Below are 54,945 nucleotides of genomic sequence, written 5' to 3'. Positions count from 1 at the left end.
GAGAAAGGGAATCAGAATCTGATTCCCGATTGTAGGTAGAATAGTGTTACTCCATATTTAGAATGTTAAGTGCTTCAATATACTTATTCGTGGCGTGAAAGTCCTTGAATCCTCTACCCCTTATCTCTACCACTTACCTGCGTTCTGTAGAGTGTTAGAATTTCGCTGCTCTTTCGTATGGAACGAATAATATCAAAATCGTACGGGCCACGTGATGCAATACACACTAAGACAAAGGCAGCCTGGTGGACAGAAAGATTAGATGGGCGACTTTTCGGTCGCCCAGCAAATGAGGCGATTCCCCTCCGCGTCCAGACCGCCCAAGTCAGCAAGGATGATGAAGGGGCAGAGGATTTGGGAAGGGGTATATTAAGCACACTTGTTTCGTGCGAGAGAACCGGGGGAGAAGGAGGAGGTGGGGAGTTGTGTTGAAAGAAATTTTCCTTGAGTGGGGATAAAAATAGAAAGTCCAGGAATAGAGCGTCTAAAAAAGGTAGCTTAATGGATAAAAATAGAAAGTCCAGGAATAGAGCGTCTAAAAAAGGTAGCTTAATATAGACATAGTAAAAGAACTTACTAGTTTGTTACAAGACTTAAGTCTAAAAGACCGGCATGACGCTGAAAAAAAGCAACAATTATCAATGCCACTATTGACAACTACAGTTTCGAAACACCCAGCCTGGGCTGGCAGCGGTATACTTCGAATCCGACATCTTCGCTTTGAGGCACGCCCCGATGTCCGAGATCTTGACCTTGAACATGTTAACACGCTGATTCACAAGTTCAAAACGGATCCATCTGGCTGCGAACCCTTTTTACCACGCAATCGTGTGCCAGTTATCTCCAGCAGGTCCCAGATCCGCCACATACTCTCTCACAACCGGGTTACTCTTCAACGTCTACGTTCAATCAACCCACCAAGGTTAGATCTCTCGACGGAAGAAGTAGTAATATGCCTGCATGGTCGACATCGTCTGGCTGCTGCAGAGGGGTATCTCGAACCAGCTGAGCAATGGTGGGGAGTGGAATTTTATTATGAGGAAGGTTTGTTTGATCTTCGCTTATAGCGGCTGACACCACTAAAGACGTACAGATCTAGTAGGAAGGGAGCGGGACTCTATTCGGTGTACGGACCAGGGAGAGCAGCCTTACAATCATGGAACTATCTTCCAAAATATCCGTCACCTTCGAAACAGCGAACAGAGAGAGCAAGCCGATTGGTGGTGGGCCAAACTTAGTGAGAGTTGCAGTCGAGATCTAAAGCAGTTTCAGGATGGAGAAATCTTTACGTCCTTCAGAGAAGCCCTTGATAATCTCTTACCGTACCGTGGCTTGTGGTATTCGTTCCACTTGGGTGTCTTCCATCGGCTGCTTCCTATGAAGCTTTTGGAGGTTAGTCATTCTATTTTATTAACTTATATCTTTACTGAATAATATAGGAATACACACACTACCTCAAATTTATGTCCGATGTTTGGGGAGAGATCTTGGGTGATGTCAGCCCCCAGCACCTGGACTTAGAAACAGTTAGATACTTAGAAGGTCGCTCGCCGTATTACTCGACTGAGGATCAACTTTTCATACGATCGTATTTTGAGTCGAAGCTACTTTTTCCTTCTGTGACAAGTTCATCAACCCGAGATCAGATTCAGGCACGGGTCTGCGCAATCAAAACCATTATTCCGTCACTGCGGACATTCCAGGAAGACACTATATGGCTCGAACCCTGTTGGAAAATCTTACGAAAGCTTTTACCGCCAAAGGCGAAAGGAACCCTTCAAAAGGAGCTTCGAAAGTCGTACACTCGTCTCAAGAATAGGCGGTTACCCGTCCAGACGACCGAATCAACGATAAATATACGACCAGGCATAGATGGATCTGGCTTTTGGTTTGCATACCGTCAGTTGATTTTGATCGCTCAGCGCCATTTCCCTTGTATGACAGAAATCAGACCGAGAAAGGGACGGAAAAGGGGCGAGATAAAAGCAAGGTATTGTCATGTGTTTCAAAAAACAGGTTCATGCTGGAGTCATCTTGCACGTCTGGCGCTTCAACTAGGGTTCTCGAACGACAGTATCAAAAAGCTGCTTAGGAGAGATTCAACCCTTGAAATGTGCGTGGATCCTCTCCCTGAGGAAGCAAGTCCTCAGGTCACCGTTAATACCAAGGAGCGGTGGCGAATTGAAGGTCGTTGCGGCCGAGTTTTTGAACGAGCCTTCCACAATGATCGAAGGTTTATATTCCTGGACTATATTTATTCCGACATTGAGATCAACCCAAGACAGGCGATCACATCGTTTGGGACATTTCGTCACATTTTTCACGCTTTCTTTGGGAGCTCTGTGCCATTTGCAGAGAGCTTTCATTCCAAGTCACCGAGGGAGCAATCTTGTAGTCTCAATGCGCCACATTATTCTCCTGACATCTCGCCATCGGGATCGGTCAAGTCTCGTACTCAATCGACTCCCGACCAAGACATCGATATGGTGAATCTAGACGATGGGGAAGACGGCGAAGACGGCGAAGATTTCGACGATGGTAGTAATGGTAGCAGCAACGGTAGCTATGACGATAGCGATAACAAGAACGACGACAACGTTTCCATGCAAGATGCCTCAAGCCTACCTGTCATACAGCAAGTCTAAGTCAGACAGGGAAAAAGCACTGAAGGTGGTCTTGCGCTAATCATGCCTATGCAAGATGCCTTAAGCCTACCTGTCGTGCAGCAGGTCAAAGTCGGACAGGGACAAAGCACTGAAGGTGGCCTTATGGTGATCATGCCTATGTACGGTATGATTGAGTCTTTGGCATCCCAGGGTGATAAACACTCCACTACCTTCTTCCCTAGTGGAGGAGGGACAGGTTCTACCAATTACCCCGTCTCCATCTCTGCTGAAAATACCACTTTACCCAAAGAAGCCCGGGAGATTGTTTTGTCCCGATCTCCCACGAATGAGGCCATCTCCACCTCTGGTGAAAATACCACTTTACCCAAAGAAGCCCGGGATATTGTTTTGCCCCGACCTCTCACAGATGACGAAACTAACCCGCATGATCCTACTAAGCACACTACTATCTTTCCGGGTGCAAGAAGCCCACAGCCTCCGCAGTCTCTGAACATGGACTTCCAATTCCCCTCTGGTAGTCCAAAAGATTCCCACGAAGCATCGCCTTCGAACAGGCGTAAGCGAAAGTCACCAGAATCACCAATGGTTCCCGTCTCGTCGAATCCCGATGATCCCCTCACACTTCAAACCGGAATTGAGCAAGTTCCATATTTGCTAGAGCGCCTTCAGACTACCGAATCTCAGATTCCGCATTGTCTCGTGTTTGTATCTTCAACTGAGCCGACCGGGTATGAGTGGGTTTTCCATAATCAGATACGTAATTCGCAAGACCTAGAGTCGATCTTACAGGAATTAGAGAAGAGGGGAATGTTTTTCACGTTTGGAGATCTTACAAAAAGGCAGTTCAGCACAATAAGTGTAGAGGGGGCTGTCACCTTTTTACAAGCAGGTACTCCCATCTTCGTACACCTCCCTACTATCAACTTCAGGAATGGTTTCCCATCCCCTCTTAACGAATCTGAGAGAACCTTTGACCCCGAGATCCCTCGTTGGAATACGGAGCTTCACAGGTGGACGTTGACTTCCAAGAAATCCAAAGGCTCTCCGTCGACAAGAGAGGAAATTCATAGCGATTCCACAGAGCTTTAGCAATGTAATTTTTATGATTTGATATCCCTTATGTCCCTGAATATGGGACCCTGCCTTATAAGAATAGCGTTCCCGTGAGCTTAAAGTCGATTTACCGTGAGGATTATGCTGCAGCCTTGGCAGAAAGAACACCAAAGTTGATTTGTGCTCAAATGCAAGGGCAGGCAAGAGCAGGGTCACAAGAGGATAAAGCTATTTCTGTAACACCACGTTTTGTATATCCAATTCCTAATAAGGAAGTCATAACAGCGTCAATAAATAGTGTAGATTTCTATGCAAAATCATCATATTATTCAAATGGTCAAAGTGGGTAGATTTGCTAACAATTTGTATGACATAATACCCGCCAAGACGCAAACGCCGCATACGCCGTCGCGAATGCACCGCCGCGAATGCATTCCGCCTTTAATCGGCCTGTATGATGTTGCAGCTAGCCGAATGGATGATCTGTCATTTTTTCGACGTTGAGTTAGCGAGACAATCACTGATGACTCAGGATTCTGTCCTTGGAGATGTCAATTGCATCATGCGCCGAAATGGACATACTGCGCCCAGTAATGCGCCGAAATGGACATACTGCGCCCAGTACAGTGGTCGTTTCCCATACTCATCGCCTTCGCAAACTCCCTTGACAGCCTTATGCAATGCCAGCGCAATAGCCCTATCTTTGTGTCCACGTCCCCCATATTGACCGAGCTCGGAGTAGAACGACTTCGCAACCTGCACACATACTCGATCACTCGACGGCCACAGACACCCGATCACATGCCTGAACCCAGCGACTTGAAATCCACTGACGACATGAAGTGCCTCATCTACCAGCTTTGCAGCCCGGTTCTCAGCAGTCGAACATGCGGAAAGGTACGCAATTTCAGCCCGAGGGAGATAGGCTTGACATACTTCGCGAACACGGAGGATATCCTGTCTTGGCTTTCCAGCGGCCGTCCCGGCTGTCTGCAGTAACAGACCACTTTCTGAAGGGTCAGTCTGGTTTGACACTCCGTGGCAAGCAAGATGCGCGATGTTGCATTTTTGAATCTGTTCCATGACGGTAGCGACATCGGGTTGGTCTAGGGCTGTTATGTGCCAAGGGCCTCCTAACGCTGCTGTCACCACAGATTTCTCTTCGCTCGTTCCCGGAAGATCTTTGGCATCGGGTGTCTGGGGCATAGTGACGATTAGTGCTTTTGGACGGTCACTACGTGAAACAGCCGTCATATGAACAGGTCCTCTAGCATGAATCAGCGCCTTGATAGACGGGCTGTAGGACGAAATGACACGATCATAAGCACTTTCTGTCACTCCAGCAGAGCGATCGCTTGCCGCATGAAATGGGAAAGAGCTGGCAAGTCCAGTTCCGATCCACCATATTCTTGGTAAGCTTTCTGCGGAATACTGAATAGGATAACGTAGCTCATCTAAGATTGGTTTGATGCATCTTTGCCACAACCATGATAAAAATTGGCGGAAATACTTTTGTTTCTGGCCATGGTCGTCCGACGAAAACGCGGTAAGGTTTTGATTGATCCAGCTCTCTGCTTGGATCGCCGACGAAAACGCGGTAAGGTTTTGATTGATCCAGCTCTCTGCTTGGATCGCATCGAAATGGACAAGAGGGAGAGCTTTGAAGCCATTTGGAGTTATGATGATGGCGTCGCCTCTGAGATCAGTAAGATTTATGAAAACAATGCAGCCGTCCGCTGAAGAGTCTTGCATCTGCCTGGCAGTAAGTCCTTTTTGGAATTGGCTGAAGTCCGGAAGTTGTTGAATAACTCGTATGCATTCATTTAGTTCCTCAATTGCCTTTGTCCGTCTTTCAAGAGCCATATTGCGTGTGCGCTGGTCTGTGGCACTTTCAACAGGGGTGTTCACTTCCGAGCGAAGATTCTCATAACGCCCACAAAGTTCGGGATAGGCTGCTTCTAGCTCGGATATGTCGCTCCGATCATCGATCAGGAGACTAAGAATGAGGCCGCGTCCTCGCTCTAGGATATCTGCAGCCTTTTCTGGCGGTTCTCCTAGCTCTAACGCAAGAGAGCAGGCACTTGTGGCTAGTCCAGAGAAATCAGAGACAACATATTGTTGGTCCTGGTGGCTCAAAGATCTGTTATGTATGAGTGGTAGGAGATCGATAGTTTCTGTCGATAGCTTGTAAGCACGTTCGTGGTCGCCTCGACTTTGAAGCAGTTGCACTGCCAGGGCAGAGGATCTGACACGAACCGACGGAATCGCACTGTGACAACTCCAAGCGTGCAAGAGAGCTTTTAAGGCTTCAAGGCTGTTAGAGGGCCTGGACGATAGGAGATGATGTGCTAAGGTGTGCAGCCTTCCTGCTAGATTAGGATGGTCATCCGGCGTGATCTCGACCGCCTGTCGTGCTACTCGGATTGCCTCTTCCAGGTCCTCTATCTTGCCCATCCATTTGTATCGGCTTTCGAGTTTGTTTCCCAGATTGTTCAGCCAAGTTGCTAGATCAGGATGATCGTCTGGCGTGACCTCGATCGCCTGTCGTACTACTCGGATTGCCTCTTCTAGGTCCTCTATCTTACCTATGTGATTGTATCGGCAACCTAGTGTGTTTCCTAGGTTATTTAGCCTAGCTGCCAGCTTAGGATAGTCGTTCGGAGTAACCTCAACCGCCTGTCTTGCTACCCGGATTGCCTCTTTCAAGTCCTCTATTCTGCCTATACGTTCGTATTGGCGACTGAGTTTAGTTCCCAGGTTGTTCAGCCAAGCTGCCAGATCAGGATGGTCATTAGGTGTGACCTTGACCGCCTGTCTTGCTATTCGGATTGCCTCTTCTAGGTCCTTTATTCTGCCCGTGCGTTCGTATCGGCTTTCGAGTTTGTTTCCTAGATTATTTAGCTCAGCTGCCAGCTTAGGATGGTCGTCCGGCGTAACCTTAACCGCCTGTCTTGCTACTTGGATTGCCTCTTCCAGGTCCTCTATTCTGCCCGTACGTTCGTATTGGCGACCGAGTTTATTTCCTAGATTGTTTAGCCTTCCTGCCAGATCAGGATGGTCGTCTGGCGTGATCTCGACCGCCTGTCTTGTTACCCGGATTGCCTCTCCCAGGTCCTCTATTCTGTCTGTACGTTCGAATCGGCGACCGAGTTTAGTTCCTAGGTTATTTAGCCTAGCTGCTAGATTAGGATGGTCGTCCGGCGTGACCTTGACCGCCTGTCACAAGAACGATGAATGACGACGCACGGGAAGTCAGTTGTTCAGCCTTCCTGCCAGATCAGGATGGTCGTCTGGCGTAACCTCAACCGCCTGTCTTGCTACTAGAATTGCCTCTTCCAGGTCCTCTATCTTACTTGTGCGTTCGTACCAGCTTTCGAGTTTGGTTCCTAGATTGTTCAGCCTTTCTGCTAGATTAGGATAGTCGTCCGGCGTGACCTTGACCGCCTGTCGTGCTACTCGGGTTGCCTCCTCTAGGTCTTCTATCCTGCCCGTGCGTTCGTATCGGCTCTCGAGTTTGGTTCCTAGATTGTTTAGCCCAGCTGCTAGATTAGGATGGTCGTCCGGCGTGACCTTGATCGCCTGTCTTGTTACTCGGATTGCCTCTTCAAGGTTCTCTATCTTGCCTGTGCGTTTGTATCGGCTTTCGAGTTCGGTTCCTAGGTTGTTCAGCCTTCCTGCCAGATCAGGATGGTCGTCCGGCGTGATCTTGACCGCCTGTCTTGTTACTCGAATTGCCTCTTCTAAGTCCTTTATTCTGCCTATACGTTCGTATTGGCAACTGAGTTTGTTTCCTAGGTTGTTCAGCCAAGCTGCCAGATCAAGATGGTCGTCCGGCGTGACCTTGACTGCCTGTCTTGCTACTTGGATTGCCTCTTCTAGGTCCTTTATTCTGCCTGTGCGTTCATAGTGGTGACCGAGTTTATTTCCTAGGTTGTTTAGCCCAGCTGCTAGATTAGGATGGTCGTCTGGCGTAACCTCGACCGCCTGTCTTGCTATTCGGATTGCCTCTTCTAGGTCCTTTATTCTGCCTGTGCGTTCATATTGGTGACCGAGTTTATTTCCTAGGTTGTTTAGCCCAGCTGCTAGATTAGGATGGTCGTCTGGCGTAACCTCGACCGCCTGTCTTGCTACTAGAATTGCCTCTTCCAGGTCCTCTATCTTGCCTGTGCGTTCGTATCGGCTCACAAGCCCAACCGCTAAGTTGTTCAGCCTTTCTGCCAGATGTTTATGCCTGTAAGTTGTTCTCTCTACGGCCAGTTTTGCTTTTTCAATAGATTCTTCTAAATCTTTCATTTGTCCCCAACGGAAAAAGCGCTTAAGTCTTAGCGCAGCATAGTGTGAACATAACTCTATCTTAACATCTTCATCACCTCTAGCCAGCAAAGTCGAGACAGAATCAAAGTCCTGTAGTAAATAATCCTCGAAAATCTTATAATCATCCATAATTTTCAGGTTCAGAGATATCTAACAAAGACAGTAAGATAATATAGTTGAGAGGTTCTGTTAGGCCACGATTTTGGTAGAAGAATCTGACAGAATCCATTAGCCTTGCTGCTATTCAGCTGGCCATGGTATGTGGCGCAGCGCAATCTATTAGCCTTGCTTCGATTCAGCTGGCCATGATATGTGGCGCAGCGCTAAGTTAGACGCAATCGGTCTACGTGTCACCTGTGGCTGTGCTCGCTTGACAGCACCATAAATGAAATGCTACCAACTATCTCACCGGCTGGTTTTCACAAGACACTGCTACTGTCAAAATATTTGAATCATTAGACAATGCCTACGAGCGTTCTTCTCCCCCAGCTCTTTCTTCCTCGGTCAGCTGTTAATCTTGGGCGTTTTGTTACCAATGTTGATGAGCCTCATCAAAATTTCTACGATGCTAATACTGCTTCCGATGTAACAGAGAAAGTCCAGACACAGTATGACAGCCTCCATCGTTCTGCTACTCAACGAACCTTTGCCTCAGATCTTACCAGCCTTCTCTCCTCCTCTTTCTCGAAGCGATCTAAAACGTCAATTCGGATCATAGCCGACCAGGTGAAAACCTACTATTTAAACAATACTAGCAGGTGGTTTAGGGAGGCGGTGCAATCGGAAGAGACCCGCAGGTGGATTGAGAAAACTATTGACGAAGGGGAAGTTATATACGTCGTGGTCGGCTATCACACGATATTTGACGCTCAGATCATGGAACAATATGGTGGGCAAGGCACTTCTGATGGCAACTTGGGAATACCGGTATCGACAGCACTGGCCGCAACAGGCATAGTTGTGCCATTCGGAAACCTGGTTGATCCTGGTCTTGCAGGTTCTCGTGGGCGTGCAGAAGATGAGCAGAGGCGATTTGTAGCTCAAGGCGAGCAGATTTGTGCTGTCCAGTATCGCAAACTCCGTCTTCGATGGCTTGCAAGCAGTAAGCTGGACAAGATGAAGCTTGCAAAGGGGACGCGGTGGGAAAGGTACGATCGGCCACGATACTTGGAGAGCGATGGAGAGGATATGATCGAGGTCGAATTAGAGGACGATTTAGCGTTGGAAAACGATCGTGAGGAGTGTAAGGTTGGACTGGAGGAAGACATTTTCTTTTCTACAGTCCTTGAGGTTTAGGGGATCGTATACAACGAGGACTACGGAGACCCAACGGATTTCCAATTAGCGCCATCAGAGTCAATGCAGAATTCATAGCTTAGATGAAACCACAGAACTATAATGACAATGTCGAAGTACCCCGGTACAAGCAGCAAAACTTGAAATATGTTGATTGGAAGATGAGATCTGATGCCTTGACCTAATTTGGCTATTTGCTATGCAAGAGAAATGCTCTTCCCATTTTGTGGAAGCCGATCCTGTAACGTACTGTACGGAGAGTGGACTGGTACGGAGAGTGGATTGGTACGGAGAGTGGATTGGTATGCAGAATGAATGAAGAATCCGAAGAATCCAGCAGTTTTTGATAGTCGTAGTCCGACTTATTGGATGCCAGGGTTGTCATTTCGCCTAACGGCAATTGAGGGATGCCACACTGCTCTTGTCGATCCTGGGCACGTAAAGCTTCTGGAAATGCCTTCAGCTATCCTAGGATATTCCTGGGCAAAGATCTCTACAGCCTGTCCTTTACATGTAGTGGAGCTGTGTCCGTTCTCCTTCCAAAGGGCTACATGGCCCAGGTGCGCTTACCTGTATCCGACACAGCATCGATCGCTCGTTGACTCTCCACCACTTGACTTCTGGGTATGGTCTGCAAAAGCTCTTTGGCATACGATGCCGCCGTTGCTGCCGCGTAGCCTTGCCATTCATCGTTCTTGTGCGAGTCCGAGTAGTCACAGATTCCTCGAATGACGACGCACGGGAAGTCATATTGGGTATGAGCCTTCAACCTTGCAGACTGCAGGCCTTCTTTCCATGTCTAAGTTACAACATTTGGGCCCATATTCTATCCCCTATAAACAACATCTCATTATTGCAATTCGGCAAATAAAAATCTTGTCCATGAATACTCAATAGACGGCGGCGGGGAATCAGTCATTATCTTCCTTCAGGGAGTACAGCTCTATAGCATCCGACTACAACACCAAAATAAGATCAACAGCCGCATTCTCACAGGTAGAGAAAGAAGAAGTAAACGCTATACAAACACGTCAACGCCGTGCGCAGCACCCTTTGACGGAAATATTCCGTATGTAAAGGCAACTAATATTTGAGGTAGACTGACAACGATTCCAGGTTCGCTTCCAGCAGAGATCCGTTGGGGCAGCACCAAACAAGAAATTCATGGCAGCCTTGGCACATGTTTGGTCTGATACACGAACGAGTCCCACTAACCATGGATGGCCAATTAGACGTAGAGCAGTAACCAATGTTTAATGCGTCACCTCAAACATTGGTCACTAACCTGCATCTAATTAGCGGACTTTCGAGCCATCTTTTGTAAGCGCTGTGAAGTGTGCGGATGTGAGTTGTGCCCTCTCCCTTTACTGACTTTGCTCTCCCTACCAACTACGAGAAACAATGTTTGACCATAACAACAGAATGACACTGGGAAGCATCAAATTTTCTGCCACTAGGTTCAAGAAGTTCCCAGCAAAGACTCGAAAAACTGGCATACGTACTGTTCAACGAGCCATCGCCTTTGGAGGCTGTTTGGTCTGAAGAATAGCAACATTAAGTGCAGTCCGTTTGTGCGCCATCCAAATATTATCATCCCTTCCGACATGAAGTCAGTTGGACGTTACCTGGGTACTCTGGCCTTGTGGGAGCACATGTCGCATCGCAGAATCTCCATGCATCCGTGCATGACTTAGAATCACTGCAAGACTTTGCCTGGACAGTGGCACACGCTACCAAATGATGAGGGCAAGATACACAAGGGAGAACTACACCTAGAGAACTCACATGAAGTGTTTGAACGACTTCGTAGCCGCCCTGGACCTAGAAAAAGCACGATAAAATATCACAGTCGCCAATGAGCTCCTTAACCACACTACGCCTCCATAAGGCTTAGCTGGTCTACCTAATCTACCCTATAGTGGATCATCACCGTTCTCTGACCCTACCACCGTCACAACTAGCGCCATTTTTCTTTGGATAAACCCAGATCCTAGGCTTGCACAGGCACTCCAAGCGGCACACTTGTACCTCCATACTCGCAACAACGCCAAAAAGATCTATCTTGGATCACAGATGGTTCCAGTAGGTTCACAGCCTGTTACGTATATCCGCAGATGGATTCCGTGAAGGGCCGGCTGAAGGGATCGTGTCGGCATGAGATCGCGCCAAATTTATATCTCTCCAATCAACAAAGCCGACGCGTTCTATGCACCCTGCAGCTGCGGCGCTTCATCGGCCTCTCAGGATCATTAATCAGGTCTGTTTCTGACCGCTTGTGATGTTGCTGTGGATAGGGAGGTGGCCGTGGACCGTCACTGCGTCCGGTTGCTTCAGAAGTCTGTCGCCACTTGGTGCTAGCTTTGCCCGCCTGTGATGGGGTCTCAGCCCATTGCCGAACCTTGGGATCGACCCTCTGCAGCTCATTTTCAGGGTACTGTGTCAGTACGGAAGCGTCTGTCTGCGAGACCTCGACATGCTCTGGATGTGGCTGTTACGACATGAAACTAACGTCTACGCTAGACTCGTGAGGTGATGTACGTACAGAGTAGGACGTGGCCAAAGTACGATGAGAAGAGGAGGAAGAGCTTAGGGGATGTTAGGGTTCTTATACCTGGACAATACGACCCATCCTTGTTGCACACCAAAGCGAAGTTGTACTTAGCGTAAGTCTCCAGCCTCTCATCCCAGTGACAGCGAGCCAATAACCGGCAGCGCTCACGGATACCAACGCTGCCCTGATCAGAGCCAGATTCGTTCATCAGGCACCTAACGACGCGCCTGGCATCAATTCTGTCACATCTGATCCCTTTAATAACGACTTTGATCCTTTTGACGAGGACTTTGACCACGTCTACATTGACAACGAACTCGGATATGACCCGAGTAAGGGCTCTAAAGAGACTGACGAAGCGTCGGCCATCTCTACGTCGCCTCTAGAGCGACCACGGTTGAGGGTAAGCTCAGAAAACCCATACAAAAATCAACGGCCTTGGAGAGTATTTGCTCCTGCGGGCGAATACCCAGATAACGAAGAGGAATAGGAGGAATAGGACGGTTTTACCGACTCAATTTCTACAACTATTTCTAACATTCCACCTCCTCTAATTGGCTTATTCGAATCTCGAGACGAAGCTCAACGATCTATTCAAGAATAGGCTCAGGCCTACGGCTATGTGTTGAGAGTTCGCACCTCAAAGCGGCGTCAAAAAAATAATGTTTATCTCTATGCTGTGTACTTCAAATGCGACCACGCAGGCCGAAATAAGCCCTCTATAAAGGTTGATAGCAAGCAGCTTCGAAAGAGCTTTTCAAGGCAACAAGAATATTTATTTCGTTATATAATTAGACAGTCAAAGAAAGAGCTTAATAGCCTATAAAGTATAAAGCATTATTAAGCGCCTTATAATAAGCATAATCATAATTCATCTTATTTATCAACTGCTTACTTTATCTACTATTAAAATATAAGAAATAGCAGGCCAAAGCTTCTTAGTCAGATTCAAAATAACAAGCTAGCTTAAATATCTATAAGAGAGACCCTTTTCTTTATACAAAAACAGTTCTCTAAGGCACCTCTGACTCTTCGAGATGTTAAGAATATTTATAATAAATTTAAGCAAACGTTAAATTATGGTTTACTAGTTATTCAAGCTATAATATCGAAGCTTAGTGATAAGTATTAATTTCAGTACGTTCTTAATAATTATAAACGTTTAGAAAGAGTTCTCTTTTTTTATAATGCCTTTTTACAGCTTTTACGTCTGTTTCTAAAAAGCTATATGCTTAATACTATATGTTACAAATCCTCCCGCGATCTACACCAAGGACCATATTTCCTGTGACACTGACCATAGCTCACAGAGCTCATCTCGGACCCAGCTCCCCGCCGCTATTCTAGCCATCACTAACGACAGGTACCCACAGTTGTCTGTACCTGGCCTCAGCGAAATAAGGGGCACAGACATGTATATAGAGCGTTGTGTTCCCACTTTCGTTTCCTTTTCTCCACGCTTCGTCTTGTATATTAGGCCTAACTATAGCTCTCCTGACATTACGAAGCGTCTCACTTATTTTTATCTTCTGGTTCTTAGGTTTGCCTTAACCTACTTTCCCTTTGTCATTATTCCTTGTTGCTTAGTCTGGGCAGTGGAAGAACCACTGCCTCTCCTTCTTTTATCCTGTTCCACGTCCTTTCTTCCTCAGAAGAGTCCGAGATCTCCCTTGAGTCCTTTTTATCTGTAGAAGCTATAGCTAACGCCCAGATACGTCTTGACGACGACATAGTCGACCTACAAGAACCCTCTCACATACCTATCCCTACGCATAGTCCGGCTCCGATTTACACTCCCTAGCCCTCTGAGCACCCAGCCCAAGATCTGACTCAAGGCCTAATGGCCCAGACCTTGTTAGCGATAGCCACAGTCCTATAACAGAATTAATAACTCCAGCATACACCTGCGAAGTCGGAAAAGACTACAGACGTTCCTATATTTAGTGGCCTAGGGCCTAACATCTACAAAGACCTAGAGAAGTTTAGGGTGGGCCTCACTTCAAAATTCAGAGTTAATGCTGACAGATACCCCACACCTATGTCACGTATTCACTACGCATTCTCTCGACTTACAGATCGTGCCTCAGACGTCGCTCTAGATAACGTCAACGAAGGGATCTATCTGGATTAGGTAGATCTAATCAAAGAACTAAAGCTCAACTTCAGTGATGCTGACCCGGAGTACTCTGCCATCTGCCGTCTCGTAAAGATGAGGCAAACGCACCGACCCTTCTCCGAATTCTACCTAGAGTTCAAGCAGACCACTAGAAGAACACCATTTCAGGACCATAGTCTTAAGGGACTGCTCTGACTTGCACTATCTAAGGAACTCACAGAGAAGCTGGCCATAGTTGACGTCAGAGACATGTCATATAAAGCCTTCGTCCAAGAATGCACTCGGCAGGACAACCTACTACGCGCCGCGCTGTCATAACAGACAACCAGGTCATGGAAGCCGCCTATGAGTAGCGTAAAGGCAAAATCAAACATGAAACGAGACCTACTCGGCTAAGCTATCTTTACTGGTAATTTTGACCTCAGTCATTAGCTGGTCATTGATAGACAAGACAATCCGGCGGACAGATTTCAAGAAAAGCAAGAATGTCAACACAATCTAAGTCTTTGTTACTACTGCGCAGGCCCGGACTACAGAGCTAATGCATGCCCAGAAAAGCTAAAGCTACAGAGCAACCTTCGTACTGTCTCTTCTACGCCTACTATAGCGTCCTTAACTCTGGTGTTTACTCTAGCAACCTTGTAAGCAACTATACTTATTGCCTTAGCCTCCCTCGCCCCTCTTCCTCTGTCCGGCAGTTGTGTTAATACAAAGTTATTAAATAAAGCAACCCTGAACTAAGTCGCGTTTAGGGAATTAAGAAGAGGTTAGCTACTACTGATATAGTAAATAGCCTAATAATATGATTAGATTCTATTTCTTTACATTTAGCGGACCTTCCTCTTAACTCTAAGTGCCTCTTAATTAAGTATAGCGTTAGACAATTTAAATATTAAGCCTTAATTGACTCTAGCTGTTCTGTAATAGTATATATTAGTGAAGCTTTTGTATAACTCTTCCCTTATAAAAAATTAGAAAGTCAAAGAACTATAGTAGGCTTTGACAATTAGACCTTTATAATAACCTATATTGCCAAAGTTCCCCTGTCCTTTGTACCTTCTAGTATTTATTAAGAAGTCTTATTAATATTCGTTATCCCTAGACTAAAATATAATATTATTCTTAGAATGCCCTAGCTTAAACAATATAATCTAATAATAGATTAGGTACTAGAGACTATTATATATAATATAGAATACTATTATAATTATTATCTTCAGAAGAACAAAGAATACCCTATTACTTTTGAAGCTATATAAAGAGCACAAAATAACAAACCCTAAGTCTAAAGATAAATAAAAGCTATAGATATAATTATAATACTAATTATAATAAGAGTAATAGCCTTTTTAAGCAAGCGAAGAGACTATAAAGTCTTTATAATATTATTAAGAGACATCAAGAAGGCCCTAAAACCTAAAGAAATCATAAATCCTTAGACCAGACTTCCTAAGTAATATTACAAGTTCCTGTCCTTATTTAATAAAGCTGCTACTAATAAGCTTCTATTATACCGCCCTAGAGTAAATTACAAGATTAAGTTATTACTAAATACTAAACTACTGTCCGGAGCCCTATACAGCATGTCTAGAAATGAATTAGAGGTCTTAGACAAAACACTAAAAGACTACCTATCAAAGAACTGTATTTGCGTATATAAGTCCCCTGCTGCTACCTTAATCCTATTCGTTAAGAAACTTAGAAGAGGTCTACAGTTTTGTATAGATTACCAGGGTTTAAACGCTATTATAGTTAAGAATAGATACTTGCTTTCTCTGATTTAAAAAACTTTAGACAAGCTCTACAAAGTTATATAGTATACTAAGTTAGACATTATTAACTGCCTTTTACAGAATCAGAATAGAAATGAATAAAAAATAGCCTTCTGTATATATACAGGCTTATACAAATAGAACGTGGTTCCCTTTGGCCTCTGCAACGCTCTAGCCTCCTTCTAGAACTACGTTAATAATGCCCTAGGAAAGAATATCCTAGACCGATTCGTCTCAGCGTATCTTGATAATATCCTAATCTTTAGCAACTCGCTAAAAGAGTACTGCTAACACGTGAAGACAGTACTAGGCAGATTAGTCATCGCTAGACTACAACTCGACATAGGAAAATGCGAATTCGAAGTTCACGAGACGAAATACTTAGGAATGATCATTCAGAGCCATTCAGAAGATGGCAAACCCGGACAAATACGTATAAACCCAGAGAAGATAGCTGTAATTCGAGATTAGGAGAAGCCTAATAATATGAAAGACATACAAAGTTTTATAGGATTTGCGAATTTCTATTATTAATTTATTAAAGGATTCTCAAAGATAGCCTTACCCCTGACTAAGCTTACCTGAAAAGACGTCTCTTTTAACTAGGGAGAGGAAGCCAAAAAAGCGTTTTAGACGCTAAAAGACATGTTTACAAGCTCCTTAGTCCTACAGCACTTTAACCCTGACTTACCCTGCACTATAGAGACTGACGCCTTAGACAATGCGTGCAGAGGAGTCCTGTTTCAACCTAATAATAAGGAGATCCTGCAACAACAATTCTATTAGCCAAAGATGATAGACTTAGTAAAGGAACAGCTAGCCAAATGTCCTATATACTGTCGCACAAAACCCTCTCGCGAGCGCTAAGGTCAACTGCAGGCACTAAAGCCGCCTAAGAAACAGTGGCAACACCTAGCTATAGATTTCGTTACAGACCTCCCTGAATCTAATAGCATTTTCCCTAGCGCCACAAGCATTTAGGTCTTGATAAACTAATTAACTAAGGAGAGACACTTAGCGCCCTGTTATAACATAAAAATAGAATATCTGATCAGGATGTTTATTCACTTTATTATTCGCAGCCATGGCCTCCCTGAGTTAATAGTATCTAATAAAGGTCTATAGTTTGTCAGTAAATTCTAGAATAGCCTATGTAAAAGGCTAGGTATTAAAGCGAAACTATTCACTGCGCATTACCTAGAAACAGATGAATAGTTAGAACAAGTTAATCAAGTAATAAAGACTTATCTACAAAGCTATATTAACTATATATAAGACGACTAGGCTAAATAGATCATATTAGCTGAATTTGTTATAAACAACTATAAGTTAAAATTTATAAGCATGTCCTTATTCTTTGTTAATAAAGACTTTAATCTTAAGATAAGCTTTAATTAAGCTAAGACCCCCCTTAACCCCTATATAGAAGATATCTTAATATTTATAAAAGAACTCTTAGACCATTGCTACACAGAACTAGTTTAGAGCTAAGCGAAAACCATAGATGCAGTAAATAGAAATCAGAGACGATACCCTGCCCTAGTATACTATAAAGGAGATAAAGTATGGCTGAACACCAGAAACATTCGTACACGACAACTATGCAAGAAACTTAATGACAAATGGATTGGCCTATTTAAGATTAAACGAACCATAGGATCCACACTAGAAATGCTTGAGAAGATTCACAAGAGCCCAATCATCACAAGACCACCATGAAAATCCCTGCCTTACCACAGCACTACAAGGACCTACGCTCGCAGGAGCTCGCGCATAAAGAGGGGGTGATGTTACGAATCCTCCCGCGACCTACGCTAAGGACTATATTCCCTGTGGCACTAACCATGGCTCACAGAGCTCATCTCAGACCCAGCTCTCTGCTGCTATTCTTTCTATCACTAATGACAGGTACCCATAGTTGTGTCTATACCTGGCCTCAGCGAAATAAGGGGCACAGACATGTATATAGAGTATTGTGTTCCCACTTTCGTTTCCTTTTCTCCACGCTTCGTCTTATATATTAGGCCTAACCATAGCTCTCCTGACACTATATATAAGACTAATTGATTTAACCTACTATTACTAGATATCGTTAGCTTTATAGTAACTAATAGGTCATTCGTTATAAGACAGGCCTTTCTCACGTATAAGTAAGAGGAGGACTATATCTAAGTTTTATAATAGATCTGAGATATTTACAAGAAATATAAGCTACTTATATCAGAGTCAATTATAATAGATAAGGCTAGTAATCTTTATAATGCCTGTAGCATTATATAGCCTGAAGTACCTTATCTACTCTGTTGCTAACATATTAATAAAGACGTCAGAGCCTATTATTAAAAAGAATAACTTGAAATAACTAATAAAAATATCTTAAACAAAGCTCAAAAAGCTATAATTAATAAGCGTATTAATAAATTTCTTAGGGTTTGGTCACAACTTTTATATATAATAACAAAAACTGAGTATAATTAAATTTAGAATATTTTGTAGTATTAATTTCGTTATTTGCAGCCTTGAATTCTTAATTATCTTACCCGGACTTGGTTACTATTCAAAGAGACCTTTATACGCGTGTAGACTAATAAAATCAGACACTACAGCAACATTAACAGCTTAAGAGCAAAGGGAGTTCATTAGGCTATTAAGCGTCAAATGGGCTCACAACGAATCCATCTAAACAACGTTATAAATCATTTATCAATGTATCTTAATCTACATAATAAGCAGCTACAAGAAGAGCTTGAATATAGCCAACAGAAGGAGAGAACAGATCTTCAAAATCTACTATATCGCAAACTTCATAGTCATATAAGCTATTACGCTATTAATCAGGTTAAGGAGCATTAATGCTCTCATAACCTATAGCTTTGAAACGCTTATTTGCCTCTTACTCCTTATAAGCAGGTATTTATAACGACAAAAGGTCTACCTTATGCTCATCTTTTGTAGTAACGAATAATCAAGCATCTGCCTCTTGAGATAGCAGATTTTGATATTTAATAGAGAATTGATTGTTTAGGAGAATTAGCCGAGCTCCCTCTTATTCAAAGAATTAGTGGCCCTCCAATCGTCAGCAGTTGATATACTAAGTCTTAAAAGCGTCAGCTATCACTGTTCGAAGTCATTCAAGGTCAGGTTGATGCTTTAGCTACTGCTTCATCAAAAAGGGGTTAACGCAGAACAAAAGCACCTCCACAACAGCAATATCGACCGCCTCTAAAGGTTGTTACGCTCAATTCAGTAGAGAAATCGTCTTTAGGTAATAGTTAGCAGCCAATAGATATCGATGATATAGCTATTAGCGAGACACAAGAGGAGAATATCAATAGTAATGACGACCCTCTTGGTGCAGAGCTACAACATTAACATCAACAGCCTTCTCGCCGTGGTATTCAGATACAAGGGTGGATCGAGTATCAAGCACCACACTCTCAAGCGGCTAATTCCCTACAGAAAAAGCGAACAACACCTTCTCTTCTATATCCACCTCTACCACTGCTTCGAACGCCCTCGCCATTCGCTGATTTAGACCTCCCTCTATGGCCGTCACCCACACCCCTGCCATCTACGCCCTCTCCTCTTCGTCGCGCCTCCACCACATCCCCATTGTCTCCTGCAGACGAAGCTATACCACCTCCGCAAGTAGTGGTATCCCCTATGACCTCGCCAGCGAAGAAACGGCCGCGGAGAGAGATACAACGGCCACAGCGCTACCTCGATTGATGAGAAATACAAGCTATTTTAGGCCTGCTATCAAAAGAGCTGCAAATTCAACGAAAAACGCTCGCATAGCTGCAAGTGCTCAAAACGCTCAAAAACGATGAGTTTGCAGAAGCAGTGTATGCTTACGTAGCAGAAGACGCAAATCTGGCGTGTAGAGTAGGGCAGGATTTGTCACAATTGAATGGCAGAAAAACAATGCAATTTGGCAGTAGATTTGATAGATTTGTGCCGTTTTTGTAATTCCTTTACCTAACTATCTAGTAGAATACTTAAACCAAAACTTACGGGTACCTAGTCAGAGATAAAATTCAAAGTTCTCCGAGCTAGCTATGTTGGGAAGCCCTACTACTATTTAGTAGCCCTATCTCCGTTCGGGGTAGTGGGAAGAATAGGGTGGCCCTAATCTTCCCACGGTGGGGAGTTTAGGGACCCCCAGTGGGAAGAATAGTAGACCCCATATCTCTCTACGCCTCGATAGCACTTAGATAGAACAACCAACGCCTTACCACACAGTCATACAGTAGCCCACTGCAGCTATTTCGTGACTCGCCGCTTCTATAGCACTCTCATACCCTGTTCCACGGCCTTCCGGGTAACAGTTGGGGCAGCACCAAACAAGAAATTCATGGCAGCCTTGGCACATGTTTGGTCTGATGGTACTAGTTCCTTCCGTAAATAGTACACGAACGAGTCCCACTAACCATGAATGACCAATTAAACGTAGAGCAGTGACCAATGTTTAAGGCGTCACCTCGAACATTGGTCACTAACCTGCATCTAATTGGCGGACCTTTTCGAGCCAGCTATTGTAAGCGCTGTGAAGCGTGCGGATGTGAGTTATGTCCTCTCCCTTTACTGACTTTGCTCTCCCTACCAGCTACGAGAAACAATGTTTGACCATAGCAACAGAATGACACTGGGAAGCATCAAATTCTCTGCCACTGGGTTTAAGAAGTTCCCAGCAAAGACTCGAAAAACTGGCATACGTACTGTTCAACGAGCCATCGCCTTTGGAAATCATCAAGAACAGCGGCTCCGGCGCCATGGAGAAACGCCAAATCACTATTTCACAGTAAATACGACTGTCAAAAATCTACGTGAGACTACAGAAGCTTTCACAATCCTGCTACTTTCCGTGCTTCGAACAGACGACGATATCAAGCAGAATCCTGCTAATGCGTCGATACCTCTCGGAATTAAAAACAGGGAGGACTTCCCAAAGGAACGATTAGAGAAATCGAGTTGGAGGCCTTCATGCTGGCATCAAACTGGGACATATTAGTATGGTTTAAGAAGCATGACGCGTACTTTCCACTCCAGCTTGAGAGTCTCGCGTTTCAGATACACTTCCATAACTGCTGCGGTATGGCGGGTAAAGCTGCATTACAGGACTCTCGCATGAGGCTAGAGGCGATAAGCCCCTACGGGACCAAGCGTGGAGAGGGATTATGTGAAGGGCCGGCTGAAGGGATCGAGTCGGCATGAGATCGCGCCAAGTTTATATCTCTCCAATCAACAAAGCCGACGCGTTCGATCTTTCTATGCACCTGCAGCTGTGGCGCTTCATCGGCCTCTCAGGATCATTGATCAGGTCTGTTGCTGACCGCTTGTGATGTTGCTGTGGATAGGGAGGTGGCCGTGGACCGTCACTGCGTCCGGTTGCTTCAGAAGTCTGTCGCCGCTTGGTGCTAGCTTTGCCCGCCTGTGATGGGGTCTCAGCCCATTGCCGAACCTTGGGATCGACCCTCTGCAGCTCATTTTCAGGGTACTGTGTCAGTACGGAAGCGTCTGTCTGCGAGACCTCGACATGCTCTGGATGTGGCTGTTTTACGACATGAAACTAACGTCTACGCTAGACTCGTGAGGTGATGTACGTACAGAGTAGGACGTGGCGAAAGTACGATGAGAAGAGGAGAAGAGCTTAGGGGATGTTAGGATTCTTATACCTGGACAATACGACCCATCCTTGTTGCACAACAAAGCGAAGTTGTACTTAGCGTAAGTCTCTAGCCTCTCATCCCAGTAGCAGCGAGCTAATAACCGGCAGCGCTTGCGGATACCAACGCTGCCCTGGTCAGAGCCAGATTCGTTCATCAGGCACCTAACCACTTCAGGTCAACTTCAGCAGCACGACAATAATCAGGCACCAAGCAGGAACTGCCCTGAGTGGTTGGTACGGGGGCACATGGCCTGTTACCACATTTTCACGTCGGATCAATGAGTCTTCATGTGGCGTGCCTCTGGGATCTACTGTGTCTGCCTGAGCCAGGCATAAAACCCACGAAAAAAGGAGCACCGGGTGGGCGCTGGATGGACGCCAAGTGCCCTGACCACGGTGACGGGTGTCGCAGGCTGCATTCAACAACAAGTTGATGAAGCGTCTCAGTAGACGATGTCTGCGCTCTGTTGGTTTGGCGGTTGCGGATGGGCGATAAACAGGTTCAATCAGTGGCATCGCACCTCTCACGATCAGGTCTTAAAAAACTGTACGGATTCTATGCCTCTTGGACTAGCCTAGACCCGAGCAGGATCCAGGCTACCAAATAGTAACGAAGATTAGTCGGTGATAGAGGCTGAGGGTGATTGCTGAGAGCAATTGTGTCACTTTATCAGACTGAGATGACGAAGCTGCATGACCGACAAATTGGGAAGCGAGACGTAAGGGCATGATATAAGTGCAGCGCCTCCAAGCCAATCTATAAAAGCCAGCCCCGTTCCAGCTTGAGCTCGCAAACCTATCTCCCTGTGAACACTTTCACTCACAACCGTCAGAATGCTCAATTAATTTGAACGCCAGCTCTAGGTTCCTAATAAGATTCTCGTCGAGGTCTTCAGTTATGTTTGTTTTTCCATTCTGTGTTAGGAGCTATATTGCTAATCTCTTCCTCTCTAGCTTTATAGTAAAGATGTTAGGCGGTTGCTCTTAGTTTGCAAACAGTTCTTTGCTGTAGCTGGTTCTATTACTCGCTGTAGTCTGATCTGCTTAATTGCTGTCTCTAGCTCTCTTACCACTTCTGTTTCAACCTCCTGTATAACTCGTAGTCTTGCTTGCCAATATCACGCATCCTTCACCATCTACAAGGAAGAGATCGTTACGAATCTATATTCCCTGCGTATCCTAGCAAGAAATGTACTTAGCGAAGCGCAAGATTAGAGAGTAGCCTAGCAGGAGCTTTAGCTACAAGAGAAACTTACTAATTTCGAATCTGTAGCTTTATCCGAGTCTGTTGCTAAAGCTAAAAGCCTCTGAGTACTAAGGTAAAGTCGTCTTATAATAGTGTATTATTAAGTTATAATTTTGATTATAAGCTAGCTTTACCGGCCTTATCATAGATACTCTTAAGTCCGCTACTAGCTATTTACCACAAGTATTTGAGCTTTTAATTAATGTATAAGCCTACCTTGATTTTATCCCGTATTACTAAGCTCTATAATATCTGAGAATTTGCATTACAAATAACATTATAGACGGCAACTTTAATACGTTATTACCTACCCCTTATCTTCAGACACTACTGATCTAGTTTAGTGAAAAGTCTCCTTAGTGTAATTAATCATCGCTCTTTTACAAGCGTTCGTTAATTGATCTCTCAGGTCTTAATAGCCTGTAAGTGCTTACTTTGAGCAGTACTAAGGGTTCTATAATCAGGGCTAATATAATTAATAGCTCCTTAAGGAACGTTCGGTTGCTAGTCTTCTAAGGCGTATATCTTGCTAATGTTAGCTAGCGCTCTTTCTATATTTGCCTTACGTTGAATCTCAGATCGCTAGCCTTGATTGATATAGGGGGGCATCAGATTAGCTGTACAGAGCTACCTGTCTTAAAGAGTCTTAAGCTAGACAGCTAGGATCTAATTAGGCATTATATTCCTGATTTAATCTGCCTAAGTTTAACTACGCTTGTATGCATATATTATTATCTAGTAGTCACCTTTAATAACGTTCTGTAAGGAGTTATCTATTGATTTACTTCTAATCTTTAAATGCTCGCGATTTAATTATTATCTAGATGGCATATTAAACAACTTAATCCTTATGCTGTAATTTCACTTGCCTGCTTATAGCAACTCTGCAATATTCTTTTTAAGGGTCAGATTTCTATTAACTTTAAGGACTGGCTGTTCCTTTGCAAGGTATATAACCAGCTGCAGAGAGCAATCTTCATATCACCCGTCCTGGCACAGAGTCTCTTGCAGTCTAGCTTCTGGGTAAGTGCCCCATCTTAAGCGCGAGTTTACAACTAATCAAAACAGAGAACACTTAATGCTTATCCTCTTCTCAACCACGAAGTCCTTAGTGCACATCGCGGCTTTCGCTCTAAGGGCTTGAAAGGTCACTCTTTAGGGTACTATCGCTGTGCTTTACACGAGGTAAGACGTTTCCTCCAGGAAATCGACGAAGCGGGATGGCTATACTTGCCGCAGGACCTTCCCGACTGCGGATGCATGTGGGTTCCTCCCTTGGGGTCTTAGTCTGCGCTGATCGTGATCGATAACGATGGCGACAGCGACGATGGGTATGGAGAAGCCACGAAACAGTGCTGCAAGAGGCGTAAATTGCAATAAGACCTTAGTCTGTAGTGACTGATTTCAAGATTCCTGGCAAAAAAATTTAGTAGCTATATAGTCAGTTCTGCTCTTCACAAGGGGCTTCTATTCGTGATTCTCACAATGCTTGAGGAACCCTGCTTCTCCTTAGAAGGGAAACACTCCCTCAGGGATGTCTGATCACGTGAGATTATATTAATCCCTAGGGAGGATCCCCCCGGGGAAGGGATGAATCAGCACGTGATAAGATAAGATCACACGTCTATACAGTCACGTGCGATTCAGATTGTCCCTGGGGTATATCTCCCTCCAAAATGTGTGGTATGAACTGGTCTATGCTGGCGTCAATAATAACTTGCCAGGCTGGCTTCTCGATGCGACGGTTGAACCGGTTGACTTGGAGAGCATTATGAGAACACTGGTCAGTACTGTTTTGTAGAGAACAGCTTTTTTTATTGTATTTCAGCACTTATTCGTCCTAATTGTGGCCTTGTGGAAAATTGGGGATGGAGGGGACATACCATCCACTCACTAGTACCCACGGCTTGCAAATGAGTGAATTTTGTCCAGGTTTGCCCAATTGATGCTTCGACTGGATAAAAAGCTGAAAGACCTAGCCAGAATCGATTAGCGGGCAGAATACGTTTTATTATTTATTAAGCTGCGTTTTCAACCATCTTAATGGAGTTTGCTTGATCTTTGCATTCTTTTGGAGGCTCCGCTGGGTTAGGATTGTGTCGGGATGGTCTCCACTAAGTACCTTCGTCTGTATGCTTAGTGCCTTATGGTATGCACAATCCGCTTGAGTATACTTCTTCAGAGCGTGCTGTGTCCGCCTAAGGCAGTAAATACTCCAGGCAGTGTTCTCATAATCGCGTCCTAATACCCTTTCTTGAATTTCTATCGCGTTCGTGAATGTCTGCTCCGCTTGGGTATACTTCTTTAGAGCGTGCTGTATCCGCCCAAGGCAGTAAATACTCCAGGCAGTGTCCTTATGATCGCGTCCTAGTACTCTTTCTCGAATCTCTACCGCGCTTGTGAATGTCTGTTCCGTTTGGGTATACTTCGTCAGAGCGTGCTGTGTCCGCCCAAGCCAGTGAATACTCCAGGCAGTGTCCTCATGATCGCGTCCTAATACCCTTTCTTGAATTTCTATTGTGTTTGTGAATGTCTGCTCCGCTTAGGTATGTATACTTCGTCAGAGCGTGCTGTGTCTGCCCAAGCCAGTGAATACTCCAGGTAGTATCCTCATGATCGCGTCCTAGTACCCTTTCTTGAATCTCTACTGCGCTTGTGAATGTCTGCTCCGCTTAGGTATATTTTGTCAGAGTGTGCTGTGTATGCCCAAGCCAGTGAATACTCCAGGCAGTGTCCTCATGATCGCGTCCTAGTACTCTTTCTTGAATTTCTATCGCGTTCGTGAATGTCTGCTCCGCTTGGGTATACTTCTTCAGAGCGTGCTGTGTGTGCCTAAGCCAGAGAATACTCCAGGCAGTGTCCTCATGATCGCGTCCTAGTACCCTTTCTCGAATCTCTACCGCGCTCGTGAATATCTGTTCCGCTTGGGTATACTTTGTCAGAGCATACTGTGTCTGCCTAAGCCAGTACATATTTTTTGCGGTCTGAGTATGTTCCTGACTATATACCTCTGTGAAATAAATCATCGTTTTGTTAAAGATACAATCTGCTTCTTAGAGCTTATGTCTACCCAAATGCTCTACTCCTGAATTAAGCATGTTCTCCCACGTGTTGCTAGCATTATTCTTAAAACTTTGAATTAATGCTAAGGCTTTTGTAAAAGGATTATCAGCTTTTGGTGTTAAAAGTGAGCTTTGACGCAGCGTCCTAGGTACTCCTAAGTTGTCGACTTTCCGTTCTTTATAGTTCCTAGTCTCTTGCATCATCTCATTGATTTGAACTAGATCGAAAGCGTTATGCCAATCCTCTGGATGTAGCGCCTAGCATCTGGAAACGCAGTTTTTTAATTGCTTAGTATAGAAACCTGGCAGCTCGGCGTAAGTGTCATCTTCTTCTATGCGATATATAAACGGCGTAGACAACGCACATACAGCGTAAATAGTGCCTAGCTAAGAGTTAGTATACTATGCAACACCTGAAAAAGGTCGGTTATAGATTGTTAGAAATACATCTGAGAGAGAAAATGTCACAGCTTTTGGTCCACTGAATACCTCGCTCACGCGATCTAGTAATCTCCTGCAGAACTGCTATCAGTCTATATAGACGTCAAAGATACGATAGATGCATAGTATACGTTGCACTCACAGGTGGCTGATATCGAAGTGTCCTAGCATATGTGCTGGGAGCGCGTTCAGGGTTCACGAACGTGGCGAGCCCGAAGTCTCCGAGCTTGACCATAACCTCTTCGGCTTCAATCTTGGTTACCAAGACTGGCAATGATCAGTATAAGTAACTTCCATCGGAACAGAGAGAAGAATGAGGAGAGACGTCACAAAGGGCATCATACTGTTAGCGGGCTTGATGTCCCGGTGCAGTACCGGCTCCCAGCCCCCAATCTGTGTTCCATTCGCACAAATTCCATAATGGCAATATCGCAGAGCCAAGCTGAGTTGACCAAAGATCTTCCAGGTGACGGCTTCCGTCACGTGATCTTGGGCTCTATGAATTTTTGTCAGCCACAATGTGTTGTTCTCCCACCACAGGCTTACTGTTGCTTCCTGTCAATCAAATCTTGCAGGCTGCCCTGTGGGCAATACTCCATAAACAGACTGACTTTGAGCAGGGATGTGCCTTTGTCTGCTGTGAGTACATCCATTGCCGTACATTGATAGTCGACGTAACCGACAATGTAGGGATGTCTCAGTCATCGTAAGATAGCATATTCACGTTCAGCATCCGCTTTGCTGGTCTTAACCCCTAATCTGATCACCTTGCATGCGAAGATCTGTGGTTTTGTCAATGTGATACTTGCGAAAGTCTCTTAATCGGCTCACCTGTTGGTCGGTCTGCCTTCGGACCATTTTGACTTTCCCAAACGCACTGTGGCCTAGATGACCGATCTTCTCATACCCATCCATCCTAGACAGAATATGTAGTCAGTGAGCCAAGCTGCGCTTGTATAGTCAGTAGATCATATTTTTTTAAGCTGGCATTGCGGTTTCATCAGCCTGATTGACTAGCAGGTGGGCAGTTGAGGCACGCCAAGTCTAATGCTCGTATTGCTCACGTGACTATAACCCACCCTCAGGAGCTGTGAGGCCTAAGTTAAATAAGCCGGTTATGTATTATGTATCAATATTCTTCAAACAGGATCACAATGAAAGCAAGAAAACAGAGGGGTGGCACAAAATTAATCAGGGACTAAGTTCACGGTCTTTTTTATTTATCAGCATGTCAACCTGTATTTGTCTTTTCATTAATACAGGTTAACTAAGTACTCCGTAGTCCGTACAGCATGAATAATGCAGGAACAGGCTGCGAATTACAGGATTTCTGGCCAGACGAGAAGTACCAAACCTGATGTCGCTCTGCGAGACAATACTCTAGAACCACTCGTCATTTACTCCACAGTACCCAGTTCTGTCTTTCGGCTTGATAGTCCGCACTCCCAATAAGCTGCGGGAGTAAATTTAGCATCAACTTCCAGCGGCAGTAATGAGTATCCGGCCCCCGTTCCACGATTCCTCTTGGTCGATTGTGTCTGCGTATGGCCGTCGGTAGCTGATAGTAACGATATGTGGTCCGCTCAAGATCATCATCTGTAGTTCAAGCGGCCTTGGTGCATATGCTCGAAATCTCCTTTCAAGTTCACATATGCCATAACAAGTCGATGACATAGTCGAGTCAGCAAAAGATTGTATGCACTCAGAGACAACAATCTAGCAGCTGCGTGCGTGAAGTATTTGCAATCAGATGCTGCAAGAGGCTGCGACCAAGATTGATCACTAAGTCGACATAACTCATCTCCTCTCACGTACCACTAGCATTAAGTAACGATGCTAATACGTCGAACGGAATCACGATATATCAGCCTCATACACAGTCCTGAACACAGGCGAGGTCAAAGGCAAGGAAGCTATTTAGCGTTTGGTGCCACCGATATCAATGCCGATGCGATGATGGGCATCTCTGGATGTCTGGGTCATGACGATCAGGCTTCTTTGTCTTTATGCAGCCGGCATTGTTTGAAAAGTCTGGACCATCAACTCGCGAAATTTCAAGGCTGTCATGGTAGGGTTATTCTTGAAATCCTGGGCTATCAGTCCATCAATTCCACCATCTAAACACCTTAGGCATCGCACGACGAATGATGCAAAAGCAGTACCCATACGGGGGGCAATTTCAGTCTCTGCAAGACTGACTATAGTTTTAAATATAACTAAAGGCATCGTAAGCTTCTTGATAAGGTTTGACTCGTTGGCACAGACAAGGCTGAGCTCCATTGCTCTACTTTCGTATGTCTTACTAACGAGTGGAGCCCTCAATGATTGCACGAACGGCTCCCAAAGAGATATTTCAACCAATAAGACCCCAAGGCTGTAGATGTCGTGACCCATGTTATACCGCTCTTCCGGCTGACGCCCCTGTCGACGAGGATGACGGTAGAGGTCTTCGGTCCAATTATTGGATCCCCGCCGGCTTGAAAGCTCCGTGACTTTTCGCAGCATGAACTAATCTGTAAGGTAAGCTGAACCAAGCGCGTTCTGCGTGCCAGATGCTTCTTATATCAATAGTACCGTGCTTGGCCGAATGTTCTTGTGGACAAGGCCAGAGGTATAGATACAGAAGACTGCTTCGCACAGCTGACGACATAGTGTGACACGATCTTGAAGTGGATAGCCACCATAGATATTGACTTTGGGCTCTGCCAAAGCGGCGCTTAGACTCCGAATAGTTCGAAGATGCTTTGGCAGCTCGAAAACGAGCTCAAAGTTCTTCTGGTCTCTATATCCTAGGCATCGAAGAATGCCTTGTCTTGCCGTATTGGTACACAGCTTAGACGCAAGGATTGACGCCACCGCTTCGAGCTCCTTGTGATCCATGTCTTCCGACTCGATCTTTTGTTCGATAAGGGCCTTAATGTCCTGAATTCCGTTATTAATGTACTCGCAATCAGCTGTGAAGTGAGATGATTGACTAATTGGTTCATAATCCTGCCCATTGACCTTGTGTATGACTCTCAACTTCTCTCGGCCTAAGAGAAGACTATTAGGAACCAAACAGCGTTTCTTGTCGATTAAATCAATAATGCTCTCAAAATCTCTCTGCTATCGCCTCAACTCATTCAGTGCTCGATTAGCCTTCCGCTCTCCAAAAAGAATAATGTAGGTACGCTTAACATTCCCCTTCTTGTCGCAGAAGCCATCTAGTGTGGAGGCTGCTTCTATAAGTGCAACACGCAATTGATCGACAATATCCTCTAATGCATCCTTTACGAATGTCTCGAGGTCTGCGATAGAGAAGCCCTACTCTGCAAGCTCAAGATCTAGCTTGAGCTTGCCTTAGTGCAAATCATGTCCGAAAGCTCCAATCTTCTGAACTGCTTCTGGTGTATTCTTAAATTTGGTTGCAAGGTTCTTAATACATTCTCCACATTGGGCGAAAGTGACAGCCGCGCTTAGAATCGAAACAGCCAAGCCGACAATGCCTATGATAAGTTCTGCCATATTTAGCAAGGCTTCCGCCGCACAGTAGCGGTGTGTTGGATGAAGCTGTTAAAACGCGTAAAGAACCCTGTTATGGTTGTGTAAAGGACGTGTAAAGCAGTAGTTAAATACAGTGTTACTTTATTAAAGACAGAAAGCATGAAGAACCTAAGTACAGGTTGAGCGCCTTCGGCAGTAGATAGTTCACAAAGTCCACGTTTTGCCCTGTGCCCTTATTCTAAATTGGGTCAAGCATACCGTGCGGGCCGGGAATTCGCTCGTCTGTGAGCAAGCAAATCGTGCGTTTCCAATGTGCATCAATAGGCGTCATTTTTAAACAATATTTTACGCACAATCAACTCCTGCTAACGTTAGGCCACTCGAGCAAAGCAGGACCTTTGGTAGAACATGAGCACAGCGAATGCGGGGGCCCGTGATGCCAGTCAGCAGCGCGGCTGATGCTCAATAGTGAGCGTTATCAAGGGGCGTCAGGATTGCGCTCGTAGAAGCCGTCATACCTTTAGGCATCTCCTCCAATTCACAATCTTCTTTCAAGACTTACTTCCTATCATCACCAACTCTGACACTAAAATACTGTCGTTGATACCTCATCCAATCCCAAGATCAAGTCATCGGTCTCACCCGCTGCCCCAGCTTCATTCTCGGCCATAAGCTCACCCTCAGCTACACCCAGTGAAGACATTCGTCAGACGAACACTCATACCAGCACCGACATCAGCACCACCAGCAACTCCCCACCGCTCAACCTCTCAGACCCTGCCTCTGAACCCAATCCGTCAGACTCGTCAGCCACATCTGCCTCTCCCAGACCTAAGCCTGAGCCGGTATCCAATCCCCCAGCGCCACTCGTAACGGAGATCTCGGAGGTGTTGCTCTCTCGGAGCACTGACGAGCAAAAGGAAGTAGCAGAAACGCTTACTTCAATTACACAGCGTCAGCAAAATGTTGCAGGGGACGGGCAAGCGGAGCATGAGAGAGAGCTTCTTGGGTGTCACGGACAGACACTTGATGAGGAGATCAAGTCTCACGATCAAAATGAAAGCACAGCAAAGGAAAACGAAACAACGGACCTGGGCGATCATATGCAAAAGCCCGACCAGTGAGGCAAAGTACAGATATTCCATTGCAGGATTAGCACAAGGCCAAAATTCAATCAAAGATGGATGAAGGCAACGATGAGAGAGGTATTGTATGACATGATCAGTGCTCTACGGGCCCGGTTGTTGTTGCTCACTTTGACGGGCATCACTGCTTCTTCACCGAAGTTAGCACTCTGGTGGCCATGATAGAGGAGCAGCCCAATGCCGGCGCTGCAGACTTCCATATCCTGTTCATGGATGGTGTCAGACCTGCGACGGACTTGGAGCGTCAATTCGGTGGACTTAGAATTTGATCTGGACCGTGAAGGGATTTGGATGTCGAGAATGGATGGTTATTGGAGTGAACGCCCTCCCTCAACACGCGGTGGTCATACTACCACTCGAGCAGCTTTGAGGCTGCCTCCCTCTCCTCCATCAATTTTCAATTTACGCGAAGCGCTGCGGGGATTCTCTATACTGTGTAAACCCCCTTATGTACTTCGTATAAGCTAATAACTATGTGGACAATTCGCGTCTCCAGTACATTCGTGTGCTTAATTTAGCCGGTACATTGGAAGCAAATCGAATGTGATACAATATAAAATCAAAAATCCCTCGCTTCCATACCCCAAAGGTCACGAGGATTTGACGAATGACAATGAGGAACGCCGAACGACGAATTTGACCGTGTTAGAAGTTGACCCAACAATCCTTTCTGATATGTTCATCCTTTGCATGGAAAAGAGTCCAGTCAACCTCCCGATTCACCAAAATATCCAGATCCAACACATTTGCTTCCCATCAATACACCTCTCCAGGGAATCAATCCACTCCCTCAATTCAATATGATGATCCGAGACCACAACCCTTACGTAATAGTCCTATCCAGCTCGATCCGATAAGATGCATAACCAGGTCTTCGCATCAACCCCCCCCCCCCCCCATAGTTTGCTTTCTAGAGCGATATTCGAAAAATGTTGTCGTATACAGGACTCCTACTCCGAGTGCTCTCTTGCTCCAAATGCTCTTGCTCCAGATGTTAAAGCAAGAACTGATCATCTATATTCTTAGACATGAGGACCGAGACTGGTCTCCTCGCCTTATATTTATATACATATAAAGGACTAAAACTGGTCTCCTTGCTGAAAATTTCGGCACATGTCAAATAATCTCCCTATGGAGACTGGTACGCCGTATAAATTCCAGAACGCATAAAAATGGAGATTGTGGATATGGTCAACGGGTGGTTCTTATTGATATTGCCAGCAGGAATTTCCTTCTTAGCGCCTACAAATCGATTAATATAGAAAAATACACAACACTATACATCAGTAACTCCTAATATTTCCCGTGCTATGTATATTCTAACGTCAAATAATAAGAGGTCCCTAAAATCCAAATTGATCCCATAACACAATAACAAAAATCTGATACCTAACTCCTCACAACAATTGTCTCTGCGATTCTTGGTTGGCGTGATATAAAGTTCTCTGTTCCGTACAGATATTATGCAGAAGTGTCAATGATGGTAGTAGATGATGTGTCTGCAGGTTCGCTGCCAGGTCTTGTCATCGGCACTTCACAATACAAATTCCACAGGAGATGCATCATGAAAGGCGAGCTCCTGGTGTGGCCGAGAGCCGCAAGCAAATCGAACCATTTCGCAAGATCCGTAAATATGTCCACAGAGCTGCTCCTCGTCTCGGGTGTGTACCAATAGAGCTCTTCAAGAATCCTCTCATAATGGAGATCATAGGCGCCGGATTCGACAGATCTGCCGACATTGATTATTGGATATTACGATTTCCTCGAATTCAAAAAGTCCATAAAGATCGCACTTCAAAAGATGTGGTGAGCTTTAACGAGTTATAAGAATTAGCCAACTAGTGTCAGCACGTAGCTCTTAAAAATGTTGACAAGAATGTTTGGTTCTCAAGACTTTGGATTTTCGATCAGGGGTTGGAACAAGCAGACTGCACTGTAACTCATCAGCATAAAGCTGCTGGCTTACTTCGACCACCAAATGTGTGATATGAACTGCTTCATGCTGGCATCAACGATAACTTGCCAGGCTGGCTTGTTGATGCGACGGTTGAACCAGTTGACTTAGAGAGGATTATAAGAACACTGGTCAGTACTATTTTATAGAGAACAGCTTTTTTTATTGTATTTAATATTGCAGTGGCTAAAGCAAGAGAGAGAATACGCTCACAGAAGCTTTTGAAGGAATATCATTCAGAGATATAGATAGAATTGATCGAAATAGCTCGCTAGCACTGATTTAGACGTATCTTGCTATAGAGCACTAGTCATGCTCAGGCGTCTACGTTAGCACCGTCTTATTACGTAGTCCTTGCTTTCTAAGGACTAACTTGATTAAGGCTGCTACTAATTTCCATGACTAATAAAAACTATTGCAATTAGCCCTTCCTCTGTGCCTATGTATCCTTAAGTTGGCTTAATACTCTATCTAGCCTTAGTTAGTGTGTAACGTTCACTTTCTCTTAGGAATTTGCCTTGCGAGGCTAGATTTCAGTTTCATAGAGTTCCTAAACGAAATCCTCCTAAACTGATCTTCTCCCTTTTATATTATTAAAAGTACTAGCACAAGCCTGCTAGTAGCCCTTTACTGGCACGATCTAAAGCCCTATCTGCCCTTATGGCCTACATACCTTAGCAAGCACTAACCTGTGCCGACTACACAGTCGCATGCATCTGCCCTATAGAAGTAAAGCTGGCTCCAGTCGAAACCATGCTTAAAGAGATCCACGAACCTCTCCCCGCCAGGCGCGACCAGAATGCGTATACATTAGGAAAGATCAGCGGACACAACGTGGTGGTAGCAGTCATGCCTGAGATCGGAAACAACGCGGCAGCTACAGTGGTGACGCAGCTACTCAACGACTTCCCTTCAATCCGATTTGGTATTCTGGTGGGCATTAGAGGAGGAGTACCGGGAGACGAGGGTGAAGATGATATCCGACTAGGTGATATGGTGGTGAGCCAGCCGACAGCCACGTTTGGAGGGGTGGTGCAATACGATCTAGGGAAGAGACTTGTGGACGGGGTTTTAAGAGGACAGGACAGCTGAACAAGCCGCCATCGGTGCTGAGTGCCAACGTGCGGAAGCTGCAGGCTCAGCACTCACGAGTAGGAAGTCACTTAGTTTAATAAACCCTTTCTTAAGATGCTCCTTAATGTTACTGATTACGATCAGCTGTTTCTCACATCCTATATACACCAACCTGGCGTGACCTATAACTGATGCGATTAACAACAAACAGTATCTCGCCTTACTTGACCGGACAACGAACCGCGAATACATTATAGCATGATTAGGTCAGCGAATATTATCGTCAAGAATCTAGTGGTGTGTGATAAGCTGAAGAGGGATATGAAAATCCTGTGTGTGGAGATGGAAGCAGCCAGGCTGATAAACGACTTTCTGTGTCTTGTTATTCGCGGCATCTGTGACTACGCTGATTCGTACAAGAACACGTGATAGCAGCTATACGTGGCAGCGGTGGCATCAGCATACATAAAGGAGCTGTTGATAGTTATCCTGGCTTTACAGGTGGCACAGACACGGAATACTATTGAAAGTACAGCATTATATAAGTCCTCTTCATTAGCTATAGGATATTGAGATTGCAAATAATCGCTGTAAGTTGATTGTTGGAAAGAGCTGGCTATATATGCACAAGTTCTGCGAAGAACTAATATCTATCTAGCGTTTCAGCTAGGTCTGCATCTTGGAAAGGCTCCTATAATCAATCCGAACCTCTTTGTAGGACGCCTTTCTGAGCTAGAGAGGATAGAAGAGATCCTGCAAGGCAGTTAATCTGGAGAACAATGTCGATAATCCTCAGCAGTATAGGCGGCATCGGCAAGACACAGCTCGCCATTGCCTATGCCCAGCGCCACCGCAGCTCATACAAGTCAATCTTCTGGTTGAATACTGTGTCAGAGGTTGCTCTCAAGACAAGTCTGCGATTGATGGCAGAACGGGTTATAGAGGTGACGGAATACGAGCAGCTCGAAGATGAGCAGATCCTCTTCTGTGTTCGCTGATAGCTATCAGATACAGCTAACACCTGATGGCTATTGATCTTCGACAATTATGATGACCTAGACGTTTTCGATATCAGAAAATACTATCCCTACACTGCTTACAGATCGATCATTATTATAACGCACCTGCCAGATTATGTTAGCGGAAAATCAATTTATGTTCGACCTCTCGAGCATGTTGATGAAGGCCTGCAAGTTCTAGAGACGAGGTCTGAGTGACAAAATGTCCAAGTCAGTAAGAGGGGATGAATAACCATACTTGTGAGTACTGATCTCTATTGACAGATGTTTATGCCTGTCGTCTCGCCGAGAGGCTTGGAGGTCTTCTGTTAGCTTTGGCTACAGCTAAGGCATATCTTCACAAGAGCATCTTAAGCTTCAAGCAATATCTCCAGGAGTATAAGAAGTAATAGGACCTCAATCCACGAAGATCACTCCGGCTTCAGGAATATCGAGATCGCATGCTATACACGACTTGGCATTTGTCATATACTCGTCTAGAGAACGATGATCCTGAGGCGGCCAAGCTGCTCAAGTTGCTGGCTTACTTTGACTACCAAAATGTGTGGTATAAACTACTCCGTGCTGGCGTTAACGACGACTTGGCAGATTAGCTTCTTGATGCAACCGGCGACCCAGTTGACTTTGAAAACATCATGAGAACACTGGTTGAGTACTGCTTTGTGAAAGTTTAGTAGACGACTAAGTTATACAGTATACACGCGTGTGTGCATGACTAGACATTAGCAGGACTGAACAAAAGGGTCGACCTCGATAGTTATTGGTATACGTTTGACTGTATTACCTCTTTGATTGATTAAGACGAGTGGGAATATCTTGGGCACCTGCAGTATTCTCAGCTGACACCACATGTAGCGAGACTAACACACGATCACTTTATCAAAGCCTGTCTCCTTAATGAGATTGCAGATGACCAAGTTGAGAAAGCTAAATATATTGCACAACTGCTCTAGAAGCAAGTTCAGCTCACTGCAGCAGCAGTAATGCTCTAGCAAGCACTAGCTAGGAGGGAAAAAGCACTTGGACCTGATCACACCTTGACTCTTAACACGGTCAACAATCTCGGCCTTTTATATGTTGATCAAGACAAGCTGGACCAGGCGGAAGAGATATATATGCGAGCACTAGTAGGGAGGGAGAAAGCACTTAGACCCGATCACACCTCGACTCTTGACACGGTCCACAATCTCGGTAATCTATATCGTGATCAAGGCAAGCTGGACCAGGCGGAGGAGATGTATATGCGAGCACTAGTAGGGAGGGAGAAAGCACTTAGACCCGATCACACCTCGACTCTTGACACGGTCCACAATCTCGGCCTTTTATATCGTGATCAAGGCAAGCTAGACCAGGCGGAGGAGATATTTAAGCGAGTTAGAAAAAAACCAAACAAATGTTTCTAATAACCTATATTGCGATTCAACACATTATTTATTCTTCATTTCTTTATTTCTTCTTTTCCATATTTTTTATGTTTTTATCAAACTACACATATCACTATGCTCATAGACATTTCTGCAGAATAATGTATAGCTCTATCATCAACATTATAATCATAACATGCCAGCGTCAACTCTTTTTCCTCGCTTGAGTTAGAGAGCCTCACAGCCAAGTCTTCCCTAGAATCCTTTTATTGTTATATACATATTTGATAATTGACATTTCTTCGCCCGGAGTAAGATACTGTCTGCGAATTCTGTACTTAGGCTTTCCAGTTCTCGCATAGAATTACCTTGCATGTCCCATGAAATCGCTAAAACAGCATGATACATCGCGCCAACCTTTATGGAATGGTCGATAATTGCTAAGGTAAGTGACCTATATGCTTCCTCTAGATTGTAAGGCTTTAATGTCGTACATAATATCGTTCTAGATCATCACCTCGAACATTTAAGCTTTGACCGAAGTGAAGTAGCGTCAAATCATGTACATAGATGTTTTTATTACAACAGTGGAGCTGCTTAGAGAAATGGCCTGAAGGCACTAAGACATACTCAAGTTGTCGAGCTGCTTGGTGGCTGAGAAGACGGAGGCCTTAAATTTTGAAGTACTTTGACCAATTTCACCGCGTAGGGCACGTTGAAGTTTGGGCTAGTTTCTCCTGTAAAAACATGATCGATTACATATCTCTATCGCAAAGAAGACAGTTACAGAGGTCCTGTATAAGTCGTTATATGCATATTGTTTATTTTCTTTTAACTCGCATGTACATCTCCTCCGCCTGGTCCAGCTTGCCTTGATCACCATATAGAACGCCGAGATTGTGGACAAACATAACAAGATACATCGACGAAAAGAAGAAGACAGGTCATATCGTCGATATTCGCAGGTCAGACGCCTCACCAAGGCAGGGAGTCAAGACCATACTAGGCGGCGAAAGCCACGATATCGAAGGCGGGACAAAAATGGTTCTAGGCGGCAATATCGACCCGGATCGGGATCCTCAAAACCTCAGCGAAGCAGTTTGAAACGGTTGTTGGGCCTATGTAGCATCTTTTTACATGGATGTTTTGGAAATTGGCCGAAGCGAAAGGAACAAGTTAGAAGGAATGGACGTCACTCGAAATAGATCGCCTAATTATAGTATCTACCCCATTTTTGGGGGGGGGAAGGGAAGGGGGGGTTGACGGTACCGCCTTTATCCCCTCCGTGACCAGTGTACCTATTAGCGTACTTGGCGTAAAATAAGGGTTTTGAGCCGCATTTGATCTCGATTTTCAACTACTTATTATGTTACTACTACAGCAAATTACGCAAATTCCTTTAAGGTAGAGAGATAACTTACCTCCGCAAAGATATAGAGGTAACAAGCAACGAAAACGGCTTACGATTCACTTCAAAATCGCTGTATCGAAATGAAGTCGTGATCGCCAGCGCCAATAGGTACAAACTACACCCCTGTCTGGTCACGGAGGGGATAGCACCACAGTGAAATGGGGCCATGGAGGACTATCCCTATGATGGGAAGTTCGCAATGGACGAGGTTATCGAGCTGTACAACTGCCGAGTGATGTCATGCGCAGTAAGAAACGCCAAAATGCGCTAAATTTGTTCAACTTTGATTATGGTATAGTATTGTACTCTATCATGTCTGGCGTTCCTTTGACTATGCACAGATTATTTGCTGTTCTTGAGGTCTTAGGATGATCAACACCAAGAGCCTTTATTTTGGATGTATCATGCAATAGGCTACAAGCCGACTCCTAGGTTCGCCATCGCTGGAGACGAGTTGCGAATTTTATGGTACAGTTATTGATCGGCCGTGTTCTACTAACATACTCTATTCCGTAGACAGGCAATGTTCATATGTGGATGGATACGCTAATTAGCTACACCTTCAGAAACTCAATGATCCTCTTCAAAGCCTGCAAGTCGACCTTCATGCTCTCTGCCAATTCTGGATCGACCCATCCTTCTGTCCAGCTCCCTCCAAAGTCAACTATCCACGCATCGTCCTTTTTGTCGATGAGGATATTTCCCGGCTTTGCATCGCCCCATACTACTCCAATATCGTGAAGTTGCTGAACGATGCTCCGAATTTGACGTGCCCACTTCTTTCTTCGAAGCTTTGCAACAGAATCGAGATTGAGTGACCCAAGATTTGGCGGAATGCGTTCGGGGCGGTCCATTCGCGGCGGTCCATTCGGCAAAGGTCCATTCGGCGTTTGGGTCTTGGCATGACTGCGCAGTAGTAATTTGTATGTGTTGAATTGCTGCCAAGCCGCTAGCTCAGTAGTCGTCACATGACCTAGGGCTATGCCGGAACAGGCATAGCGCTATCAGCCACCAGAGTAAGATTGCACTTGAACTTCGGACAGGAGTTGGATACGACTTCTGGACGAGTTACCAAATCAACCAGTTGAGAGAGTGCAGACATCCATAGATAGCAGAAGCAGTTTAGCGTTACATTCAACAGGTTATGAGCCCGGAGAGCACCCTCTGAACGCTGACAGACAAACAGAGCATCAAGCAATTGAAGGAGATCCCAATTGGCAGCATCCTGCAACCCCCTATTCCGAAAGGTCCCAAATCCGCCCAGCAGTTTTAGGACCTTAAGTCAATTGGACTCCTCTACGGCCTCGAAGCTCTCCGAAGTCCTCTACAGTCTCTGCAAGATGAGCTCCACCGACAACAATGACCACGAGAAGCGAGAGAAGCTCAAGGGCTTCGAAAACTGGCCTCGTTGGTCCAATTTGGCCCATTTACGTCTGATAGAGAAAGAGCTATGGAAATACATCGCCCCTGGTCCACCGAACGACCCAGATAATCACAGAGCCGCGAGAGCAGCCTATATCCTAAAGAGGGACGTAAGCGATGAGCTGTTTCAGGGCATTGAGGCTATTAACAACCCACGGCTTATCTGGAATCATCTCAAATCCGTATGCTCACAAGCCGGACAGGGCGTTATCTACGCGTCCTTACGAGAGCTCTTCTCTCATCCGGCCAATTACAAACCCTTTGGCCTTGAGAAGTCTATCAATGCTCGCGTTAGCGAGCTATCAGCTATCGTCAAGCGGATTCGTACAGCTGTCAACCCCACAAGGGACATTTGGGAGGATATTCAGATCATTCAACTCCTTGAAGGCCTTCCTACCCAATTCGATAGCAAGAAGGAGCATATCCTCAATCAGAAGGATATGAAGCTAGCTGACGTTCAACAGATACTCGCTTCTGAAGAAGTACGAATCAATGCAGACCTTAAGACAGGCCTGCTATCTGAAGTAGCTATGAGCGTGAGATTCAGGAGCAGGCAACGCAAGAACCTAGCTGAGATCCAATGCTATAACTATGATGAACTCGGCCACTTCGCAAGGGACTGCAAACTAGCCAAACAGACTGAAAGAAGCACTAACAAGAGGAGAAATACTACCGAGTCAAAGCGGCCAGCCTCCAAACGCTGCATTAATCAGGTGAAAGCCAAAAATGGCACAGATAGCGACTCTAAACAGCAAGAGTTCCCTCATAGTGTTGTCTACGCAGTAAAGTCAACCAAGCTTAATAAAGAACGTAATTGGTATATCGATTCCTGCGCCAGCAAACACATCACTGGCCAGAGCAGTTGGTTCCAAGCACTAACAACTACAAACGAACGATTTACTACTGCCAACGCCGGCACCATCATAGCCAAACAAGTTGGTACCGTCAGAATTGAGACAGAAGACGGCTACGTGGACATTAACGACGTAGCATACGCGCCGGCCTGTACGAGCAACCTCTTATCTCTCAGCCAATTGAAGTCAAATGGAGTGAAATACGTGGATATGGACGACTATATGGCACTCGTTGTCAATGAAGAAATTGTCGCCTGCGTAACTCTCAAGGACAACCTTTTCGTACTCAATAGCACCCACGCTGCTATGCTGATGGCCGTACGAGGCAGACCAACATTCAAAACAGCTGAGAATCCACAATAGCAACTATGGCATCGTCGACTCGGCCACGCGAGCCATGTTCGAGTTGCCCAAGCCAGCAGGATGTCTACTGGCATGGATCTAGCCACTTCAGACACAGATCAGGCCATCTTCGAGCTAGATCTGGCTATTTCTGGAACAGAGCTAACCGAACAGCAAGAGGACGGTCAAATCTGTGAGCCCTGCGTCAAGAGCAAGCAGACGCGGATGATTCATCATAAAGGAGGACAAAAGACCACAAGGAAACTCGAATTGGTACACTCTGACTTGTGGGGACCTTATTACCCTGCCTCCTTCCGCAGCAAGCACTATGCTATAGTGCTAGAGGACGACTTCACGAAGAAGAGTTGGATAGGCTTCCTGATACAGAAGTCAGATGCGTATGAGTACTTCAAGAACTAGCACGCTACAGTAGTAGCTGAATCAGGGTATCCTTTAACAGCGCTCTGAGTCGATGGAGGGGGAGAATTTATGAGTATTGCCCTTGAGGACTACTGCAAGATAGAGGGCATATCCATTGGCTCCTTCGCGCCCTATACCCCTGAGCACAACGGCAGCGCAGAGCAAGCGTGGAGAACTATTCGTATAATGAAGGACTTAATGCTGATCAATAGTGACCTGTTAAACCGCTTCTGGGCTGAGGCTATAGATACCGCTAATTATATCTGAAATCGACTACCAGCAAGAGGAATCAAGACAACTCCTGAGCAAGCTTGGACTAGCCAGATACCCTATTTTGGTTATCTACAAATATTCAGCAGTACTGTCTATGCTTATATCCCTAAAGAGAAGCGACAGAAGTCCGACGTCAAAAGGACCTGGACTAGCATTCTGATAAAGTATATGCCAACTACGAAGCAAATCCGCGTATAGAGTCTTACGCAGCAAAACGCTTATGCTATTTCAGCATACTCTGTTGACGAAAGACGCAAGGGAGCCGACCTCCTAACACAGCACCCTCTGCCTCCCTCTATAGATACTCTGCAGAGAACGTACATAGAGAGGGCACAACCAGATGCTCCTAAAAAGAGAGGTAGACCCCGAAAGCAAGCTAATAATGCCACAGATCCACTTAATTCTATACCCCCTCTAGGAGGAGAGTTAATTAAACAAGACCAAGACATTTCTAAGAGAATTAGACTAAGTGAGTTAAGTATATGGCTAGTAAGAGAACTGTCTGTCACAAAGTGGCATAGGATGAGCGAGCAACGGCTGTAATAGCTCCCTAGCCAGGCAAATGAGTCGGGCATAGAGGTTGTAAAAGATCCTGCTATAAGTCAGAGGACCCCTGTAGAGGTTGCAAAAGATCCTGCTATGTTAAGACGGTTCGCCCCTGCAATAGACGCGGCGAGAGGCACTCACAGAGCCCAGGACGCTAAGGCTGCTGGCGTTACAGGAGTCACCTCGGCGTTGAAAGAAGTACGTTTGGGTAAGAGGAGTCCCAGTACACTTGCAGGCGGAGAGAGAGCACAGCTAGGCCACAACGAAGTAGTACGGTTGGGTAAGCGTCCCAGTATACTTGCAAGGGCCACAGAGGTAGAGCAGCCTGGTCACTCCAAAGACTTAGACAGGGCAGCTAGAAAGACCATTGATATGGTAGACGTTAGTGAGTACTCTGGCGTGAGAGAGAGTTTGCTATTAACATACAGAAACAAGGACTACTTAGGGCCGGATGAGCTGAGGACCTACGTACAAGCGGTGACAGACCCTGTGTACGGTAGGCAATAGAGAGATGCGGTTAATGAAGAACTGCAGAATCTAAGCACCTACTAAGCCTAGAGAATTGAGAGGCTGCTAGAGGGCCGGAAGTTAGTAGGGTGCAAATGGGTATTTAAGATCAAGAGAGATAAGAATGGCCAGCCAGCAAGATACAAGGCACGGCTTGTGGCACAGGGCTTCTCACAGGTTCATGGGATTGACTATAAGGAGACGTTTGCTCCTACCGTCAGAAGAGAGTCCCTCAGGATGTTTCTCGCCATTGTCGCAGCAAAAGATATGGAACTACACCAGATGGATATAGTTGCCGCCTATCTGGCTAGCGAGTTGGGAGAAGAAGACGAGCAGATATTCATGCGGATCCCTAAAGGAGTACTACTTAGAGAAGGGCTGAATAGAGACTAATGAGCGTGCAGAATCATCAAGAGCCTGTACGGACTCAAGCAATCTGCAAGGAAGTGGAGAGAGAAGCTTGTAGGCGTCTTGAGAGCCAACAGATACAGCACGCTGAACGGAGATCCAAGCATACTGATATCCAGCGATAGAAGAACGATTATCAGTACGTACGTGGATGACCTGCTGTTGGCGGCAAAGGATCCAGAAGCCATCCGCCAAATCAAAGCCCTTCTCCAGCAGAACTTCGATACAAAGGACCTAGGAGAAGCGAGGATGATTGTGGGGATGAGGATCAGAAGAGACAGAGTTCGCTGACGGCTATGGGTCGACTAGACTATCTATCTGAGAGAGATTCTTGCTACAGAGGGCATGACAGACTATAATGCTATGGCTATACTAATGAAGCCTGGCACGTTTATAGTCTTAGACGAAGAAGAAGATATAGAAGAGACTAATATTCAGGCGTATTAGACGCTGATTAGAAAGTTGCTATATCTAGCGTGTGGCATAAGGCCAGATATTAGTTTCTGTATTAGCTGTTTGAGCTAGCAATGCGCAGATCCACGCATAGGGCACTTCAAGGCTGCAAGAAAAGTCCTATGATACCTCAAAGGGACAGCAGAGATAGGCCTTGAGTTCAGAGTTAACCACATTATACAGAGTACTTTTTGGGAGGAGCTACCGTCGATAACGCTGTGTTTGCGATTGTCCAAGCAGTGCTCCTGTGGATTGCGAGGCGTCCATCTATTTCTACTAGATGGCGTAGCTATCTCCTGGACGTCTAAGAGGCAGAGAATAGTGTCAACATCTAGCACAGAGGCTGAGTACTTAGCTATAGGAGCAGCTGCAAGACAAGCTGTGTGGATTCGACGCCTCCTGAACGAATTCGGAGCAGAGCAAGCGACAGTAACGCTTTATAGAGATAACAAAGGCTGCTTGAAGCTGATACGGAACCCTAAGCAGCATGATCGAACGAAGCATATTGATATCCAGCATCACTATGTACGCCAATTAGAAGAAGAAGGAGAAATTCAGACTTCCTGGGTGTCAACGAAGGATATGCTTGCTGACGGACTTACTAAGGCACTCCCTAGGGACGCCTTCGTATGATTCCGCACTAAGATAGGCCTTGTTCAAATCAAAGAATGCTGATATAGCACCGTGGGAGAGCGCTGTTGGCGCGCAGGGATTTCTATGCCATGGTGCAGGGAACCTGGTCACGTGAATTTGGCTGTACGGTACAGCCAAATCCCAGATTCGCAACCACGCAACCACGCAAGCTATTCAGACGCTGTTTTCAAGGCTGTGGCATCTACAGGCCTGGATAAAGCGCCCTGAACAACCTTGGAGCATACGGCACCGCAAGGAGGACCGCAGGCGGAAGCGCAGGCCAATGCCGCAGGCAAACAATCGGACAGGTATGACCCTCTCTCTAAGCTGCTAACTTGGGACAATTAGGTGCAGTTTGAGCAGAGAAGAAGAGCTGCACGAGTCGACTACTTGCAACAGCGCGTACAGCTGTTTGTAGTAGGTGCGGCTTGAATAGCAGGGGGAGTGTTGAATTGCTGCCAAGCCGCTAGCTCAGTAGTCGTCACATGACCTAGGGCTATGCCGGAACAGGCATAACGCCATCAGCCACCAGAGTAAGATTGCACTTGAACTTTGGATAGGAGTTGGATACAACTTCTGTACAAGTTACCAAATCAATCATTTTGATTGAGTGCAGACATCTATAGATAGCAGAAGCAGTTTTAGCGTTACTTTTAACAATGTGAAGGCAGTTGTGCTTAACCATCACAGCTATCACTCGGCCTTTTGGCGTAGCGGTAGGGCGCCGGCCGTTAGGGCATCACATGATCCTAACATTGTGACAGCTAACGGTTGGGTGGCTGTGGGTTCGATCCCCAGGCTGCTCACACTTGATCAAGGGTTCTTACCGCGTACCCTAGTCTAAGTGGGGACCTGCTTATATATCCTCTCTGACCAAATAGAAATCGGCTGGTTTTTCATCCGAGCCATCGGGGTCGATTGGCTATAGAGAGGGGTCATACTGTTATGCTCGCCAAGCCTCTAATAGATGTTGTCATATATAAGTCATGTGAAGGCAGTTGTGCTTAACCATCACAGCTGTCACTCGGCCTTTTGGCGTAGCGGTAGGGCGCCGGCCGTTAGGGCATCATATGATCCTAACAGAGTTTTTATTTTTAATTTATTATATAATTAATTTATTTTTAAAAGTTGTTTTAAATTAAATTTAAAGTAACTTTTTAAAAAAATATAAAAAATATAAGGTTTCTTAGTAAGTCCTTAGTAAGCTTATAGGCTCTTGACAAGCTTACAGGCCCTTACGGGCTTTAGAATTAAATATAACTTAGTTAAAACCCAGTCTATAGCAGATTAGGTTACCAAATTTTAGGACTTAGCCTAATCTAACCCGGCTCTAAATCTAATCCGCTGCGGGTTAGCTCAGCCTGTATTATAGTCTATATACTAATTCTGTGCGTTTCTATATGTCCTGCGTAGCTTTATATACTCTATATAGCTCTGTGGTAAGCATTTAAAATTTTAATAAGATATAGCTTAGCAGAAGTTCTGTAGCCTTAACAAGTTAATTACTTTACGTTAAACTTAAAAAGACAGAAACACAAACTTTATTTAATTAGAAGGCTGATCCTTCAGGCCGTATTTTTAAGCTTAATAACGTAACAACTAATCTTACGAGCTTAACAGTATAGACATATTAGAAAGATAATATTATTATTAAAGAGAACTAATAAAAAAAATTATCTAGCTAAAGTATATTCTAATAAAGAATATAGCTATTAATAGCCTTATAAAGCTACTTTTAAGAGTTAAATTTAATTAATTTATAGAACTATTATAGTTTAATACTAAGCTAGTTATCTAAAATCTAAAAAAAGTAATTCTATTAAGGCTCTTATTAACAAAATAAAAAGCTTATTTCTTGATATTTTATATAGAGTCTCAAAAGAGTAATTCAGAATACTATAATACTCTTTAAAAGAGAGTGTTAGAATCTCTATTTATATAATACATATTTATTACATATTAATAGGATAATACAGAGGTCTCTGTATATAAAATGTACAAAACGCTCTTATAACTCTTACGCCCTTTTATTTATAGTAGTAAGCATTACTATACAAATTAAACGCCAAATAATGTTTCTAAGCTATTATAATAATGCGCTTCTATAGCTATTAGTATGAGCAAATGCTCTTCTTAATAAAAGTAACTTAATCAATTTAATTCGTATCTCTATACGCTATTTGCTGCAAACTTCTAATAAAAGGCTTATAAAGCCTTAGTATCCTATAGAAGAAATGTTACGTTAAGATCACTGGCCTGTCAGCTTACTAGTCTACCTCGAGATTGTGAGAGAGGCATTACATAATCTCGCGTCCCTAGCTAATACAGTACTAGTGCAAAAGTATCCGATAACACCTCATATTTGTGTGGAATCTCATCAAAAAGTCGACTTTTTAAAATAGTTATAACAGCTTTAGCTAGACGTCAACTACTAAATTTTAAATATTATATTAATTTAAAATTGATAAAATACTCATTTATAAATACAAAATTTTCTTATAAAATATCTAGATATTAAGGAGAATAAAATTAAAGTCAAAATTTTTAAAAAAGATAAAAACTTTGTATGGAACCTTATATAAAAGTTCGCAAAATTTTTGAGTTCTTTACTTCTTAATTAGTCTACTAAAGATCTGTAAATTTTGAGACTAAACTTTCTATAAATAAAAGCTTAATCTATCAATTTTGAATTAATATCAAATTTTAAATTTGATAGTTGACGGCTAGCTAAAGTTGCTATGAATTTCCTAAAAGATCGACTTTTTAGTGGGGTTTGGTGCAAAAATTTATTTTGGTCGGATACTTTTGCGCGTAGCTGTACATCAATAGGGCCAGGAGGCGGCGTTTTAACAAAATTCCCTGATCCCACCAAGCTGGGCTGCCGCCTCCGAACAACTCCGCGTACCTCCCATATTGCTACCCCTTAATATTTAAACATTTTTTACGATTTAATATCATAATCTTTTGTCTCGAAATTCGAACAAGTTTAAACATTCTACTACAAGGTTTAGACGATAAATCGACTTTCTTTATCCACACCGCAATTGCGCCCCGTTGCGCCAGCAATTCGAGGGTCTTGTCAAGGAATTCGCTAGAAATCTGCAACGCGCAGTACTAGAATTCTGTTCATGCCAGCTCAATCTCAGAGTCTACTCTATCAGGATCGTTAAAATTGTCTGAGCGTTTCTGGAATTCCACTTCTTCGGTATCGGTCTCTCCAGGAACAAACCATTTCTTAGTTATCTCAGCATCCGAAATTGAAACACCACCAGCTCGCTGAAGCATATCAATTACCGCATCGGCCTTCCGACAGGAATCCTCGTATTCAGAGTTTGTGAATGTCTTGCTCTCTCGGCCTTTCGCCCTGCGTTTTTTGCCCCGTATAGCTGCATCGAGGGGGGTCCCGTAAACGAAATCTCCTTGGGTTTGAGCAGGGTTCCTCTCAATTGCATTTACCGGAGCACCATGGAGTATCAATGCCGCAACGCAATGCTGCATGGCGTACAGAGCATACACATGTAGGATCGTTTCACCGGATGGACTTCCAAACTCAATGACCCTGCGTTTCTTTTCAACGTGTGGACAAGCAAGTACATACCTTTCCAGCAGGCGAGCCAGTTTCAAGTCCCACTTGTCCCGTAAAACAATGTTGCGGTCTTTCTTGTCTACCAATTCAATGCCTTCGTCCCATCTATCTTGTAATAAGAAGTCTCGGTCCCATCTGTCTTGGAAAATCATATCTGAACGTACCGGTGAAAGTAAGTGAAAAGGGCCTTCGCCCTTTTCAATCGCGAGTGGATGCTGTTCTTGAACCTCAATATCTGCACCCTTAGCTAGACAGAACTCTACGACTTCTAAACATTTCGCAAAAGCCGCTCTCAACAGGACTGTGCCTCCATATTTGTCGCAGTGATTGATATCCGCGCCATAGAAGACCAGGAGACAAACACACTCCACACATGCGGCTCTTTCTCTAGAGATACAGTGCAACGCAGTCTGTCCCACGTCATTTTCTGTCCGGACACTAGCGCCAGCTTCAAGTAGCGTTCGCACCGCGTCGGTTGCCGAGTTCATGCAAGCCAACATGAGAGGCGTACGGCTTGGGAAGTTGCAGACCCGTTTCCTTTGCTGGGCCTTTGAGTCTAGCGGGGTTGTCAATAGTTCCATGTCCGCCCCCAATGCTTTGATAGCTGCAACACTACGGATCAGGCCATCTCGCATGTGGATTCTGTTGCCTCGGAAAGGTAGGGTGGAAAATGCGATTCCAGCGCTTGTTCGCCATATGTAGCTTGCACTCAACCGATGTAAGACACTGAACCCTTCTTCGTCAACCGCGTTGATATCCACATCAGCTCTTGTTGATATCAGAAGCTCGAAGATAAACGGATCATGCTGCATTGCGGCGAGATCTAAAGGTGAGAGACCTTTCGTTTCCGTCTTCAAGGGTGGACCCTCTTCCTTAATTAGTTCTTTGGGGTCGTTGAGTATACGGACTCGTCCATCATAAACGTAAGGGTCTGAGCCATCTCGAATGAGCAAATCAGCTCCCTGTGTAACAAGTACCTGTATAGTTTTGTGGCTTGAAGTAGCTACAGCCCAGTGGAGCGGAGTGCCAGCTGGAAGCACGAACGGATAGTGAAAAAATGGGACCTCGGTAGAAGTCCGTGCGTTTAAATCAGCTCCTCGCCCTTTCAGCTGAATGACTGCCTCAGCCTGGAACATTTCGCCAAAGGCGAAGACCCAGTGCATGCAGCTTATCTCAAAAGAAGTACACCTGACTGACGCGCATGCGCCCCGACGCATAAGCTCAGCAGCAATCTCCCATGACCCTCGAGCACAAGCCAGGTATAATGGAGTCTCTTGATTGTCTGTCATGTCATCGATTCCGTACCCTCTATTTGTGTTAAAGTAGTCCAACAAGGCGGATAGATTGCCATATGTGGCTAGCCAGTGAAGGCGAGAGTATCGGAAACTGCTTCTCTGTGTCGGTTTATTCTGGGGAGCCACCGAATTGTTAAATGAGGGATCGATTGCACAATAAAATCTGTTGTATCCGCCATTGATCCTGAAATCACTGATGGCGTCGTAAAGTGTCGGCGGATCCAGCTTTTCCAATTCCGGTATTGCTAGGGTTGATCCACTGCCCACCGCGCTCTTCAGCCATTCTGTTATCAGCTCTTTGATATGTTGCTGTGGTTCTAGCTGGAAGAACTTGTGCGCTGCCGGAATAATGCCTTGTGCTGGCTCATACCCTGATCGTGCCGCAGCAACCAATATGTTAAGAGCTCGGTCCTCTGTATTCTGATCGCTGGGTTGAGAGGCTGTGAAGGCTAGAAACAGGGCAAAAAGTATGTCTCCCGGAAGATTGCTTAAATCGTTTAGAAACTGGAGGTGGAGCCCATCTATAAACATATCCGGCACAGGGTTCAATTCCCATGAGATGCGTTTGGATTTTGCATGACGACTAGGCATTCTTCCGTACGTGCTGAATTTATATTCGAAGTCCAGCGTGACACCATGCCTGACAGTGCCGTTAGTCTCAACAGGAAAGTGAGATTGCGGTGCGCGTAGCATCGGCTTACCCGTATTCCTCGTCATTGGGCCTATCATCAAGTACGTCGGCGACACGCAAAGGGCGTCGACGAAAATCGTATTCGAGCAATTTCTGAACAGCATCTGTCAGAGTACGGCACATCTCGAGTCCGACGATGTCCCTAGCATCTTTTAGTTCTCTCGTAGCAATGGCCTGTCGGGCTTCTCTTGTTGATAGTGATGGCACTTTTCCAGAATGCAGTATAATACTCCACACTAGCAGTCCAAAGGAATAGTTGTCAGCTTGCAGCAACCCATGAGAACTTAATTTACTGCCGACTTCGACCTCTGGGGCTTGCCATCCAGGGGTCCCACCAAGGTAGGCTATGGCGAGATCGGATTCTGCCTGATCAAGCGAAAGTCCAAAATCTGCAAGCTTTGCCACAATACAACCTTCGTGACGAAAGATCAAAATGTTCTTCGGTTTCAAGTCACCATGCAGGATATGGCAGTCATGTAAAGCATCCAAGCCGGCCCCGACATCTTGACACAAAGAATATTTCTGCGAAGGTGAAAGTTGTGGAACGTCGTCTGCGAGTAGTGTCGCGAGATCGGATTCTGCCAGTTCCATTACAAGCGTTGGCATTAAACGTGGATTTAATCCAACATCAGACCAAGCAATAAGACGAGCAATATTTGGGTGAACTCGCAGCGCCGGATTGGTCAAGGTAAAAATCTCAAGGTACATGTGGTACACATGCTCACGTACCCCCGAATCAGCCAAGTCCAGCTCTTCCTCAAGATCAAGATCAAATTTGGGCTGTTTAACGGCAACCTCCATTGTCGTGAATGCTTCGTACCCCTCTTCAACCAGCAGGTGATCCTTGTATACATAAAATTGACTGCCTTGCCCGAGATACTCCTGGAGGTCCATCAGCCTTGCTGGACCAGGTAGTCCGCTTTGATGTAAAGCGTCCACAACCCGCTCAAGTACTTTCATTCGACTGTTAGTAGTAGCGAGTGATGCCAAGTGAACTCCGGTATACGCTGCTGCTGCCCTTGCAGAGTCTGTCCAGGCCCTGGATGGTCTGAGGCTCGAGAAGTCAAGGGATGGAAAACCGTTTCTTGAAGCTAAGCTATAGATCGGAGTAAGGATCCCATTGGCCATTGCGGGCTAGAGAAGACGCGGATCAAATAGGTGACAGCAGATGAGACTGGGGTAAAAGGCTACCTCGTGATAAGAAGCTTGAATGGAATATCACACAGGTACGATGTAGACTCGGCGTTGAGCAATAGTCGCTGATATTCCGAATCGCATGAGTGAGCCTCAGGGACTAAATAGTGCCGCAGATTCTCTGTTCAGCGACGCTGTGGCAGGTGTGCCTACCGGCGCGTTTCCACTTGTGGGTTGCAGCACAGGCACCCCTCGTACGGCGGACCATTATTGGGTTGGCGCCACATCCAAAATTTCGCCCCCCGCAGCTCCTGCCGATCATTCCATCCCAACTTCACACCTCTCTGTACACAGTATTATAGCACTCTTCGTACGAATAGATACTGTCAATTGACTTGTACGAAACTATTCTTCCAGAATCTCATCATCTGCACCATCACCAGCTAAAGAAGTCTCCTGCAAATTCTCTACCCCTGTTGGTCCTTGCCAATTGAGTGCTCCCGTAGGTTTTACCAAAACTCCTAACTCTGGTAGAGAACCACTTGCAAGGTGTTGATTGATAGCCGTACGAAGCTGCAAATAGATCGTACGATGAGGAGCTACTAGATCACTAGCAGATTGAGAATGATTGAATCCCAAATGTAGTAACTGTTTATTACACCATTGCATAGTAGATGAAGAAAGATATTCATCAATATCTAAAAGAGATTAGTATTAAATAGATCTCGTACGAAATGAAATAGTCTTACTCCAGTCATGTACATCATTTTGCAATGTATTCAAGAGTTCTGTATCAACAGAAAGACCATAATTTGAAATATGCTCTGGTGAATGATGATAGAGAACGTACGGCTTGCCAGGGATAGCATTCGGACGATTTGGCTGTTTTCGAATTCGATGTGTATTCCATGTTGACATAAAGTCATGTATATCCGTACGAAGGATTGGGAGATAGATTGCAAGTAGAGCAATTTGATCCGCAAGAACGGTGATAGAAAAGAGTCCTTCTTGTTGAAGAGTACCAAAGTAATTCTATACTAGAATTAGTAAATCAAAAACGCTCTCATACGATTACTTACTCTCCAACGAAAGAGAAGTCCTTTTGTAAGTTGATTCCACCATGATTCAATACGTTGATTTGTTGTGCTAGTTCCGTACATGTAACATTCTTGAAATGTAAGATCTGGTTTAATAGCTTTTTGCAATTGATGATGAGCATCAGCCAAAAGAACAGTCTCACCACCATGATCAGATCGTACGAAACGTGGATGTTGTCCAAGAACTTCAACAGTATTCAAATACTGTCGAAGTACACTCACTGCCGTACGAGCAGAGATTCCGACGTATATCCAGATGATATATCGTGAGTAAGCATCAATAGCAGCATATACTTCGATTCCGTACGGTGCAAGCTTGAGATATCCATCAATAGACCAAACAAAGTTAGGTCCTGGTACAAGATATTCTCCTCGGTGACGTTGCATATTGCGTATACGACGTTCAACTGCATCAGGAGCAAGCGTACGGTAGATAGAATAGAGTCGATTCCTAAAACATTATAAGTATAATATAACCATCGTACGAAATACGTACCGAGCAATATGAATTCCAAGTCGTTGAAAATGAGCATAAAGAAGTCCTCGACCATATCCTCCAATGACACCCTTTTCCAATTCACTTGTTAGACTATCCATAGTCAATTCATCTGCTGCAGCCTTTTCATCCGCCGTACGAAGACGACGTTTCAAGCCAAGCTCTTCTCGAATTCGTACGAGAGAGTACTTCCCAATTTGATGACCTTCCTCTTTAAGCGTACGAAGAAGTTGGACTTCATCTAATCCATGAAAGAAAAGCTCAGTAATTCGATCTCGAAGAACAGTTGTATCTTCTGTCTGCGGTCGTACGACGACTTCCCAAGCCTTCAAACGTCGTTGTAAGGTTCGTCGACTGATTTGGAGATCGTATGAATCTTTGAAATGAGCAAGAATATCAAGAATTGACTTTCCACAGAATAGAAGATGAGTAATCTCATCCTTATGAGGATCTAGATTGATAGATGTAGGGGCCATGATTTCGTACGATGTTGTAAATGAAATAAAAGAGGAATTCAAGTTTAAATGTAAAGTGGGGACAGAAAAGGCGGTAAAAAATAGTACATCCCATAATCATTTTCGTACAACAAAATTCAAATCCTCTCTTCTCAAGTCTCGTACGATCAAATCAAGATGAGCATCCAGAGACTTGGATGGTCTAAATATTGTACGGAGAATGGAGTTGCTCATTCTGCGTATAATCATCTTCCTGAGTGTCCTTTATACAAAGCTCAAAATCCATCAAAATCAGTAATTGAGATTGAAGATTCTCCTCAATCAAAGACAACTTTGACTGAAGATATCTCCGTACGAACTCCTCCTGCTCCAAGATTTCAGTCGTACGAACAACGATCTTCTGTTTCTGAGCTTGCACGACAAACTTCTATGTAAAAAGCATAAGCAGTCACCTCTGGACGTCCAAAAAATCGATCTCAATTAAACAATAAACTTGAAACGATTCGTACGAGCATTCAAGTTTGGTTGCGAAAATATCGAGAATTAGAAGATCAGAATTGTATCAAGATATAAACTGATATCCAGAATTTGGCAAAAACTGTCTTACCTATTTGAAATGCAAGAATTGAGAGTGTTGATGCCTTCGTACGAGACTATCTGCTTGCAGAATTGCCACGATGGAAGGAGTTTGCTTGTACGAAGAGTGATCATGTTTATCTGGCAACAAGTGTCACCTCAAACAAGAAGGAGAATCCTATTGATCTTCCAAATTGTGCTCTTCAACTTCGTACGATCAAAGAACTCCTTGAGTTCTTCACTATCAACAACAAAGATTACACGATTCATATCGTGCTGGAACAAAAAGACCTTGAATCATTATACGAAGATGATTCAACGATAGAATTACCATCTATCAAACGAGAACCATCAACCAAGAAGAAGAAAGCAATCAAGAAGGAAGTCAAGAAGGAAATCAAGCAGGAAATCAAGCAGGAAATCAAGCAAGAAGAAGCAAAGCAAGTTCAAAACAACAAATCAGTTTCGTACGAATCTGAACAATTTCAGAACAGTGCATCAACATCTCCTCCCTCTCACCAACGTACGACTTCACAGAATACGAGAGAGTCCGAAGAGAGCTTGCCATCTCTTGAGACGATAAGGAGAGAAGCTGTTTCTAAAACCAAGCCACAACACTCTCCTCCTTCTCCTTCAGCACGTCGTACGAGACGTCAACGACTTATGCAAAAGGAGGTAGAGGCAGAAACAGAAACGAAGTAGAAAGTCTTCGTACGAATTCAATATTGATGCCGATGGATTTCAACACTATCGAAGTTGACTATATCAATATACAGTCAAATCTCATCATTCTTAATATTCTTTGCTTTCAATAGCTTGATAGTATTGTCGTACGATCATTCAATAGCACAATAGACAATATAATAGTTCTAAATGTCAGTGAATTGCGTACGGATGTGAGTTCGCGTCAAGATCTCACGAGAGTCGCCACTTATATATAAGATCTTCTTCTCACTTCAAATTTTGAACTTTAATCACAACCACCACCACCACAGCAAGTACGTATGATTCTTATCCTCTTAAACTTCGTACGAGTCTGACAGCTGATATATAATAGCAGCAACAACAACAATAACAACGACAACAACAACAACATCGTACAAACTTTCTTCTTTCTTTCATTTGAATTTCATTGACAACTCTCTTAAAACAACCACCACCACCTCCTCCTCCTTAATGTGAGCATCTTCATATAAGAAAAAATACCTCCGTACGAAAGTCTCATAGTATATAGGGCTCTTGTTTTGTACAACGCCGTAGTCGCCGCCGTCAATGCTGCCCCTGCCGCCCCCTAGGGTCAACTGATATAAGCACCAACTCCTCTGCCGATTGGTGGCCAACTTTTGGCCCAGTTCATCCATAGCCCGCAGGGTGTTGCGGTGCTTGCGATGATTGGGCAAGATGTGGCCTATTATCTTGGCCGTATTAGACCTCAACAAATTCTTATGCACCGCGCGTCGTACATCAATGCGCTTCTCATACAATCTCGAGGATTCGTATAGAATCCTCCTTGCACAAGATGTGCAAGAGGAAAAGGCCCGTTTCCGGAGTGTCGTCACGTACAAGGACACTTCGGTGGGTGTTGTGGCAACTGTAAGTGGCCTGATGCTGCTGTTCATTGTCATTTTCCAACAGTAATCTCGTTGGATTCAGAATCATCGTCTTCGGACGATAATAACGATGAAAATGAGGATGTGAAGCCTGCTGTACGGCAACAAGACACCTCGCGGGCTATAGAAGGCCCTGGGGTGGCGGCAGATTATCCTATTATTATAGAATAGGGTATATATGATTTCTTATTCTTTTGTTTTATACACATTAGCACCAGCACTTGCCTAGTCGTACGGGATGTGTACGGCACTCAGACGATAAGCTTGCACTTCTACGCAGTGTCTGGGACTAGTAGCCGAGAGGCGAAGCCAAGCAAGCTTGTAAATAGTCATTGAAATCAATCAATTGAATCTTCGTACGCAATTCTATGTGGTGTGAAGTTGGGATGGAATGATCGGCAGGAGCTGCGGGGGGCGAAATTTTGGATGTGGCGCCAACCCAATAATGGTCCGCCGTACCCTCGCACCCTGGCACACACCCTGGGCGAAGTTACAGTACTAGTGCAAAAGTATCTGACCAACTTGAAAATTTGTGTGGAACCACACCAAAA

General features: G+C 44.7%; 9 protein-coding genes across 9 annotated transcripts; 5 read left to right on the top strand and 4 right to left on the bottom strand.

Annotated features, from left to right (window-relative positions):
- Positions 1 to 2,687: 2,687 nt before the first annotated feature.
- On the top strand, positions 2,688 to 3,716 carry EPUS_08798 (uncharacterized protein; the record flags this gene model as incomplete). Its single annotated transcript, XM_007802923.1, has 1 exon — positions 2,688 to 3,716. The coding sequence occupies one exon, from the start codon at positions 2,688 to 2,690 to the stop codon at positions 3,714 to 3,716; it is 1,029 nt and encodes a 342-aa protein (XP_007801114.1).
- A 405-nt stretch (positions 3,717 to 4,121) lies between these two features.
- EPUS_08797 (uncharacterized protein) lies at positions 4,122 to 8,123 on the bottom strand (the record flags this gene model as incomplete). The annotated part of the gene is made up of 3 exons (XM_007802922.1): positions 4,122 to 4,163; positions 4,263 to 6,838; positions 7,034 to 8,123. The coding sequence occupies 3 exons, from the start codon at positions 8,121 to 8,123 to the stop codon at positions 4,122 to 4,124; spliced, it is 3,708 nt and encodes a 1,235-aa protein (XP_007801113.1).
- A 333-nt stretch (positions 8,124 to 8,456) lies between these two features.
- EPUS_08796 (uncharacterized protein) lies at positions 8,457 to 9,290 on the top strand (the record flags this gene model as incomplete). Its single annotated transcript, XM_007802921.1, has 1 exon — positions 8,457 to 9,290. The coding sequence occupies one exon, from the start codon at positions 8,457 to 8,459 to the stop codon at positions 9,288 to 9,290; it is 834 nt and encodes a 277-aa protein (XP_007801112.1).
- Positions 9,291 to 11,663: 2,373 nt separating this feature from the next.
- Positions 11,664 to 12,331, top strand: EPUS_08795 (uncharacterized protein; the record flags this gene model as incomplete). The annotated part of the gene is made up of 3 exons (XM_007802920.1): positions 11,664 to 11,732; positions 11,811 to 11,953; positions 12,040 to 12,331. 3 exons carry the CDS (start codon positions 11,664 to 11,666, stop codon positions 12,329 to 12,331), a joined length of 504 nt encoding a protein of 167 aa, XP_007801111.1.
- A 13,877-nt stretch (positions 12,332 to 26,208) lies between these two features.
- On the bottom strand, positions 26,209 to 26,799 carry EPUS_08794 (uncharacterized protein; the record flags this gene model as incomplete). Its single annotated transcript, XM_007802919.1, has 4 exons — positions 26,209 to 26,238; positions 26,289 to 26,413; positions 26,491 to 26,642; positions 26,693 to 26,799. The coding sequence occupies 4 exons, from the start codon at positions 26,797 to 26,799 to the stop codon at positions 26,209 to 26,211; spliced, it is 414 nt and encodes a 137-aa protein (XP_007801110.1).
- A 6,682-nt stretch (positions 26,800 to 33,481) lies between these two features.
- On the top strand, positions 33,482 to 33,820 carry EPUS_08793 (uncharacterized protein; the record flags this gene model as incomplete). The annotated part of the gene is made up of 1 exon (XM_007802918.1): positions 33,482 to 33,820. The coding sequence occupies one exon, from the start codon at positions 33,482 to 33,484 to the stop codon at positions 33,818 to 33,820; it is 339 nt and encodes a 112-aa protein (XP_007801109.1).
- A 4,330-nt stretch (positions 33,821 to 38,150) lies between these two features.
- EPUS_08792 (uncharacterized protein) lies at positions 38,151 to 38,450 on the bottom strand (the record flags this gene model as incomplete). The annotated part of the gene is made up of 1 exon (XM_007802917.1): positions 38,151 to 38,450. The coding sequence occupies one exon, from the start codon at positions 38,448 to 38,450 to the stop codon at positions 38,151 to 38,153; it is 300 nt and encodes a 99-aa protein (XP_007801108.1).
- A 486-nt stretch (positions 38,451 to 38,936) lies between these two features.
- Positions 38,937 to 40,634, top strand: EPUS_08791 (uncharacterized protein; the record flags this gene model as incomplete). Its single annotated transcript, XM_007802916.1, has 2 exons — positions 38,937 to 40,190; positions 40,236 to 40,634. 2 exons carry the CDS (start codon positions 38,937 to 38,939, stop codon positions 40,632 to 40,634), a joined length of 1,653 nt encoding a protein of 550 aa, XP_007801107.1.
- Positions 40,635 to 46,580: 5,946 nt separating this feature from the next.
- Positions 46,581 to 50,154, bottom strand: EPUS_08790 (uncharacterized protein; the record flags this gene model as incomplete). Its single annotated transcript, XM_007802915.1, has 2 exons — positions 46,581 to 48,975; positions 49,037 to 50,154. The coding sequence occupies 2 exons, from the start codon at positions 50,152 to 50,154 to the stop codon at positions 46,581 to 46,583; spliced, it is 3,513 nt and encodes a 1,170-aa protein (XP_007801106.1).
- Positions 50,155 to 54,945: the final 4,791 nt, after the last annotated feature.

Source organism: Endocarpon pusillum, assembly GCF_000464535.1.
Source record: "Endocarpon pusillum Z07020 unplaced genomic scaffold scaffold1822, whole genome shotgun sequence".
Classification (NCBI taxonomy): domain Eukaryota; kingdom Fungi; phylum Ascomycota; class Eurotiomycetes; order Verrucariales; family Verrucariaceae; genus Endocarpon; species Endocarpon pusillum.
Note: the sequence above shows the minus strand (reverse complement) of the source record. Positions and strands in the feature narration are given on the sequence as shown.